The following is a 72,089-nucleotide window of genomic DNA, read 5'->3' as shown; positions in this document are numbered from 1 at the left end:
AAATGAATCAACCCAGTGATCAAAACTAGGCAAAACAGGTTTCTGGTTATAATGATGTCATTTCAACCATTTGAGTAGAGTTATAGCTACCTTGGCCTCGAAGACTTTGAATTCATTGCTGCCTCTTGCTCTGCAGAACAGTTTGCACCTGTCCCTGGGTGAGACACCGTTGTATTTGGGGATCCACTGCTTGATGTTCCCATGGATGTCCAGGTATCGGTCGCTGTTGTACTTCTCACACTGCTCATCTCTGAAGCTCTTACCTGGGAGAACGAACATGTCATATCATTATCAATCCTATCTCTACTGATGACATCCAAGCATGTCAAGGAAACTCTTATACTACTAATTAAACTAGCCTTGTATCTATACTGTATGTGATAATCCAACTGAATACATTTGAAATGCTATCATTGCCATGCACTATATGGAAGATGTATTTGTATTCATTAAGGATCCCCATTAGCTGCTGCCAATGCAATATTAAGGCAGTTATATACAATAAAAAATATGACATGACATTACATTTCATAACACTTTTCACAACACATTAAGTGTGTGCCATCAGGCCACTACTTTACTACCTCATATCTACAATACAAAATTCGTGTGTACGTGTGTGTAGAGTGCGTGTGTTCGCATGTGTATGTGTGTGTCTGTGCTTGGGTGCCCGCCCAATGTAATTGTTGAGGTGTGGATATATTGATCAGTTATTGATTTGGATATAGTGATTCATTGTTGGTGTTAATTTACCATGCTCATCTTGGCAGGCCAGTATGTGACAAGTCTGGTACTTGGCTCTCTGTCCCGCACAGTATGCTCCTCCGTTTTGTGGCTTGGGATCAGTGCATTCTCTCTGGGAAAACTCCACCCCTCCGCCACATGACCTGGAGCATGACCCCCAGGGGCCCCACACACCCCAACCTCCGTCCACAGGCTCCTACAAGATACAACCAGACAGACCAATCAGTAATTAAATCAATGAAATTGTGCTTAGAACCCTTCAACTGTTGTCACAAAGTTTACAGGCTTTGAGTGAACATGTGAAATTAAATTATTCACACTACAAAAATGGGATCTCTACCCTCAGTAATGAAATTCCCTTCCCGTGTCATTTGAAAACAATTACTATATGGCAGTCTTGATAAGAGTTTTTCTTTGCTTGGTTAGGGTTTTTAGTTTGGCATCTCTTGTGACATATAGTGGCCTGGCCTGCAGTCTGCCACGCGTGTAACTGCCTCTTGTGCGTACTCACAGCTCCTGGAATGTGCTACTAAGACACAGCATTTCATTTCTCTGGGGTTTTTACGAGTTGGCTGCAACAACTCCTCTAACAGCCAGAGTGTCTGGAATCACAAGCTAGTCCCTTGGAACAGGCTTGGCTGTTTTTAAATATACTTACTTTTTAAAGGCCTGAACCAAATATACTAAGCCGGGCCCTCAGACTGACATTTGGGGGTCTGAATAAGAGAGGGATTTATTATTTTCAGCTGCCACGCGACAGGGCTGGTACTGGGGCATAGGGCATAGGGCCAGGGCCGGATGGGGGCACATGACAAAATGAGACTACATTCTATTTCTGAAGATGAAGTATTGAAACAGACGGGAGCCAGAAACTGTCTCTCACCAAAGCAGTGAAAAGAAATAACACCTGTCATGGTCAAGTGTAGACAGTGAGAGAAACAGAGCGCAAGAGAGAGAAAGTCAGAAGAGAAAGACTGCAAGAGAGAAATCCTGTAGGCCATGACACAAACACTGCATACAAAAAGCTGAAGTTGGTAGTAAATCGTTGAGGTAGCCTATTTAAACATGTTTTTTTCAGGCAGGTAAGAGGGTTCATAAATCACACAGAGACTGGAGGAGTTAGTGCCTCAGACACAATCATCCGATCCCTATGCAGAAGGATGGAGGATTTTAGCCAGTCACTCAGATAGAGAGAGCGAGAATCAGAATGGTTCAGAATACTGTTGAAGTCGGAAATTTACATACACCTTAGCCTAATACATTTAAACTCAGTTTTTCACAATTCCTGACATTTAATCCTAGTATAAATTCCCTGTCTTAGGTCAGTTAGGAAAACCACTTTATTTTAATGTGAAATGTCAGAATAATAGTAGAGAGTGAAGTTTACCTACACTCAATTAGTATTTGGTAGCATTGCCTTTAAATTGTTTAACTTGGGTCAAATGTTTCAGTTAGTCTTCCATTTTGGCCCAATCCTCCTAACAGAGCTGGTGTAGCTGAGTCAGGTTTGTAGGCCTCCTTGCTTGCACACATTTTTTCAGTTCTGCCCACAAATGTTCTACAGGATTGAGGTAAGGGCTATGTGATGGCCACTCCAATACCTTGACTTTGTTGTCCTTAAGCTATTTTGCCACAACTTTGGAAGTATGCTTGGGGTCATTGTCCAAGGGCGGCAGGGTAGCCTAGTGGTTAGAGCGTTGGACTAGTAACTGTTAAACAGTTAAATAAAGGTAAAATTAAAATTTGGAAGACCCATTTGTGACAAAGCTTTAAATTCCTGACTGATGTCTTGAGATGCTGCTTCATGATGCCATCTATTTTGTGAAGTGCACCAGTCCCTCCTGCAGCAAAGCACCCCCAACAACATGATGCTGCCACCCCTGTGCTTCACGGTTGGGATGGTGTTCTTTGGCTTGCAAGCCTCCCCCTTTTTCCTCCAAATATAATGATGGTCATTATGGCCAAACAGTTCTATTTTTGTTTCATCAAACCAGAGAACATTTCTCCAAAAAGTACAATCTTTGTCCCCATGTGCAGTTGCAAACTGTAGTCTGGGTTTTTTATGGCGGTTTTGGAAGCAGTGGCTTCTTCCTTGCTGAGCAGCCTTTCAGGTTATGTCAATATAGGACTCGTTTTACTGTGGATATAGATACTTTTGTCCCTTTTTCCTCCAGCATCTTCACAAGGTCCTTAGCTGTTCCTGGGCATTTCTTTTGATTTTCCCATGATGTCAAGCAAAGAGGCACTGAGTTTGAATGTAGGCCTTGAAATACATCCACAGGTACACCTCCAATTGACTCAAATGATGTCAATTAGCCTATCAGAAGCTTCTAAAGCAATGACATCATTTTCTGGAATTTTCCAAGCTGTTTAAAGGCACAGTCATTTTAGTGTATGTAAACTTCTGACCCACTGGAATTGTGATACAGTGAAATAATCTGTCTGTAAACTGTTGGAAAAATGACTTGTGTCATACACAAAGTAGATGTCCTAACTGACTTGCCAAAACTATAGTTTGTTAACAAGACATTTGTGGAGTGATTGAAAAAATAGTTTTTAATGACTCCAACCTAAGTGTATGTAAACTTCCGACTTCAACTGTACATATAGTACCTCTCTTTTCTGCTGATCAGTCACTGCAGCACAGACACCTCCCTGACAGGTGGTGTTGGTCCCAGCTCCAGCCCCGGCCCCAGCCCAGCAGAGCGTGCCATCAGCCCAGGGCAGGCTGCCGTTCCGGGTGGTGCAGTGTGGCTGGCCCTCCTCCCGGCACCACAGCTGGCTGCAAGTCTGGTCCTCTGGGGTGTCCGGACACAGGCTGAACTCCTCCCCGAAGGCCTGCTGGCACTGACGGTCCAGGTTGTAGGAGACACCAGGGGGATCAACAGGGAGAGGGAGAGTCTGCTCTGGAGGATCCAACAGACAGTCACCTGGGAGAGAGGAACATAAAGCAGGCACAAATCAGTCAATCAAATTGATTTATAAAGCCCATTCTAGTTCAGCCGACAGTCACCTGGAAAGAGACACATTTTTATTTATTTAGTCAGTTGAGGATAAATGATTGCATACAACGATGGTCTAGCTACATTAACAAACAGGCACAGACACATCAACAGGCATGAAAGTTCCAGTAAGCTCAGGGGTGACAAAATGTCAATAAGATCTGGAGGACGTGTTAGTCAGTGACTGACATTTGGGAGATCTGTACATACTGTATTATACTGAAGGTGTTAAGAAGACCTAGGGGGGGGCTAAAGCTCTGATAAAGTTGGGAGCACACGTTCTTCTTCTATCAATCACCAGGAAACGACAACTGCAACTGGGTGCCAGTCCGCCTGAAGCACGTGAAATTGGACTGTTATGTTTATTTTTTGCAAACCTAAAACAGGTGTACAACAGTTTTAGCTTGAGGGGGCTATTTTCATAGCAGAATGGAATGGCCAAATACACAGAGATGTGTTTAAGGGAAGATACATTCTTTGGCTCTAAAAGATTTTGTTGACAGAAGGTAACATCATATCCAGTGGCTGAATCGGGTGATAGAAATGGTTGTAGATCATTGGCAAACATTACATTTAACTTTAGACTTCTGAAGCAGCTTTTCTTCATGAACTCTATGTAGAAAAATATACTTTAACTCTTGGCATTGATGTGCATGTCAGACAGAAGAGTTACTGCCTCTCTGCCCTGGTACAGTATGTTGCTTAATCCTATTTTGTTAGATCTTTTTAGTGGTATGGCCCCTTTAACAAAGGAGAATTCTGTAACATCAGTCCACTATATATCTGTGGCAAGGCCGGTAAAGACAACATGTGCTTGGCTACACTCGTTTTCTCTTCTCTGTGAGGGAAAACAGTTGTTAAAGCTGGAATGTGTGACTCACCAGCAGATGAGTCAGAGAGAGAGAGAGAGACAGAGAGATTATTTTATTACAATGTATATTGTATATATTGTTGCTTTGGCAATATTGACGCAATGCTTTTTTCATGCCAATAAAGCCATTTGAATTTGAATTTGAGAGAGAAATCAAAGTGGAGATTGAAATATCGATGGGGGATAAAACATTGACTGAGAAAAACGTATGCTATTTGGCACCACAAATATCTGCTTTGCCTTAGATTTGCTATCTTCCATTCTAGGAGCAAAAACATCCATCTTGAGATGCCTTCTCCCAGCAATCTCAGGCATGTCTGTTGTGTGTGTGTGTCATCTGAATTATTACAGTGCTGTCTGTGTCTCTGCCCTGCCATGAGCAGACAGAAGTGAAGAGAAGAGCCTCTCACTGCAAAGAGAGAGGAGCTTACTCTCCAAGGACTGTTAGTTTGGACACTCTCAGCAAAATTACAAATAGTGGTTTTCAGAGACCATAAATAGAGGTTGATGGAGCGAGTTTAGGCAGAATGGGATTTTTAAAAAGAGAGAGAAATAAAATAAACTTGTGAAATGTTAGGGGTTCATATTATATAGGGATTTTTCCCCACTCTCTGAGTCCTAAATTACATAGCACACTCTCTGTGGCAGGTGTCTATTAACAGCATAATAACATAATAAGCATGTTAACCAATAAGAACAAACTGTCGATGCAATTATGTTTGTGGGTAGTAAGTAGTGCATCGGGGAATCATGATTTCAGCCAATACATCTGACTCAATACATCTACACTTGATACAGTGGTTAGAGAGAATCGAATAGAATAGAAGAGTAGAGAAGAAAGCACTGGGATAAAGGTTTAAAAGGGTAAGTTATCCTACCATATCCATTGTCGAAGAACTCTGTGACATAGCGGGCGCTACATGGCGACCATGGCAAAGCCTTGTTGAGGCTAAAGAACACAGATGCCATCATGTGTGGCCCATCCAGGTGTCCGAACCATCTGATACAGTTATTAGAGTCGTCATGAGGCATGCTGAGTACATGACCTGAGGAGATAAAGAAGAAGATGCTGCTGAGGACTTTTCTAACTTTATTTCTCATTTAAGCTAGTTGGATGGTTTCGTGGTTTACAAGGAACCTAATTATGATATTAACTGAATGAAAACAAGAGGCAAAGCAGGACAGCCATGACAGGTGACTCAGGAGAAGTACTGGACATCCAGTGTAGTTTGTTCCATAGTGTGTTACTGTAACATACCAAGCCCATATTTCTATAGCGTATTAACATACCTAGCTCGTGTGTCACGGTGTAGGCGGCCTGCAGACCATTATCCTCTATTACAGAGCAGCTTCTCTTGGGGTCACACATGGTGCCCACGTCAGCCACCCCCAGGGTGTCACAGCTCCTCTGACCACAGATGTCCTGCATAGGGGGTACAGGGAGAGAGGGCATGAGGACTTTATCACAATGGGAAAGAGGACAAGATGAGAGAAATAGGGCGAGAGGAGTAGGGATCTCACAACTCATCTGCCCATAGATATCCTACATGGGGTAGAGGGAGAGGAGAGGAGAGGAGAGGAGAGGAGAGGAGAGGAGAGGAGAGGAGAGGAGAGGAGAGGAGAGGAGAGGAGAGGAGAGGAGAGGAGAGGAGAGGAGAGGAGAGGAGAGGAGAGGAGAGGAGAGGAGAGGAGAGGAAAAGGGCTAGGGGATTAGGGAGAGTAGGAAGAGGAGGGACACATTTCAGACACTGATATCCAGACATTGCTACGTTTGTTCCAGACAGAGAGGGTTTTCCCCCCTAAAAGTGAAGCTCTTGCCAGCAAAACATATTTGTCAGTGTTTCCATCGTAAAATGAAGCAAATACATGGCAGCCAGTAGATTTGGGGAGAAAGAACATTTAACTGTGTGGTATCTAAAGCACACAGTGAAGGGGGATTCAGTATAACAAGGCCATTGAAGCTCTAGTTTCAGTTACACTTACAGACAGGCATCCCCAAAAAAGGGTACTTTGGAGACTGGAAGGGCAAAAGGGCATGTGCTCTGCACAACACAGGGGTTGATGGGAGAATAGGCTGGTGGTAATGGCGGGAGCGGAATGGGTGGAATGGTATCAAATACATCAAACATGTGGTTTCCATTCCATTTGCGCCGTTCCGGCCATTTTTATGAGCCGTTCTCCCCTCAGCAGCCTCCTGTGCTGCACAGGTGGAGCCCTATCTGTGCACGTGCCTGCTTTTCACATTAAACAGAGCCAAACCAAGCTGTACCGAGCATGGCCTGGTTTTGCATCCACCATAGTGGCTGGAACCATACTGAAAAAGGACCATGTTAAAATAAAATATTTGGGCTAGTACTGTTTGGTCAGCACAAGAGAGTAAAAGGGTTATAGGGTTCATCTCACCTGCCTGGTGAATTGGATAGTTGTGTCCTAGCTTGCTGGGTGATTGAGATGGAATGGCTAATGTTCTAAGTTCTCACCTGTCTGGTGAATAAGATGGCTGTATCGTAGTGTTCCAGGTGCCTCTGGCTGGAGGGGTTGAAGAGCTGCTGCCAGTTACAGAAGTTCCTGAGGGCCATTCCTCCGTTGCTGGACACCTGGGGCCCTACATCTTCGTCTTCCACCACCAGCATCTTCACAACCACCAGGCTCACTGAGTTCTTCAGACTGGGGTGGCGGTAGACCTGCGCCGCCACTGCCATCAGAGTCAGTAGGTAGTGCTTTAGAGGGAAGAGAGAGATATGCCTTGTAATATATAATTTAGTAGAACCGTCAGCATTGACAGTGACACATATATTACGGAAATGTGGCCCATGCGGGAATCGAACCCTGGTGTTGCACCATATCTCAAGCACCATGTTTTAACCAAATGAGCAACTGGAAGCACATGTGGAAACATGGGAAACAATGACCTGACCAATGATCTGTAACACTCAACTAGAGGTCGACCGATTAATCGGAATGGCCGATTTCAAGTTTTCATAACAATCGGAAATTGATATTTTTGGGCGCCGATTTTTTAAATATATTTTTTTATGACTTTATTTAATTAGGCAAGTCAGTTAAGAACACATTCTTATTTCCAATGACGGCCTAGGAACGGTGGGTTAACTGCCTCGTTCAGGGGCAGATCGACAGATTTTCACCTTGTCAGCTCCGGGGACCTAATCTTGCATCATTACAGTTAACTAGTCCAACGCAATAACGACCTGCCTCTCTCTCGTTGCACTCCACAAGGAGACTGACTGCCTGTTACGTTTGGGTGTATTGACACACCATCCAAAGTGTGTCAGGAAAATAACCTCTCACTCAACGTCAACAAAACAAAGGAGATAATCGTGGACTTCAGGAAACAGCAGAGGGAGCACCCCCCTATCCACATTGACGGGACAGTAGTGGAGATGGTGGAAAGTTTTATGTTCCTCTGCTTACACATCACGGACAAACTGAAATGACCCGCCCACACAGACAGCGTGGTGAAGAAGGCTCAACAGCGTCGCTTCAACCTCAGGAGGCTGAAGAAATTTGACTTGTCCCCGAAAACACTCACAAACGTTTACAGATGCACAATCAAGAGCATCCTATCGGGCTGTATCACCGCCTGGTACGGCAACTGCTTCACCCACAACCGTAATGCTCTCCAGAGGGTAGTGAGGTCTGCACAACACATCACTCCCGGGGGCAAACTACCTGCCCTCCAGGACACCTACACCACCTGATGTCACAGGAAGGCCAAAAAGATCATCAAGGACAACAACCACCCGAGCCACTGCCTGTTCACCCCGCTATCATCCAGAAGGCGAGGTCAGTATAGGTGCATCGATGCTGGGACCGAGAGACTGAAAAACAGCTTCTATCTCAAGGCCATCAGACTGTTAAACAGCTATCACTAACATTGATGGCGCACGGCCATCGCTCATCCATATATTTATATGTACATATTCTTATTCACTCCTTTACACTTGTGTGTATAAGGTAGTTGTTGTGAAATTGTAGGATTTCTTGTTAGATATTACTGCACAGTCAGAACTAGAAGCACATTACACTCACATTAACATCTGCTAACCATGTGTATGTGACCAATCAAATTTGATGATATAGAGACACATGGCATTTTAATTGAATTCACAGGACATTTGAACAGTATTTAATCAAAGAAACACAACACAACTATCTGTATTACCCTTCATATGCTGACAAACTGCATATGTGGGGTTTGAACTTTCAATGTTTGGGTTTTCCAACCAGATAATTAACCATCTGAGCCACTGGGGGATAGCCTTGTGGCTTTGTTCAGCCAAATATGGTCAATCAGGACACAGAACACATAAAAATATACCCATCCTCTTCATATGCTGTGTACTTGTAACACTGTATTTCATGATTTTCTTTCTACATCACGTGTTGAAAGTCTTATTATTCACACCCCTTGACTTTTCAAAATGTTGTGGTGTCACAGCCTGAATTTAAAATGGATTAAATTGAGATTTTTTTTGTCACTGGCCTAAACACAATATCTTGTAATGTCAAAATGAGATGTTTTTTATTTATTTTAAATTTTTACAAATTAATTGAAAATGAAAATCTGAAATGTATTGAGTCAATAAGTATTCAAACCCTTTGTTATGGCAAGCCTAAATAAGTTAGGGAGTAAAAATGTGCTTACCCAGTTACATATGTTGCCCGGACTCACTCTGTGTGCAATAATAGTGTTTAACATGATTTTTTAATGATTGCCTCATCTCAGTACCCCCACATATTTTAATTTTATAGCCATTATTTTACCACTTAAGTTGACTGAGAACACATTCTCATTTACAGCAACAACCTAGGGAATGGTTGCAGGGGAGAGAGATAAATGAGCCAATTGAAAACTGGGGATTATTAGGTGACCTTGATGGTTTGAGGGTCAGATTGGGAATTTAGCTAGGACACCAGGGTTAACACCCCTACTCTTACAATAAGTGCCATGGGATCTTTAATGACCTCAGAGAGTCAGGACACCCATTTAACATCCCATCCAAATAACAGCTCCCTACACAGGGCAGTGTCCCCAAACACTGCACTGTTTGCCATGGGGTATTTTTTAGACCAGAGGAAAGAGCGCCTCCTACTGGCCCTCCAACACCACTTCCAGCAGCATCTGGTGTCCCATCCAGGGACTGACCAGGACCAACCCTGCTTAGCTTCAGAAGCAAGCCAGCAGTGGTATGCAGGGTGGTATGCTGCAGATATGCATTCAGTTATTTGTAAGGTCCTTCAGTGATGCAGTGCATTTCAAACAGAGATTCAACCATGAAGACCAGGGAGGTTTTCCAATGCCTCGCAAAGAAGGGCACCTATTGGTAGATGGGTAAAAATAAAAAAGCAGACATTTGAGCATGGTGAGGTTATTAATTACACTTTGGATGGTGTGTCAATACACCCAATCACTACTGGCGTAATTCCTAACTCCGTTGCCGGAGAGGAAGGAAACCATTCAGGGATTTCACCATTAGGTCAATGGTGACTTTAAATTAATTACAGAGTTTAATGGCTGTGATAAGAGAAAACTGAGGATGGATCAACAACATGGTAGTTACTCCAAAATAATAACCACATTGACAGAGGGAAAATAAGGAAGCCTGTACAGAAGAACAATATTCCAAAACATGCATCCTGTTTCTAACAAGGCACTAAAGTATTACTGCAAAAAAATTTGGAAAGCAATGCACTTCTTGTCCTGAATACGAAGTGTTATGTTTGGGGCAAATTGAGTACAACACATTACTGACTACCCTTCTCCATATTTTCAACCATAGTGGTGGCTGCAATATGTTATGGGTATGCTTGTAATCGTTAAGGACTGGGTCGTTTTTCAGGATACAAAATGAATGGATAAGCACAGGCAAAATCCTAGAGGAAAACCTGGTTCAGTCTGCTTTTACACACTGAGAGCAGGACAATAATCTAAAACACAAGACCAAACCTACACTGGAGTTGCTTACCAAGAAGACAGTGAATGTTCTTGAATGGCCGAGTTACAGTTTTGACTTAAATCTACTTAAAAATCTATGGCAAGACCTGAAAATATTAATGATCACCAACCAACTTGAAACAACTTGAAGAATTGTGACTAATGGGCAAATGTTGCACAACCCTGGTGTGGAAAGCGCTTAGAGACTTACCCATGACTCATAGCTGTAATCGCTGACAAAGGTGCTTCTACAAAGTACACTGCTCAAAAAAATAAAGGGAACACTAAAATAACACATCCTAGATCTGAATGAATGAAATATTCTTATTAAATACTTCTTTCTTTACATAGTTGAATGTGCTGACAACAAAATCACACAAAAATTATCAATGGAAATCAAATTGATCAACCCATGGAGGTCTGGATTTGGAGTCACACTCAAAATTAAAGTGGAAAACCACACTACAGGCTGATCCAACTTTGATGTAATGTCCTTAAAACAAGTCAAAATGAGGCTCAGTAATGTGTGTGGCCTCCACGTGCCTGTATGACCTCCCTACAACGCCTGGGCATAATCCTGATGAGGTGGCGGATGGTCTCATGAGGGATCTCCTCCCAGACCTGGACTAAAGCATCCGCCAACTCCTGGACAGTCTGTGGTGGATGGAGCGAGACATGATGTCCCAGATGTGCTCAATTGGATTCAGGTCTGGGGAACGGGCGGGCCAGTCCATAGCATCAATACCTTTCTCGTGCAGGAACTGCTGACACACTCCAGCCACATGAGGTCTAGCATTGTCTTGCATTAGGAGGAATCCAGGGCCAACCGCACCAGCATATGGTCTCACAAGGGGTCTGAGGATCTCATCTCTGTTCCTAATGGCAGCCAGGCTACCTCTGGCGAGCACATGGAGGGCTGTGCGGCCCCCCAAAGAAATGCCACCCCACACCATGACTGACCCACCACCAAACCGGTCATGCTGAAGGATGTTGCAGGCAGCAGACCGTTCTCCACGGCATCTCCAGACTCTGTCACGTCTGTCACATGTGCTCAGTGTGAACCTGCTTTCATCTGTGAAGAGCACAGGGCGCCAGTGGCGAATTTGCCAATCTTGGTGTTCTCTGGCAAATGCCAAACGTCCTGCACGGTGTTGGGCTGTAAGCACAACCCCCACCTGTGGACGTCGGGCCCTCATACCACCCTTATGGAGTCTGTTTCTGACCGTTTGAGCAGACACATGCACATTTGTGGCCTGCTGGAGGTCATTTTGCAGGGCTCTGGCAGTGCTCCTCCTGCTCCTCCTTGCACAAAGGCGGAGGTAGCGGTCCTGCTGCTGGGTTGTTGCCCTCCTACGGCCTCCTCCACGTCTCCTGATGTACTGGCCTGTCTCCTGGTAGAGCCTCCATGCTCTGGACACTACGCTGACAGACACAGCAAACCTTCTTGCCACAGCTCGCATTGATGTGCCATCCTGGATGAGCTGCACTACCTGAGGGACTTGTGTGGGTTGTAGACTCCGTCTCATGCTACCACTAGAGTGAAAGCACCGCCAGTATTCAAAAGTGACCAAAACATCAGCCAGGAAGCATAGGAACTGAGAAGTGGTCTGTGGTCACCACCTGCAGAACCACTCCTTTATTGGGGGTGTCTTGCTAATTGCCTATAATTTCCACCTGTTGTCTATTCCATTTGCACAACAGTATGTGAAATGTATTGTCAATCAGTGTTGCTTCCTAAGTGCACAGTTAGATTTCACAGAAGTGTGATTGACTTGGAGTTAAATTGTGTTGTTTAAGTGTTCCCTTTATTTTTTTGAGCAGTGTATTTTCTCAGGGGTGTGAATACTTATGTAAATGAGATATTTCTGTATTTAATTTTCAATACATTTGCAGAATGTTCTAAAAACATGTATTAACATTGTCATTATGGAGTATTGTGTGTAGATGGGTGAGAAAAAAAGGCTGTTACACAACAAAAGTGGAAAAAGTCAAGGGGTAAGAATAGAGAATAATGTGGTTTCTGAAGGCACTTATTTTTATTATTAAATGCGTTTCAAATGTCCTATGAATTAAATTAAATACAGATTGTCAACATATGAAGTGTTAAAAATATGGATGTGCTTGTATGATTAAATGCTGTTCAAATGTCCTACGAATTAAATAAGAATGTCCTGTGTCTCTACAGTGCATTTGGAAAGTATTCAGACCCCTTGACCTTTTCCACATTTTGTTACGTTATAGCCTTATTATAAAATAGTTTTTTTTTTAAAAATCCTTCATCAATCTACACACAATACACAGTGACAAAGCAAAATAAGCTTTTTAGACATTTTTGCAGATATCACATTTACATAAGTATTCAGACCCTTCACTTAGTACTTTGTTGAAACATCTTTCTCCCATTCTTCTCTGCAGATCCTCTCAAGCTCTATTAGGTTGGATGTTGAGCGTCGCTGCACAGCTATTTTCAGGTCTCTCCAGAGATGTTTGATTGGGTTCAAGGACATTCAGAGACTTGTGTTGTCTTGGCTGTGTGCTTAGGATTGTTGCCCTGTTGGAAGGTGAACCTTCGCCCCAGTCTGAGGTCCTGAGCACTCTGGAGCAGGTTTTCATCAAGGATCTCTCTGTACTTTGCTCCGTTCTTCTTTCCCTCAATCCTTTCCCTCAGTCTCCCTGATGCTAAAAAACATAACCACAGCTTGATGCTGCCACCACCATGCTTCACCATAGGGATGGTGCCAGGATTCCTCGGGACGTGGCACTTGGCATTCAGGCCAAAGAGTTCAATCTTGGTTTCATCTGACCAGAGGATCTTGTTTAGAGGATCTTGTTTCTCATGGTCTGAGAGTCTATAGGTGCCTTTTGGCAAAATCCAAGAGGGCTATCAAGTGCCTTTTACCATCTGGCCACTCTACCATAAGGACCTGTTTGGTGGAGCGCTGTAGAGATGGTTGTCCTTCTGGAAGGTTCTCCTATCTCCACAGAGGAACTCTGGAGCTCTTTAAGAATGACCATCGGGTTCTTGGTCACCTCCCTGACCAAAGCCCTTCTCCCCGATTGCTCAGTTTGACCGTGCGGCCAGCTCTAGGAAGTCTTGGTGGTTCCAAAATTCCTCTATTTGAGAATGATGGAGGCCACTGTTTTCTTGGGGACCTTCAATGATGCACATATTTTTTGGTAACCTTCCCCAGATCTGTGCCTCGACACAATCCTCGATCGGAGCTCTACAGACAATTCCTTTGACATCATGGCTTGGTTTTTGCTCTGACATGCATTGTCAACTGTGGGACCTTATATAGACAGTTGGGTGCCTTTCCAAAATATGTCCAATCAATTGAATTTACCACAGGTGGACTCAAGATCTCAAGGATGATCAATCTAAACAGGATGCACCTGAGCTCAGTTTTGAGTCTCATAGCAAAGGGTCTGAATATTTATGTAAATAAGTTTTTATTTTTTTATGTCTATAAACCTGTTTTCACTTTGTCATTATGGGGTGGATTAATGAGGAAAAACGTAACGTAACAAAATGTGGAAAAAGTCAAGGGGTCTGAATACTTTCCGAATGCACTATTTGTCAAATACAGTCCTCAAATGTGAATTGCCATTAAATCCGGAGAGAAACATAATGTGGATGCATTCCAATCTGCTTTCCTATGCTTTAATGTGCATATGTTGTGGTAATATTAGTTCAAACGTAAATACATCATTTTCTAAATGCTCTTGAATGTTGTGAAGACCTCCAAGACAAGGTAAAATGTATATTGAGTGAACATCAATGGACTATTATGTTAAATTTAAAATAAATATGCTCTGAACTTCATAAAAACTCACATTTCATTCTTACAACATTAAGGGAATGTCCTGTGCAACCTAACTTAAACATTGTATGAATGCCATCACAACTGAGCATATTTTACCCACACTGTTCCCACAACCTAATTACATGTTCTTGAAACCTTTAAATAACTCAGAAACACTGTTTTGTCAACATTCTTGCAACATCAAATGAATGTTTTGTACACGCTGATACAAACGTTATCTGAATGTCAAAACTACTCAACAGTTTTTGAGTTGTGGGAGTATGCTGTGTCTCTTGTTATGTCCCAACAATGTTCCCACAATGTTCCCACAAATTTGTGGGAATCAACAGATGAAATGTGTTGTGGGAACATTCTTGTAACATAAGGTGAATATTTTTTGCACCCTTAAAGAAACATTGTGAAATCATCTGCACAGCTGGACAGTTTTGGTGTTTTGGGAACATATATTTTGTCCCCACAATGTTCCCACCAGACTCTTCCCACAAGCTAATTAAACATGCTGGGAACCTTTAAAGAACAGATTAATTGTGTTATAGGAACATTCCTGCAACATCAGGCAAATGTTTTATACAAACATACAAACTTTTTGGGGAATGTTCTGTGGTCGTTGTTACAGATGTTGTGCACAACATTTTAGCGAACGTTAGAACATTCCAAGGATATTAAATATAAAACATTTATGATAAATAAATTTGTCTGAATGTTTTTGTATGTTATATTCTTAGTGTTAGATACATCCCTAACTAGAACTTAATGTGAATCTAGGTTAATGTTATGGGAATGTTCCCGGGTTTGCTGGGAAGGCACTATCAATTGTGCACTACCTAGTTGTTGTCAATAAACATTGAATCCTGGATTCATTTCACTGCTTAATTAATTGCAAAGAGATCTGACAACACACGCTCTGCAGGCAGTCAGAGAAGGGACCCAAATCTGTAAGCCAATTGGAATCAAATGTTAAAACATTTGTGTTTTTCTTTCCATCAATAAAATGGGTTGAAGACCACAAAAACAAAACTCCTCTTGGCTTCCTCTCATTCCCAGATGGTTTAAACTCAAACACAAGACTATGTGCCAACATTTTTTATTTACAGTTTCAGATAGACACAAACTTAGTCAGATTGTATAACATCACACGATATATTAAGACCAGAATGTCTCCATCTTTTCTGAGGTTATTAGGTATTGACAGAGATACTGTATACAGTGAGCTCCAAGAGTATTGGGATTAAAAAAAAAAATGTGGCTCGGTACTCCAGTACTTTGGTTATGAAATTATAAAATTACTATGAGTGCAGACTGTCAGCTTTAATTTGAGGAACTATTAGAAATTACAACACTTTTTGTACATAGTCCCCCCCATTTTAGGGGACCAAAGGTTTTGGGTCAAATTCACTTAGATTGGGGTCACTTAAAAATGTCCTGGTTTTTGAAAGAAAAGCTATTTTTTTGTCCATTAGAACACCATCAAATTGATCAGAAATACAGTGTAGACATTGTTAATGTTGTAAATGACTATTGTAGCTGGAAACAGCAGATTTTTCTATGGAATATCTACATAGGCGTACAGGAGTCCAATTATCAGCAACCATTACTTCTGTGTTCCAATGGCACGTTGTATTAGCTAATCCAAGTTTATAATTTTAAAAGGCTAATTGATAATTAGAAAACCCTTTTGTAATTATGTTAGCACAGCTGAAAACTGTTGTACTGATTAAAGAAGCAATAAAACTGTCCTTCTTTAGACTGGTTGAGTGTCTGGAGCATCAGAATTTGTGGGTTCGATTACAGGCTCAAAATGGCCAGAACTTTCTTCTGAAACTCATCAGTCTATTCTTGTTCTGAGAAATTAAGGCTATTCCTTGCGAGAAATTGCCAAGAAACTGAAGATCTCGTACAACGCTGTGTACTACTCCCTTCACAGAATTGGACAGTTGTGGGAGTATGCTGTGTCTCTTGTTATGTCCCAACAATGTTCCCACAATGTTCCCACAAATTTCCCACAAATTTGTGGGAATCAACAGATGAAATGTGTTGTGGGAACATTCTTGTAACATAAGGTGAATATTAAGGACATAAGGACAGCGCAAACCAGAATAGAAAGAGGAGTGGGAGGGCCCGGTGCACAATTGAGCAAGAGGACAACCTAACCAAATATCAAAATTTGAAAGAGATGTATCTTGTGCTTGGATAGTTTATTTGATTTAGTCCTATTTTTTGTTACTTAGATTGTGAGTTGAGATGGAGACGTGAATCCAACATATCAATTATTCATTTTGTAGACTTAACTATCCAAGCAGAAGATGCATCTCCTTCAAAAGTTTATATTTGGTCACTAAATATAATTACATTTGAAATCGACCAGAGCTTGAAACCCTAGGCCTATACTCTAAGTCGGTATTCATGTCATAAGCAGGAATTCCCCTCGACCACACCCAAAAATTGGGGAAGACAAACATCACTGACAACGATGAGACAGGCTATAGGGAGGAGGTCAGAGACCTGACCATGTGGTGCAAAGACAACAACCTCTCCTTCAACGTGATCAAGACAAAGGAGATGATTGTGGACTAAAGGAAAAGGAGGACCAAGCACGCCCCCATTCTCATCGACAGGGCTGTAGTGGAGCAGGTTGAGAGCTTCAAGTTCCTTGGCGTCCACATCACCAACAAACTAACAAGGTCCAAGCACACCAAGACAGTCGTGAAGAGGGCACGAAAAAACCTATTCTCCCTCAGGAGATTGAAAAAATTTGGCATGGTTCCTCGGACGAAACACACATCACGACAGGAGAGACACCACAACACTACATCAAGATAGGCTTAAGACACCTCATAGCATGGCAGCAACACATGACAACACAGCATAGTAGCAACACAACATGACAACAACATGGTAGCAACACAACATGGCATCGGCACAACATGGTAGCAGCACAAGACATGGTACAAACATTATTGGGCAAAGACAACCGTATAAAGAGCAAGGAGGTAGAGACAACACTACATCAAGCAAAACAGACACAACTGTCAGTAAATGTCCGTGATTGATTCTTTGAATGAAAAGATGAAGATAACCTGTCCAGTTTGAGTGTTTTTTGCTGATCATTCCAGTTGCTAGCTGCAGCAAACTGAAAAGAGGAGTGACCCAGAGATGTGTGTGCTTTTGGGACCTTTAACAGAATGTGACTGGGAAAACAAGGTGTTGTATGTGGAGGATGAGGGCTGCAGTAGGTATCTCAGATAGGGGAGAGTGAGGCCTAAGAGGGTTTTATAAATAAGTATCAACCAATGGGTCTTGCGACAGGTATACAGAGATGACCCGTTATAGAGGAGTATAGAGTGCAGTGATGTGTCCTATAAGAAGTATTAGTGGCAAATCTGATGGCCAAATCAAATCAAATGTATTTATATAGCCCTTCGTCCATATCAGCTGATATCAAAGTGCTGTACAGAAACCCAGCCTAAAACCCCAAACAGCAAGCAATGCAGGTGTAGAGGCATGGTGGTAAAGAACCTCTAGCCACTCGAGAGCACCCTTACCTGCCGATCTATAAATTGCGTCTCCGTAATCTAGCATGGGTAGGATGGTATAAGACTATATCATCTGTATATAAATGGAGGAGAGAGCTTCCTACTGCCTGAGCTATGTTGTTGATGTGTATTGAGAAGAGCGTGGGGCCTAGGATTGAGCCTTAGGGTATTCCCTTGGTGACAGGCAGTGGCTGAGACAGCAGTTTTTTTAAAAACTTTATACACTGCACTCTTTGAGAGAGGTAGTTAGCAAACCAGGCCAAAGACCCCTCAGAGACACCAATACTCCTTAGCCGGCTCACAAGAATGGAATGGTCTACCGTATTAGGGGCGGCAGGTAGCCTAGTGGTTAGAGTGTTGGAATAGTGACCGAAAGGTTGCAAGATCGAATCCCTGAGCTGACAAGGTAAACATCTGTCGTTCTGCCCCTGAACAAGGCAGTTAACACATTGTTCCTAGGCTGTCATTGAAAATAAGAATTTAGAAAGGTAAGAAAGGTAAAACAAATAAAATCAAAAGCTTTGGCCAAGTAAATAAAAATAGAAGCACAACATTGCTTAGAATCAAGGGCAATGCTGACATCATTCAGGACCTTTAAGGTAGCAGTGACACATCCATAACCTGAGCGGAAACCAACTAGGACTAGATACTATAGACATCAAGAAAGCCAGTCAGTTGATTATTGACAAGTTTCTCCAACACGTTTGATAAACAGGGCAAAATTGGCCTATAACAGTTAGGATCAGCTTGATCTCCCCCTTTAAATAAAGGATGCACCGTGGCTGCCTTCCAAGAGAGGAGAGACAGGTTAAAAAGGTCAGAGATAGGCTTGGCAATGATAGGGGCAGCAACCTTAAAGAAGAAAGGGTCTAAACCATCTGACCCATATGTTGTCTGGGGGTCAAGTTTAAGGAGCTCCTTTAGCACCTCGGACACAGTGACCACCTACAGGGAGAAACTTTGTAGCAGAACAGGAGAAAACACGAGAAGGGGTGGGTGATGAAGAAATGTTGGACGGGCAAGGAGGCATGGCTGAATCAAATAGGAATCTTAACTTAATGAAGTGGTGATTATAGAGATCAGCCATGTGCTCCTTGCCAGTAACAACCACATCATCAACATTAAGGGACATGGGCACCTGTGAGAAGGAGGGTTTATTCTCTAGGTATTTAACTTTTTTTTTTAACTTATTGGGGTTAGACCCACAGATAGAGAACTGCTCCTTAAAGTAACTAACTTGGCCTTCCAGATAGCCTGAGTGCACTATTTCTCATTTGCCTGAATGAGAGCCAGTCAGCCTGAGTATGCGTGTGCCTTGCGCCAAATGGAATTCTTGAGGTGGAGTAACTCTGCCAGATCACGGTCGAACCAGGGGCTGAACCTGTTTTAATTCTCAATTTACTTAATGGCGGTGTGTTTGTTAACAATACCACTGAAAATATTAAAAAAGAAGGTCCAAGTCTTCGACAGAGATCAAGCTGATTCTATACCAATTTACAGAGGCCAGGTCTGAAAGTGTGAACTACTGCATTTAATCATGGCAAGGTGACTGGGAATATGGCCGAATACAAACAGTGCAGTTATTCCCGCCGTAAGGCAATCAAACAGGCAAGACGTCAGTGTAGAGACAAAGTGGAGTCGCAATTCAACGGCTCAGACATGAGACGTACGTGGCAGGGTCTACAGACAATCACAGACTACATAAGGAAAACCAGCCATGTCGCAGACATCGACATCTTGCTTCCGGACAAGCTAAACACCTTCTTCGCCAGCTTTAAGGATAACCCAGTGCCAACGACGCGGACCAAGGACTGTGGCTGATGTGAGTAAGACATTTAAGCATGTTAACCCTTGCAAGGCTGCCCTGACGGCATCCCTAGCTGCATCCTCAGACCAGCTTTCTGGAGTGTTTACGGACATATTCAATCTCTCCCTATTCCAGTCTGCTCTCCCCACATACTTCAAAATGGCCACCATTGTTCCTGTACCCAAAGAAGCAAAGGTAACTGAACTAAATGACTATCGCCCTGTAGCACTCACTTCTGTCATCATGAAGTGCCTTGAGAGACGAGTCAAGGATCATATCACCTCTACTTTACCCAACATCATAGACTCACTTAAATGTTCTTACCGCCCCAATATATCCACAGATGATGCAATAGCAATCGCACTGCACACTGCGCTATCCAATCTGGACAAGAGGAATACCTATGTAAGAATGCTGTTCAGTGACTACAGCTCAGCATTCAACACCAAGCTCATCATTAAGCTTGAGTCCCTGGGTCTGAAGGTAGGAAACAACACCTCCACTTCACTGATCTTCAACACTTGGGCCCCACAAGGGTGCATGCTCAGCCCCTTCCTGTACTCCCTGTTTAACCATGACTGCATGGTCACGCACACCTTCAACTCAATCCTCAAGTTTTCAGACGACACAACAGTGATTACCAACAGTGACGAGACAGCCTTACAGGGAGGAGGTGAGGGCCCTTGGAGTGTGGTGCCAGGAAAGTAACCTCCCACTCAATGTCAAAAAAACTAAGGAGCTGATCGTGGACTTCAGGAAACAGCAGAGGGCGCACCCCCCTCTCCACATCGACTGGACCTCAGTGGAGAAGGTGGAAAGCTTCAAGATCCTCGGCGTACACATCACTGACAAACTGAAATGGTCCACCCACACAGACAATGTAGTGAAGAAGATGCAACAGCAGGAGGCTGAAGAAATTTGGCTTGGCACCTAAAACACTCACAAACTTTTACAGATGCACAACTGAGAGCATGCTGTCATGCTGTATCACCGCCTGGTACAGCAACTGCACCGCCCACAACCACAGGGCTCTCCAGAGGGTGGTGCGATATGCCAATTGCATCACCGGGGGCAAACTACCAGCCCTCCAGGACACCTACAGCACCAGATGTCACAGGAAGGCCAAAAAGATCATCAAGGACAACAACCACACGGCCACTACCTGTTCACCCCGTCATCATCCAGAAGGCGAGGTCAGTACAGGTGCATCAAAGCTGGGACCGAGAGACTGAAAAACAACTTCTATCTCAAGGCCATCAGACTGTTAAATAGCCATCACTAACACATTAGAGACTGCTGCCTATGTATATAGACTTGAAATCAACTGGCCACTTCAATAATGGAACACTAGTCACTTAAATAATGTTTACATATTTTGTATTACTCATCTCATATGTACAGTATATACTGTATTATACTGTATTATATTCTATTGTATCTTAGTCTTAGCCACTCTGACATTATCATCCATATATTTATATATTCTTAATTCCATTCCTTTACTTAGATTTGTGTGTATTGTGGGTATTTTTGTGAAATTGTTAGATATTACTTGTTAGATATTACTGGAGCTTAAACACAAGCATTTTGCTACACCCGCAATAACATCTACTAAACACGCGTATGTGACCAATAATTGAATTGAAGGAAGGCTTGCTAATTAAAGTTTTTTAGCAAGCGTCGATGACAAATCAGTACAGGTCATTTCACTGAGCAGCCATTGTGAACACAGGCTTTAAAACAATGATCGATAAGGTCATTACAGAAAACACCAGACTTTTAACTATCAGGATTATTTGTGATGATAACATCAAGGAAAATAGCCTTTTCTGGGTGTTTGTGGAATACCTTGTGGAAGTAGTAATAATCTGAGAAAGAATTAGGGAGTCCCATTATTTTAGTTTATTTGAGTTTCTTTAGGACTTGGTGAGGTGGTTTAAGTATCTGCCAGTTTAGGTCACCTAGCAGGACAAATTCAGACATAGGGTATTTAGGGTACAGGCCAGTGCTGATGGTGGACAATAACACCCAGCAACAGTCAACAAAGAGCTATTTGAAAGTTTAATGCTTAAAACCGGAAAATCTCATTGTTTGGGGACAGACTTGGTGTAGACAACCGAGCACTGAAGGTGTTCCTAGTTAAAGATTGCTACTCCACCACCTTTGGAAGATCTGTCTTACCGAAAAAGGTTATGACCAGAAAGGTTTAACATCAGTGTTCAAAACACTTTTTCTTAACCACGTCTCAGTAATGACCAACACGTCTGGATTGGAGCTGTGAACCCACACTTTCAATTGATACATTTTAGGTAATACGTTTCTAGGGTTAACGTGTGTAGAAAACCCAGGCTTTTACAAGAGCAGAAATCAGTGAAGCAGATATCAAGTCTGAATTGCGGCTAGCAACAGTAGATGGTCCAGGGTAGATGTTCCATTAATACAATCAGGGCACAGCAGAGGATAGAGAGAGCTCTGCAGTGTTGATTCATGACATTTGAATGTGCATTAAATGGAAACAAGATCATATTGTACAGCAATTTCATCAGGAAACATTAATACAAAGCCGGGAAGAGGTAGTTAGAATAGGATGGGAGGCCAAGAGTCTGTATAACCAATAGAGAGTGGAAACAAACAGTGTGTGGAAACAAACATAGTCTGTCCTACTATGCAATATGAAATAACACATATGGAATCATGCAGTAACCAAAAAAGTGTTAAACAAATCAAAATATATTGTATATTTGATATTTTTCAAAGTAGCCACCCTTTGCCTTGATGACACCTTTGCACACTCTTGGCATTCTCTCAACCAGCTTCATGAGGTAGTCACCTGGAATGCATTTCAATTAACAGGTGTTCCTTGTTAAAAGTTCATTTGTGGAATGTATTTCCTTCTTAATGCGTTTGAGCCAATCAGTTGTGTTGTGGCAGTGTAGCAGTGGTATACAGAAGATTGGCCTGTTTGGTAAAAGACCAAGTCCATATTATGGCAAGAATGGCTCGAATAAGCAAATAGAAACGACAGTCCATCATTACTTTAACCGCCACAGGAAAGAAAGACCCATAGTTACCTATAATGCAGAGGTTAAGTTCATTAGAGTTAACAGCCTCATAAATTGCTGCCCAAAGAAATGCTTCACATACTTCAAGTAACAGACACATCTGAAAAACTGTTCAGAGGAGACTGTGTGAATCAGGCCTTCATGGTCAATTTGCTGCAAAGAAACCACTACTGAAGAACACCAATAATAAGAAGAGATTTGCTTGGGTCAAGAAACACTAACAATGGACATTAGACCAGTGGAAATCTGTCCATTGGTCTGATGAGTCCAAATTTAAGATTTTTGGTTCCAACCGCCATGTCTTTGTGAGACACAGAGTAGGTGAATGGATGATCTCTGCATTTGTGGTTCCCACCATGAAGAATTGAAGAGGAGGTGTGATGGTGTGGGGGAGCATTGCAGGTGACACTGTCAGTGATGTATTTCGAATTCAAGGCACACTTAACCAGCACGGCTACCACAGCATTCTGCAGCGATACGTCATCCCATCTGGTTTGCACTTAGTAGGACTATCATTTGTTTTTCAACAGGACAATGACTCAATACACCTCCAGTTTTTGTAAGGGCTATTTGACCAAGAAGGAGAGTGGTGGAGTGCTGCATCAGAGATAACCTGACCTCCACAATCACCCAAGCTCAACTCAATTGAGATGGTTTGGGGCGAGTTGGACTGCAGAGTGAAGGAAAAGCAGCCAACAAGTGCTCAGGATATACTTCAAGAGTATTAGAAAAGCATTCCAGGTGAAGCTGTCAAGTGTCCAAAGTTGTCATCAAGGCAAAGAGTGGATACTTTGAAAAATCTCAAATATTAAAAATATTTGGATTTGTTTAACACTTTTTTCCTTACTGCATGATTCCATATGTGTTATTTTATAGTTTTGATGTATTCCCTATTATTCTACAATGTAGATTTTTTTTTTTTTATAAATAAAAACCCTGGAATGAGTAGGTGGGTCCAAATGGCTAACATTAGCTAGGCTAGGGTATATTGTTACAGTTAGGAGTTAGGTTAAAGGGTTAAGGTTAGCTAAAAGGGTTAGAGTTAAGGTTGAGGAAGTGTTAGCTAGCGTGCTAAGTGGTTCCAAACTACCTAAAAAGTAGTAAATAGTTGCAAAGTTGCTAATTAGCTAAAATGCTAAAGTTATCCATGATGAGATTAGAACAAAGATTGCTAGACATTTGCATTATATACCCACCCTCCTTTGTTTTTGCCTTAAATAACCTTCTATCTTATGTTTAATATGTTTTTATTTTACCATTATTTTACCAGGTAACCATACCAAGTAACATATACTAATTTAGTTTTCACGGATTTACTTTTACTATTTCACGCCTGGTCTATGAGATCACGCTGGGCTGCCTTGACAGTTCCACAAATGGCGCTTATTTTTCCCTGGAAAATTTAACTGCATTGGAAATCCCTTGTGTGTAATGACGCGTTTGGACATATGCCCATCACATTGCATCCAATGCAAAAAAATATATAATTAGTGTATTGGTTTATAATTTTTGTTTACGATATATTCCGTTTGTGGTTATCAATTTGTGCCAGTTCATGCCCTCACCTTTATTTCGTCTCCATAGAAATGTGTCATCGAAGCGTCAGCTACGACCAGCGTCTCGATAAATCTTGGAGAGGAGACAAACCGTCGCTTCCGTCCCGTCGCTAGCTCAGCATCATCAACAGGATATGCAGTGCCGTCATCTGTGGCCAGACGGCTTTTATCCTTCACCTGATCAAAAGCTTGGAAAGTCTTGGACAAATTTTGTACTTCGGTCAAAACTCTCCTTTTTATAATGTGCACCTGCAAGAATGATCTCTCTGTTTTACCATGGCCAAGAACTTTGGGTTGAATTAGATACACATCCCCATGCGCTATGAAGAACCCTTGCATCCCGTGGCACAGGCTCACCGCGACAACAGATTCCTGGTCGGTGTCCACCTTCCCTGAGAAGAAGCAGTCTTTAAGCTCGTCCCCATTCCCCTCTGTCTTGATGATACCACCGGTAAAATGCCCCGATCTGGTTCCGTTGAAAAGCGCAGCCAGATGTTTCGATTGTATGTGCTGAATGGTTAACTTTGGAGCAAGAAACGAGTCATCCGGAGTCAAATTCAATGTGAAGTCCTGGCCGAAAGCTGTCAATCTGAAGCTATGTTGATCCTCGCTCCTTTTCCAGAGCCGACCGCTGGTCTTCACACTGTTTATGACGGGTATGGTCTCCTCCGAGTGGAACAATTCCGACAGCACAACGTTGTTTAAGGACAGGGTTAATAAAGTGATATGTAAAGTTGAACCCATTTTATTACTATCACAAGCACCCTTTATATCAAAGAAACGATGTAAATGTGTGATAAGATCTTTTTTCTTCTTAATCTTCTTAATCGAGAAATTGCTATGAATAAAGAAGAGCGCGTATGACAGGTACCATACAGTCTTGAGTGCTCAACATAAAATTGCGCTATACATCTTAATTTTACTTAATAAATCGAAATTAAACAACCACCAATCACCTATAGCCATTGACATCTATAGGAGTTGCAAAACAGTAGGCTATACTAAAAATAAAGAATTATTCTTATAGTTAGTTGAAGTCAGAACTCGAGACCTGTAGCGGACTGAATAAGCGGCGACTTCTCGTGACTGTGGTATTTATACAGCCTTGCTCTTCTTAAACATAGGCCTAAGTGGTTTATTTTTTTATATAATTTGCTGCTGCTCTCTCCACCCCCTCGTGCTTACAGAAAAAAACATAAACTAAAATCAAATTGATCCAATGGAACCTCACTGGCACGCCCACTCTTCAATAGTTCCAACAGATATTCTAGACGGGACAGTCTAAACGGGATCCTTGGGACGTCCCTGGACCGAGTAAGGTCGAAGTAATACCAGCAAACCGTTGGCTCAACTCACTCCATTACGCTTAGCTCTCTATTTCAGCGGCAAACTGCAGCCTAAGTCTGAAAATATAATCAAATCTCTTCCAGAACTGCATGCGCACAATTAAGGCTCGAGTCTCATCTTCACGTTCCATCTGACAAGACTGGACCGAAATACATTATTTAGAACCTCTGTGACTGGACTGTTTACAACCAAATATTTGATTTCAGCTCAAAGGAAGCACTTACATAGATTACATAATAAAGCCGTGAGTGATACACAGAGGAAAGACTTGAGCACATTTTTCTTTCTCTGGAATTATTTTGTAGGCTGTGCTTGTGCTGCTTATTCATTCTCAGTGATTGACTGAGCTCGACACGTGCACATTATTTAGGATCAGTAGGCAGTTTATGGCTATAGCCATTGACAGTTATAGCCTGGTAGTAAAAATGTAAAATGGCTATTTGTTACACAACAATAATAATGTAATAATTGTGTTTTCGTTAGACACATTAAATTACGTTAAAACACGCCCACACCTAACACACAAATGTGGAGTTAAATAACATTTCCAAAATTACAATGAAAAAAAAATGCAATCGCATCACATTCACTTTGGGACTTTTAAAATACTCTATTACGTCTATTATGTCTATTACGTATTTCCCAATTTGGCCACATTACAATACTTTACTTCGAAGTCTCTATCAGGCGTCAGCTAAATTATCATAATGACCAATGATAAAACAAAAGTATAATTAAATCGCCGTCTTTTAACCACGATGTGGCAGTGTTGTTTCACAATTCAAATGTAGGCGCTTCTGATGGTGGAGTTGAAGTCCATGTATGTTACAAAAAATGCATTTAAATGGAAAGAAATCAAACAAATGATGCACACAATTAAAACGTAACAGTTAATGGATGATAGCAGCTAATTGTATTCAATTTATTTGCTTAGTCTTGTTTAGTTAGACGGAAGCGGTGTACATGATTATGCCTATTAGCCACAAGATGCCGCACTTGTATCAGCCTCCAGAATATTGTATCTGAAAAGAGGACTGTGGACACCGCCAGGCATCCATCTAAATTAAGTTGGAATTCTGAACAATCTTGAAAGAGCAAAAACGTCAAGTAAAAGGACCCAACACATCACATTGTTTCACTTTTTCAAGGTTGTGTTGTATTATTATTTTCAGTTCCATAGTAGCATTAGGCTACTGTGTTACATTGTAGGCTATAAACTCGTGTTGAACTTGAATTTCCCCAATGATCTGATGATGATGATTAGTATGATGATTGTGACAGCATGATTACTTTATAATCAGATATAGCCTAAACCCTGTCTCACTGGCTCAATTATACTACAGCGCATAGGCATGTAGCCCACTGGTTTCAGTTAATTATAAACCCCAAGAAGATTGAGTATATTGAGCAAAAGACTAAAATTATGCACACTATCCACGGCCACTGATGTTTGTCTCTGAGCTCGTATGCCAATAAGATGATCATATTTGTATCATCAGTGGGTGTTGAAGCATAGCCTAACTCCTAGATACATCTTACTAATTCACAAAGCCATGTTATAAAAGGACATTTTGTAGAGTATAGGCACTGGCTAGTAAACATATGCAAAATATATCACTCATTTGGTGTTGTGCTACTTTGCTTTGGATGTTGCGCTGGATACAAATGTGTATGGAGGCAGGCTGCGCGCTATGCACTGCATAGCATAGCACAGACCCAGCTCGAGGGGTAAAGTGGAAGGAAACCCTGTTTTTCGTGTGCTGCGCGGAAGTTGTGATGCTAATACAGTACAGAGTTTCAAGTGGTTGCAGAGTAAACCTTGAACTGAGACGCATAACCAATGAGCTTTCCCGAGCGCCTCCCCAAAACCCTGTTGTCACTAGTTACCGCAGCCACAAAGTAGAAATTGTCTATATCGTAAAAATTCATTAAAATAAAATGTGCTTTATAGTCTTAATTTAAGGTTCTGGTTAGGCAATAAGGTTTGCAGTGTGGTTAAGGTTATGGATACATTTAACGTTAGGTTTAAAATCAGATTTGAAGAGAAATTTTAGAAATAGGCGGGGTTAAACCATAATTACGACTTTGCGGCTGTGGTAACTAGTTACGACCCCAAAAACTCTGATTACAATTTCTCAATATTTAGGCTACTCATGACGCAAAAGCATAAAGTCCACAGAAGGCATCAATCGGCTCAGCAGACAGGTAGATGATGGGAACGGGTCAGATACTGAAGGATTTTGCACTGAGCGGACTTGTAACGGCAATGTTTTAGAATAGCCTTCCATTTGCGCCTTGGATTATTCTCTGTTGTATCGATCACTCATTACGACTGCATTAGAGGGAACGTTTACGGCTCTGTTGTTCATTTAAATTCATGATCAGTACATTAGGTTACTCAATAAAATCAATCATGGTGATGTTCATAAGGACAATATTGCTCTATTGTTTCGTGATTCTACACTCCAGATCCGTTAATTGCATGGAGAGTGAAAGTGAACTTTGCTACCCTATTAGACTGGATGACAAACAATATGAGCATAATGTTTTTGACAACGGCGAGGATATTCTTACGGGGATAATTGTTCTTAAAATAAGCGCCTTCCAGCAGGAGCTAGTGCTTGATTTGCATCCAGATTCAAATTTCCTTGCCCCCACCGTCTCTGCCTCCAGTCCAGCTGCAAGCGGGGACCTGAGCAGGTGTTTTTACTCTGGTTATGTCAACTCAGACCGGCTCTCATACGCAGCGCTGAGTCTGTGCAAGGGCTTGCAAGGCGCATTCGGTTTCAAAGGCTGGGAATATTTCATCAACCCTGTCCACAATGACACCACTTCAGGAAATACCATGAGCGCCGAGAGCGTGCATGTTATCCGGCGCCGTAGCAACGATAACTTCAACGGTAACTCGACCTCCAGGTGCGCGGTGGACACGGGTCTGAGTCCCGACGTCGCCGCGTCTTTGGAGAAATACAAGCACTTTTACAAAGGGCACAATGTGACTGAAACAATGTTAAAAGGTATCCAAGGTAGATCCAAGAGATTTGCCTCCATCCCCAGATACGTGGAGACGCTGGTTGTTGCTGATGAGTCCATGGCTAGTTTCCATGGAGATGACCTTAAACATTACCTCTTGACACTCATGTCTGTGGCAGCTAGGCTCTACAAACACCCCAGTATTCTCAACTCCATCAACATTGTTGTTGTCAAGTTCATTGTGCTAACTGATGATGACAAAGGACCCAAAGTCTCAGGCAATGCAGCAATGACGCTGCGTAACTTCTGCACTTGGCAAAAAAAGATGAATAAGAATAACGACAAGCATCCAGACTATTGGGATACTGCCATACTGTTCACCAAGCAGGTAAAGTTGAGCTTTATTCTGTCAACATGGGGTGCTCTCTATCTGTCACCTTGCGATCACCATGGGAGCATGGGATGGCAGGTAGCTTATTGCAACGGTGTTGGGGCAGTAACCGAAAGGTTGCTAGTTTGAATTCCACAAGATGAAAAATCTTCCCTATAACCCTAAATGTTTCAGGGTCTCTGTCAATAATGGTTGATTCCTGCCAATGACCCCACTCTCAGGGGGAGTTGCAATAAGCAAAAAGCACATTTCCATTTTACATCTCACACTTGTACATGCCGTGAAACTGGATAGATTTAAGCACCCTCTATTTTACCTTGGTTTGCAAGTATGTATGCATCTGTGCAATTAGAATTACTGTGTAATCTGTATGCAGAATGAGGATGCATTGGATCATTGCAATAGTTTGAAAATGGGAATATAATTGAATGCACCACATAAGCAGTCTAAACCAGTCTATAATGCTGACCAGCATCTTCTATTAGTCATCAGTGTGTTTGTCTATGGTGACATAGATGCCATATAATAGAACCTGTGTCACAAGGAGGTATGGGAGCCTTGGCATAAGTCCATGTAAACCTAATGGCACACGAGACATAGTCGTAGACATAAAACTAGCTAAACCAACCCAACCCCAGGTCTCATAAAGTAGACACTGACTTGATTTATGCTTGTTCACAAATCACAATGCTTATTTATAAAAGGCTGGGTTCAGTGGGTTGTCCCTGCCCTTAAACATGAATTGATTTGCATTCAAACACACTTTCCATCTCTGATGAACTCTGAGACAAACCCCACCTGTTGGGAGGGAGAGGTAGACAGAGAGGAAGAGGGAGAGAGAGAGAGTGAAATGGAGGGCCGCGCCCACAGCACAGTGTCGACAGACCAGACCACTCATTACTCACACAGCCAAACAACAAGACTCTACATGCCACGTGGCCAACCGGCTGGTCAGCCCTAACACTGAAGTAAGGTCAGGGATTGTCATGGTCCAAGTTTACCATTACAACCAAAAATAATCACTGTCAGAGCAGAGTGGCAGTTATTTGTTTCTGTTTTGCTGACATATTTTCTTTTTGGTTCATTTCTAAATTTCAGACAAGGTCAGAGTTGAAGTCCCTCCTTACATTCCAACCATTATTAGAGAAGGTGTAGCTCTTTGACCCATGAAGAGACATGTGAACACTCACTTCTCAGCCAAGTTTCAGACAGCCGTGATATGACAGACAGACACAGACGTTATACAGTCCTTTGTTTTCCTTAGTAAAGAAGGTTGTCCATGGTTTACTGTCTTGAAGGTAGGCAAGCATTTAGTGGGGAGAGAGATTCAGACAACTCCAATAGTAGCAAGGAATACAGTTACTATGCAGTTAGCTACTTTAGTCTCAGAGCTTTCATGCAATAAATAGATTGGCAGAGCCAAACTTAATGTCAGTGCAGTGCTGTACTCAACCACCCTTACTTGGCAGATGTAATTTAAATAATTCTGGATCATGACATATAGCACATTATGTCATGGCCAATCTCTTCATGACCAAGTCACTGTACTTTCCAGCAAACATACTGAACATAATAATCCAATAGAAAATGTACCAATAAACTAACAGTTAGCTTAGTTATTTGACCTGTGCTCTGTGACAAGGGAGTGTCAGTCAGTCCGTCAGTACCCCGAGGGATGCAGCAATCGGAAGTGTCTTGTTTTATGTGGACCTTTCCCACCCTGCCTTGCCTCCAGCTGTAAATGCGCTGGCTTGTCCCTCCCCTCCTCCCCCTTCCCCCTCTGAGGATGCCTTGCCTGCTCCCCATTAAATATGCCCCTGGGGAAGATCACCATGAACATGTCAGAAATTCCCCTATCCTTCCCTCCCTCCCGCCACGTCTCTGGCCCTGGCCCACTTGCTTGCCCCCAGTCTGAAACCACAGCAGCACTAGAGGAGGGAGAGCCTCGCAGCTGCAGCCAGCCGCAAGGGACAGGATTCAGCACACCTCTCCTCTGCCTAGTGCACATTTCTCATCTGGGTTGTTGTCTCATCTGGATCTGTTTGTGTGTATTTCCATTCACTCCTGCGTTTCTACCATGTGACCTCTACAGCGAATCTTTTTTTTACCTGTCACTCATCAGGGTTGTTCACCTACACATTATGTGAAAGTCATTCTGAAAATTGATTGAGAATTTATTGTTGAGTATTGAAAATACACTGGAGATTTTAAACAACTGCACAATAACTACACTATTACATGTCTTGTTGCTTGTTAATTTACCATAGTGGTTTCCAGTTGGCTAAACCTTACCTTTAATAAAGCCCTACTTTATCGAGTCTCTCAGATTTACACCTAATAAAAGAGGCTTAGTAGCACTGGCAGTGTGGCGTGGCACAGTTGGCCATCATCAGTCACATGCTTTCCTCTCAAAACCCCAAAAGTGACAAAGAAGCCTTGCAAGTCATTTTAAGCAGCACCATATGAGCCTGTCATCCTAAAACCACTAAATATAAACAGTCTCACGCCAGGCTATAACCAAGTAATTACACATGAATAACATAACAGAGACTGACTGTTGTGTGTGTCAGAACATTCGCTGTGGTAAAGAGTGGCAAAGAATGGCAATATGGATCAGCATCACTATTAGAAAATTGAATGTGTCAGAATCATATCTCTCCAGGCAACACTTTTGTTGGCTTAGTTGGCAGCTGTATAGGCTGAATGTAGGCTTAAAAAGTAATGCCAATGATAATAGGCCTGCTAGAAGAGGAGTAGATTGATAAAACTTAATTCAACAAGTTAGATGAATATTTTATCTCTAGAATTACACTCTGCAGTCATTGCCTTTGCAGTAATCTTGGTAACCATACAGACCATTGGCAACAGGATTTGTTATGACCACTGAGATACTATGCAGTTCTGTGAGGGTAAAACCTTCCAAAGCATGGGCTTGGGCTCATCATTTAAAAACTACTGCCATGGGGACTTGTAAAGGAAGTGGGAGAAAGAAAGACTTGAAACAATCAGTTTCAGTTCAAATTTAGCTCCCTCAGGCATTCAGATTATTCCTCATGACAAATGAGTCTTACTGTTCCTGAACATTGGAGTGGACGTGAAAGACTAACATATCTCACCTTCAGCTGTGAAGCTGTCATTATGAGACCCAATACTCCCAATGGGCCCTTACAACTACCACACAGCAGACCCTTGTGTAAGCTAATTTCTTTACTGTCTTTCATTGGCAGTAATCCTAACTTCCTCCTCTCACCCCAATCCCATTCTCTCCAGCTCTCCTTTCCATTTCCGCTCGTTTCTGTCTATAATAATAACAAGTCTGATTAAACATGTTAAAGCTGAGTTGTGGTGGACACTGGTATGTAGTCTGTGACTCAGAGAGAGAGAGAGAGAAAGAGAGGACGGGGAGAGTGGGAGAACTAGAGAGAAAAAGAGAGGGAGAAAGTGAGAGAGAGAGGGGGGGGGGAGTGGGAGAACTAGAGAGAAAAAGAGAGGGAGAAAGTGAGAGAGAGAGGGGGGAGAGTGGGAGAACTAGAGAGAAAAAGAGAGGGAGAAGAGAGAGAGAGAGGGGGGGGAGAGTGGGAGAACTAGAGAGAAAAAGAGAGGGAGAAAGTGAGAGAGAGAGGGGGGAGAGTGGGAGAACTAGAGAGAAAAAGAGAGGGAGAAAGTGAGAGAGAGAGGGGGGAGAGTGGGAGAACTAGAGAGAAAAAGAGAGGGAGAAAGTGAGAGAGAGAGGGGGGAGAGTGGGAGAACTAGAGAGAAAAAGAGAGGGAGAAAGTGAGAGAGAGAGAGGGGGGGGAGAGTGGGAGAACTAGAGAGAAAAAGAGAGGGAGAAAGTGAGAGAGAGAGGGGGGGGAGTGGGAGAAAGTAGACAAATTGAGAGGGAGTTGGAGTGAGATAGAGGCAGAGAGGAAGAGAGAGAAATGGAAAGAGAAGGAGGGGGAATGCACACATGGAACAGTTTGGATGTTATAAAAGCCTAATGAAAGTCGGCTGTTTGTACCACCGGGTGCCAATTGGGTCAGTGTTGCTTGAGGAGAGGAGTCGTCTTTGACACAGTGAAAATGAATAGGTTTTGACAGACATGGGCTGGTGGTGATGCTGATGATACACTCAGCCGACCTTGGTCCATAGCAGGAGACAGTCATGGGACACTTTCCATGCTTGTGGCATAGGCTTTCTCATTCTAAATACCCAGAGAGCATGACATCACAATGACGTAATTTCAATCAGTTTCTAACACCATTTCAACCATTTCCCCCCAGCTGGTTAGGCACATTAGATTTAGACGCCTGTGAAAGGGTCTTGAAATGGTTTGCAATCGACAGCACAATGGCTTGAGTAAGGCACAGATTGCGCCTGATGTGATGTTTACTTATGCTGAGTTTAATGTACTATACTTATGTGTTTTATATAGACCACTCAGCTCTCACAGGGAGCCTCAGTTCTCCCCATGGCTCCTTCCTTACTGCTCTGCAGCTTGCTGAGATCGCACAGTAACGTCCACAGAATGTGCAGTGTATGTGAAAACCCCTTTTCCAAAAGATTAGTAATGGATTCTGACCATAAACCTGCCAGATTCATATTTCCCCAGAGAGGGCTGGATGGGAGAGTAACTCTACACTAAGTTTGCTATTAACTTCCATGATAGACAGATACACACCAGGGTAACAAGGGGGGAAGGACACACCTAGCTAAGTATTTCCAGATCTTATAAAACCCTTCCCGGTGATACTGGTGTATCAGACCAAGGTTTCCAGTTGTCGTTGCAAGCTGCTGCAGTTGTTGTTGTGTAACTTGTTTAGTGCCTAGCCTAATTCTTTCTCGCTGTTGCTCTTTTAACATTTTGCAACAACATGTTGCTTTTGAATATGCCGCCAGGACCCTACTAATCAGCCACTGGCTGATTGATTGAATCACTACAACTTTGATTGGTTCCCGGCCCTACTCTGTTCTGTTGCTTTTGACTGTCCCCCCAGGCCCTACTGAGCCATCACTAGCAACATGACTTATGTTATGGAGGGGAGAGTATTTTTTTATTGAACCTTTATTTAACTAGGCAAGTCAGTTAAGAACAAATTATTATTTACAATGACAGCCTAATGGGGAACAGTGGGTTAACTGCCTTGTTTAGAACGACAGATTTTTACCTTGTCAGCTCGGGGATTCAATCCAGCAACCTTTCGGTTACTGGGCCCACACTCTATCCACTAGGCCATCCCAAATCCTACTCTGTTCTATGCCTGGTTCAGTGAAAAGAGGAAGTAACATGCAGAAACAAGGTCACCAAAAGCAGTGGGTCTTTTAATTATGATTAGTCAGGATTGGAACGATATTATTGGTCATTGTCATTAAACAGCTGGGTGAGTGAGTCCACACCGTGGAAAGATGGATAGGATGGAGAGTCAGGATTGGCAGTTGTGTTTGTGTGCGTGCGTGCGTGTCTGTGTGTGTGTTAAACAGCTGGGTGAGTGAGTCCACACCATGGAAAGATATGGCAGATGGCGGATGGGAAAAGTAGGTCATTGGCAGACGAAAACACAGCAGCTCATTGCAGTTTAGTATACTTTCTCATAGGCCTAGCGCAATAAAAAAATGTGATTGTCCTGTGTTTTATATATATTTCCACACTATGAGGTTGGAATAATAATATGAAATTGTGAATATGATGATAATGGCCCTTTAGTGTAAGAGCTATTTGAAAAGACAGTTCTCAGTTTTTCCCTCCCCACTCAAACCACTCCCAGACAGTCGTAGAAAATGATTGCTTGAGAAATTACAATTTTTGACCAATTTAATTGAAAAGAATCCCAGGTACTTTATTATTTGATCTTGAGTTAAAACACACACACACACACACACACACACACACACACACACACACACACACACACACACACACACACACACACACACACACACACACACACACACACACACACACACACACACACATCTGGATTGGATTTTCATTGTCAAGCAATTGTGGTAGATACTTCAAATAATTTGTCACAGTACTTTAAGGCTTCAGTTTGGATATACTTTTAAACACCAGATCAAAGCTGAGAGGAGCTTGGGGATTGATGGTTTTTACTGTGTGTTTGTTGAAGATTCTACTCTAGTGTGCACAGCCTGGCATCAGAGCAATATGACACATACTTAATGTATTTCTGAGCATCTCCAAGATGTATGATACCTACTAATGATCTAGTTACATCTAGTTACTTTAGACTGAAACAAAAGTAGGGAGATTGGTTGGACGTAGTCCGCGACCACCTAGCAATTTAAAGGTTGTCACGTCGGGAACAACTGTATTATTTTAGCTAACCCTTCCCCTAACCTTTATTCTAAACTTTAAACCAATTCACCTAAACTACTACTTAAATTCACCTTGCAGTTTTGTTTTAGTTCCCCTAACCTTTCACGTAATTTATCCTAACCTTTGTTGTTAGTTCCCCAAACCAACAACGTAAATTCTCCCCGTATTTCTACTTTGTTGTTACATGCAACAATCAACCTGGTCTCAGAGAAAGACGTATAATACTATATGTCCTCCCAGATGTGTGATAACTTCCGTCATCCAATTCGTATGCTACTGTACGACCAGGTAAAATGTATGATACTATACATCCTCTAATTTGTATGATATTGTACGACCGCTATTCCATTCATAATGTAACCCGACATAACGTAACATACTGTATCATACTAAATTTAGTTACAGAGATTTATTTACAGAATAATACAAACTGGGCAGAAAGGCATTGCTCTATGGGTTGTTTAGGTACTGCCTGGTTGTCAGTGAGGCCTGTGATAATGAGGTCCCAATGGGTCCTTACTCACTAACATACATTGTGTTTAAAACAGTGTGGTGTAGAAATATAGGTAAATTGGAAACTTTGCTACTTGGCAGAACAATTGGAGGCATATTCATTAACTCAAGTACAGGTAGATTGAATGTGTAGTGGGGGTTTCCAGAAAGCAATGCCTATTGGGAGAACGTATGGCAAGCCATATTAGAATGGGTTGTCACAGCATTAACATCTGCTAACCATGTGTATATGACAAATACAATTTGATTTGATGACACACAGTATAATCACTATATATAGTACATACTACTGTGTTGTCTACCTCTTTCAAGGTATTAAAAGCACGACAAGTAAGAGGGTCAAATTAGCTTGACAGCAAGTGAATATCCTAGTTAAATGTCAGAACAGCAATAGAAATGTTATTGCCATGTGTAATGGGAGAGATGAGTGTGTTTGTCTGACCAGCATGTGGTGTGTGTGTTATCTCCTGTCCAGGACCTGTGTGGAGCCTCCACCTGTGACACCCTGGGCATGGCTGACGTGGGCACCATGTGTGACCCCAAGAGAAGCTGCTCTGTGATAGAAGACGACGGTCTGCCCTCCGCCTTCACCACTGCTCACGAGCTTGGTGAGTGCTCTGTCACATCACCTTAGTCCGTCCTCCAGGGTTGGAATTGAACGTTCAGTTTACTTCCTGAATTGACTGAATTGACTCAATGGGGTGAACCCATTCACCCAAACCCGCTGTCCTCTCCAAACCCCCCTGGCACAGTCATTGAGAATACAAAGTTGCTGTTTTGTCAGTGTGACAAGAATAGTTACAAAAAATGACCCAGATTTCCACTTTTTAGTTTGAACAGCATTAGAGCTGATATAAAGGAAGACCGATATCTATGCAGATTCTCATTGTAATTTTATGTGAATGTAAAGCTGTAAAAACGGTCAAACAAAGACGAAACTGTTGACGGTATCACCTCCTTTCACAATACCTGAGCAACCATAAAAATAATTTTTGTAAATGTCCAGTGTTTATTGACTGACAAAAACAACAAGCCAGTTGACGGCAAGGTATATGACCTATGCTGCCCATGTAAATCCAGTAAGTCATTTATTGAATAACAAAGATGAATGAGACAGTAATGTCTCCCTTCTTCCTCTTCCTGCTATAGGCCACGTGTTCAACATGCCGCATGACAATGTGAAGGCGTGTGAGGAGACGTTTGGGAAGCTGAAGGACAACCACATGATGTCCCCTACCCTGATCCAGATCAACAGGACCAGCCCCTGGTCCCACTGCAGCGCAGCCATCATCACTGACTTCCTGGACAGCGGACATGGTGAGTCAGCAGAACCTCTGACCTCTAACCCCTGACGCACACACATAGGCATGTACGCACAGCACATACCTGACCCTTACTAATGTGTGGTAGTGGTAAAGAGATATTTGGGTAACCCTTGAGTGCTGCCGGTAAAAAAGTGGGCAAACCCATTTATCTTGTGTAATATGTGGGAAAACCCTACAAGGTTGGTACACTGCCTGGACAGTGGAAATGGTGAGTCATCGTGACTCTTACCTTCTGACCCCTAACCCCTGACCCTTGTTGTGTAGAACAAGTGGAAGGAATGTAAGGGAGAGTGTTTGATAAAGAGGTGTGAGTGAGACTCAGCTGAACTCAGTCTCACTGTGGTGCTTCAGGCACCCCTTATAACACACTCATTGGTTGACAACATACAGTACAAACATCTTGTGTTGTGTTGGCACCAGGACTGCTGATGGCTGATCACATTGAGAGAACACATGCCCATCCTAATGTGCTGCTGAGCACATAATCACAGAGCCTGTTCTGTTCCTGTTGTGTCCCTGTCACAAACAGAGTCACACAGTCTAGCCTGTTATCTGTTGCCACAGGGTCAGTAACTAGGGGGCTATGAAGCCTGCGGTTGGCAAGGAGCAGGCTGACTTACTTCGCAAAGCAGACATTTGTCTCTTTATTTTTCTCAATTCCGCCTGATAAGATCAAATAGATAAAGATGGTAGTTATTGTCCCTGAAAGGGAAATGTGTTTTAGACATATATACTGCTTAACATAATGATTATAAGTCTTCAAATAGTCCAAGAATATAATAACCTCTCAGCCATGAATATGACCTGATGGAGTAACAACAGCTATAGTTATCTCTTCGTAAAGACGAATCTCGTCGTAAAGACGAATCACGTATCAGATAACTCTAAATGGGACATGTGCACAGACCAGACAGCCTACACTCACTGTAACATTGGAGGCACTCACAAAATGTTACATTACAGACAATGAGAGAGAGAACTCTCTCTGCAGACATCCTAATCCTACTCTCTTGAATATGGAGCTTGTGCCAAGCAGGGCAAACCACAAGGTCTGGACCCAGATCAGTGACAAACTGTTATTTCAAGGCCTGCTATCCTGACCATCTGTCCCAAATTAGAGGGGCTGTTATACGAAGAACCACCGCAGTGGTTTGGGCAGCTAGGTGTAGTCCTCAATACTTCCCACATAGGTTAAAATAGAATATAAGAAAAATTCTCTGTTCGTTCCATTCTGTTTTCATGGCCGTTACATTACATTTTTCCTCAGGACAGAGAAAAGTAGACAACGACAATGGATGGTTCAACGTAGCACAAGCACGCACGCAAGTTAGGAGTGCCTTGAGACATTAGGAGTGTGTGTCTCTTTGTTAAAAACAGCTGGTGAATGTTCTCTAATGTTAAGGAAGTCTCAGGTTTTTGCTCGCCTGAGTTAGAATACCTTATGGTAAGCTGCAGACCATACTATTTACCAAGAGAGTTTTCATCTATATTTTTAGTAGCCGTCTATTTACCACCACAAACCGATGCTAGCACCAAGACTGCACTCAGCAACCTGTATAGGGCCATATTCAAACAAGAAAATGTACACCCAGAAGTGGCGATTTTCGTGGCCGGTGATTTTAATGCAAGGAAACTGAAATACGTTTACCTCATTTTTACCAGCATGTCACCTGTGCAACTAGAGGCCACAAGATTCTAGATCACCTTTACTCGACACACAGAAACACATACAAGGCTCTCCCTCGCCCTCCCTGATTCCTACTTAGAAGCAAAAAACTCAAACAGGAAGAACCAATGCGGAAGTGGTCCGATGAAGCGGATGAAACACAGCAGGACTGTTTCGCTAGCACAGACTGAAATATATTCCGGTATTCATCCAATGACATTGAGGAGTGTACCACATCAGTCACCGGCTTCATTAATAAGTGCATCAATGACGTCGTCCCCACCGTACATACATATCCCAACCAGAAACCATGGATTACAGGCATGCCATGGATACTTGTGCGACCTCACTGAGCTAAAGGCTAGAGCTGCCGCTTTCAAGGAGTGTGACATTATCCGGACGCTCATAAGAAATCCCTCTTCAACCTTTGACGAGCCATCAAACAGGAAAAGCATCAATACAAGACTAAAATCGAATCCTACTACGCCGGCTCTGACGCACGTCGGATTTGGCAGGGCTTGCAAACTATCACGGATTACAAAGGGAAAACCAGCCGCGAACTGCCCCGTGACACGAGCCTACCAGATGAGCTAAACGCCTTCTATGCTCGCTTCAAGGCAAGCAACACTGAACCATGCATGAGAGCACCAGCTGTTCCAGACGGCTATGTGATCTCACTCTCCGTAGCCAATATGAGTAATTCCTTTAAACAGATTAACATTAACAAGGCCGGATTACCAGGATGTGTACTCAGAGCATGGGCTGACTAGCTGGCAAGTGTCTTCACTGACATTTTCAACCTCTCCCTGACAAAGTCTATAATACCTACATGTTTCATGCAGACCACATATTCCCTGTGCCCAAGAACGTCAAGGTAACCTGTCTGATTGACTATCGCCCCGTAGCACTCACATCTGTAGCCAAGAAATGCATGGCTCACATCAACACCATCATCTGAGACACCCTGGACCCACTTTGCATACCGCCTCAACAGATTTACAGATGATTCAATCTCTATTGCACTCCACACTGCCTTCTCCCACCTGGACAAGAGGAACACCTATGTGCGAATGTTGTTCATCGACTAAAACACCATGGTGCCCTTCAAGCTCATCACTAAGCTCAGGACCCTGGGACTGAACACCTCCCTCTGCAACTTGATCCTGGACTTCCTGACAGGCCGCCCGCATGTGATGAGTGTAGGCAACAGCACAACCGCCACACTGACCCTCAACACATGGGCTCCTCAGAGGTGCGTGCTTAGTCACCTCCTGTACTCCCTGTTCACCCATGACTGCGTGGCCATGCATGACTTCAACACCATCATTAAGTTTACTGATGATGAATACACAACAGTGGTAGCTCTGATCACCAAAGATGATGAGACAGCCTATAAGGAGGAGGTCAGTGTGGTATCAGGAGAACCTTACCTCTCCTTGCCTAGTTAAAGGTTAAATAAATAAATAAAACATGTCAGCAAGACAAGAGTGCTGATCGTGGACTACAGGAAACGGAGGGCTGATCATGCCCCCATCCACATCGACGGGGCTGTAGTGGAGCAGGTTAAAACCTTCAAGGACCTCTATACCAGGCAGTGGAGAAAGGTCCTAAAAGTTGTCAAAGACCCCAGCAGACACTGGGACACATGTTGGACAATAGAACCCAAATTCATACAATCAGTAGATCTAGGCAGTGTTATAATACTGGAGACTGTGACCGTTTTTGAGACCACATTTTTAGTGTCTCGGTCTTGTCCTGTTAGAGACATTTGTACTCAGTCAGCCGAGACCAGCGGAGTAAAAAACACATAATTATCAGCCTCCATTTAATAAGCGCATACAACCACTTCGCCAGGCCAAATATACACACTCCTTTCTTGAAACATTAATTCCTGCAGTCTTTATATCTATTATAGACATGTTTGCGCAGTGGTGAACCTATTGGACCTAGGCCTTCATTGTGTGACAGGTTGGTGATGCTGAAAAGACAGCAACGGTAATACCAGTGCACTCATGTACGTAGGAGAGTGCACTTTTTGTAATACAGATGATCCCCAGGTGAAGAAGAATAGCGGGGGCTATTTAAGCCAGTGGTGTAGTGGGGGATATTTAAGCAATAAGACAGGTGGACTCAACGGGTGGGGGGTGGACACAACAGCCCTTAGCCGTGGTATATTGGCCATATATCACAAACCCCCGAGGTGCCTTATTGCTTTTATAAACTGGTTACCAATGTAATTAGAGCAGTAAAAATACATGTTTTTGTCATACCCGTGGTATACGGCCTGATATACCAACGCTGTCAGGGCTCGAACCATCCAGTTTTTAAATGCAGGTATATGCCGTATACCCACTTTTCTTTCAGTGGGCATTGCATTTACTCACTTCTTAATCCCCAGTTATGTGTAACAAAGTAGTGTAGTAGAGGTATACAATATCAAGTATGTAGTACAATAGTGGAATCCTGCCTACACAATTGCAAAACACGTTAAATATATTCACATGCACGCTGCTCACATAGCCTAGTTTCAGCAAAATATCATCTGCAGGCAGGCAGCAAGAGCGCGCAGCTCTTAACTGGGTTTGGCATGGAGCAGCTCACAGAAGAATGTCACCCACAGCTGGTAGGTAGGAAAGACGTTTCAACTTATGATATCTACCAATAAATGCTAACTAAGGCAACAATGGGTATGCAAACCAGGTATTAAAAAATGTTAGTCTGAAGTCTTGGTTAGTAGGCTATTTGTGATTTCAGTCATCATGTGCTGTTTGCATCAGGGGCATAAGCATGAGTGGGCCTGGTTGGACACAGGCCCAACCACTGGGGCCCTGCCAGGCCCACCCAATCAGATTGAGCAAAAAAACAACAACACAGTTCCACTCACCAGATGATAATCATTTGAAACAACCCTTCCCTGCAGTCAATGACCAAAAGTGCCTTCTTTGACCTCAAATGTGGAAGGATATTAATATTTTTAATAATTTTGTAATTTGTGAAGATTATAAAAATAAAATGAATATCAAGTGTTTCTATGTCAAACAGTTTTGTTATATTTCAGTCTTCTGTGATGTAAATAAAGTGTAATATTGGGATGCGAACAACAATTTGAATACATTTTAGTTCTATATCTGACATGGTACAAGTGTATTTTTTTAAAGTCCATAACCATGTGTGAGGTGTATACTTTTTTTTAATGCATTTTTTTTAAAGACCCTGATTTAGCCCACTGCAGTTAAAGGTTAACTTCTTGTTAAAAGTTATTATTGAAAAGGGAGAAGCTAACAAATTAGCAACAACATCTTCTTCGATAACACCTGTTGCAGCCGCTGCAAACTAGCCAACAACAAAAGATAGCTAGCTAAACCCTGGGAAAACTACTGCTCACTATTGCACAGTGATCTGTTGGCTTTTGATAAGGCAGAAGTTTCCATACGTATTTTTGGTAAAAACGGTCCCACCCATTACAATTTAAAATGTGATTGGTTTATTCCACTGTCACTCCCAAATGTTGCCCTAATACAGTTGAATGGCATGTGCCTTCTATCCAGCTTCTCATGGCCTAGCTAATGGCTGAATTAGCTAGGTAGATTTATCTCGCCAAAGACAAAATCTGAACTGAAGAGATTAAATCAGAACATGATTGAAAATAATAATATAATTGTAATTATTGTTTTTATTATATTAGAAATCCTTAGCCCTCTGAAGGCGTAGAAGGTCCTCATTGTTCCCCGCTGTGTTTGGGTTAGTAATAATTGCCCTCAGCATGCATTTGTTTACCATTCTGAATGTCTATAGAATCCATATGTTCTTCTGAAATATGCAGAAATACTGGACAAAGAATTACAATTATGGTCTTGAATGGGACTCGCTTTTTTATGTTCTCGGTATTGAATTGGTCTCGAACCTGCTTGTCCCTCGCCCGGTCTCGGTGTCAACTCGGTCTCGACTGGTCTTGGTCTTGACTCGGACTCGATTTGCTCCGGTCTTGGTCCTGAATTTGTCTCGCTTTAGGTGGTCTCGAACACAACACTGGGCCTAGGCTACATAAAAAACATACAAAAATCAATGAGCCTGATGCAACAGATCAGAAAATGTTGATGCACTATTAGTCTGTGTCTTCACATTATAAGCGCAACAATGTGCACAAGACAGTAGGCTACGCGTGAATGTTCGTTTCATAATGCAATTAGCATGAAAATACCATTGTCAAAGTGACAGATATGAAAATATCCTTTAGAAATTTAGAAAGAGGGGAGATCTAAAGATGCAACAACTAGCATGGGTTGCTAATATGACTAGGATTGTGCCTTTGGTTACTGGACAATGAAAGAAAGTTGAAAACCAATAGAACATGAGAAAAATAGGCTACTGGTTTCAATGGCATATTCTTTATAATATAATTGCCTATAAAGATATGGTCGGATTTTGCTGAGAAAAGCAAAGTATAATATGTAGTAAAACTTTCAGGTTTCAAACAAATAGCTATACTTTTTCAAAGTGTGTATTGCCTCCAGCACATTGCAAAGTGTTGTGTGGCACGCTGATGAAGCCTGCCTTCCATTGCCTATGCATTTGAAAGGCAAAAGGGAATCGTGCTACAATTACGAGTTGAGATTTTTTTGTTGCTATTTTTAATCGTGGCCAGAAAAATGATTTTCAACATGCGATTGCATTTCAAATTATTGAGCAACGATTGGGCTTATAAAAGCTGTGCGCGTGTGATAAATAAGATACCCTACATTAACAAACATACACTACCGTTCAAAAGTTTGGGGTCACCTAGAAATGTCCTTGTTTTTGAAAGAAAAGCTAATTTTTCGTCCATTAAAATAACATCAAATTGATCAGAAATACAGTGTCGACATTGTTAATGTTGTAAATGACTATTGTAGCTGGAAACGGCAGATTTAAAAAAATGGAATATCTACATAGGTGTACAGAGGCCCATTATCAGCAACTCATGTGTTCCAATGGCACGTTGTGTTAGCTAATCCAAGTTTGTCATTTTAAAATGCTAATTGATCATTAGAAAACCTTTTTGCAATTATGTTAGCACAGCTGAAAACTGGTGTACTGATTAAAGAAGCAATAAAATGGGCCTTCTTTCAATTTGATGTTATTTTAATGGACAGAAAATCTCCATTGCACTAATAATGGCACTGTTTCAAGCAGACCACCATAGTCCCTCTACCCAAGAACACTAAGGCAACCTGCTTAATCACACACGCAGCCAGCGGCAACCTCCCTAGTCACACACGCAGCCAGCGGCATCAAAAACCTAGGGCTATTGGCCAAATGCCACGCCCTGGCCATAGAGAGACTTTTTATTCTCTATTTTGGTTAGGCCAGGGTTTGACTAGGGTGGGCATTCTATGTCCTTTTTTCTATGTTTTGTATTTCTATGTATTGGCCTGGTATGGTTCTCAATCAGGGACAGCTGTCTATCGTTGCCTCTGATTGAGAACCATACTTAGGTACCCTTATCCCCCACCTGTTTTGTGGGAAGTTAAGTTTGACTTTGTTCAGGGCACATAGCCCAAAGCTTCACGGTTTGGTTTTGTTCTTTGTTTTGTCGGCGTCATTTTTAATAAAGAGAAAATGTACGCTTACCATGCTGCACCTTGGTCCAGTCCTTCAGCCAGCCGTGACACCAAATGATTTACATGTCCTTAAAAACAGCCTACAACAAATTACAAAAACACTATTCTATATGTTTTGATTTTCGATGTGTAGCATATGCAAAACTATAGCATATGGTTTTATTGAGTTTTACTTTCCTAAAATAATTATTGTCCACCTAACGGTTCAGCCGTTAGATTTGAGCACTAAATGCATCAGAGAATTGCATGCATATAGGCCTATAGACTTATGCATCCACTCTATGATATTAATATTTTAAAATAAAATGTAAAAGGAAGAGATGCTTAGGCCTAGCCCCGGAGAGAGAGATACAGATATGCCAGTGGCATGCTATGACACCGACATGCATTTATTTATCCTTGTCAGATAGATGTTCTTCCTCAAGTTCTACTGTCATAGACAGTTGGAGTGCCAGTGCACACTGCCTTCATATCACACCACACCAAACTGTCAAAACTGTTTCTAAACTTAAGGTAATGTAATATCATAAGTCATGTTATTGCTAATGGGTAAATATCACAGCAAACACAACATTGCATTTGGAACTTCATTTGGCCAAAGAAAATGGCTGAAGAGAATGAAATAAAACACTTGCAAACTGGTTTAAACCTTCACCAAAGTTTTGAACTGGCTGTATTGCAGGAATAATCAAGAAAGGCTAGCGACTACTTTATAACCTTTGTTTAACACCTTTTTGGTTACTACGTGATTCCATATGTGTTATTTCATTGTTTTGATGTCTTCACTATTATTCTACAATGTAGAAAATAGTGAAATAAAGAAAAAGCCTTGAATGAGTAGGTGTGTCCAAACTGTTGAATGATAATGTATACATGATAATGTATACATGATAATGTATATATATATATATATATGCTTTTTTTTCTCTCTCTCTGCATTGTTGGGAAGGTCCTGTAAGTAAGCCCGTGAGCATGTAAGCATTTGACAAATAAAATTAGATTTGAGTGCATTGAGAAGTTAGGAGAGTCTCACTGAGTGCTAAGTCACAGACCGTCCGACGCTTCCAATTCAGTCTGGCCTTTTGATGTTGTGTACACAGGCCTGTCAAACCTGAATTATTATTAGACTTTTCCTAGAAACAGCTAGGCCCTCTGCTCTGTGCTTCTTCTTCTTATCGTAACTCCACTCTGCAGGGCTTTTGTCACTCAGGTGTGCTGTCTTAGGTAGGGTTGCACATTTTGGGGAATATTCAGAGGTGGAAAGATTCCGTGGGAATTAACGGGAATATATAGGAATTATCGGTAATATATGGGAATTAATGGAAATATATGCACATTAATATTAATACCATTTAAATTTAGATTTTTCTTGTATTGGATATATTTACCATATCTCATGGAGACAGAAACATAAACCTTTTACCTTAACATAAGTTGACATAATTGCAAATGATAAATGCTTCCAATGCTTCCAAAAAAAAAACTGATTTAGTTACGAATTGGACTTTAATTAAATGAGTTGACTCTTCACACGTGGGATGATTTCACTGAACAACAAAAGAAAGGGAATATTGAATGATCCCCAATGATCCATCGCATCTCCCAAAAATGTTTTCAACATACATCTGTAAAATTATAGTTTAGAAACAAAAACATTGGTTGTTTTCCTCTCAGACTTCCATGTCTTCTCCCTGGACCTCCTCAATGTCCACCTCTTGAACATCAGACTCTGAGGCCTCATCTTCACTGTCACTTTCCAACTTTGTTGAGGATGGCTCATTGTCAGGCTCAAAAAGCCTCAAATTTGCCTGGATGGCCACCAATTGTTCAACCCTTGTGTTGGTCAGCCTGTTGCGTGCTTTGGTGTGTGTGTTCCCAAACAAGGACCAGTTGTGCTCTGAGGCGACTGATGTTGGTGGGATTTGGAGGATTATGGAGGCAACAGGGGAAAGAGCCTCAGATCCATAAAGTCGCTTCCATCAGGTGGCTGATGAGATATGTGGGCACGACTGCCATATTGCATCTCCATCCCAAAGCCCTTGTTTGGAAGTGTACTTCGCCAGACTGCCAAGAACCTTGCCCTTATCCAGGCAAAGGTGGCGAGACACGGTAGTGATGACATCATAGGCCTTGTTGATCTCTGCACCAGACAGGATGCTTTAGCCAGTATACTTGGGGTCCAACATGTACGCTGTGGCGTGTATGGGCTTCAGGCAGAAGTCGTCACGCTTTTTGATGTATTTCAGAACAGCAGTGTCCTCTGCTTGGAGCAACATTGAAGTGGGCAGGGCAGTATGGATTTCTTCTCTTACATCTGCAAGTAGAGTCTGAACATCAGACAGGATGGCATTGTCTCCCTCAATCTGTGCAATGGCTACTGCTATAGGTTTCAGGAGTTTCAGGCTGCTTACCACTCTCTCCCAAAATATATCATCCAGGAAGATCCTCTTGATGGGGCTGTCCATATTGACAGACTGTGATATGGCCATTTCTTGGAGAGACTCTTTCCCCTCCAGGAGACTGTCAAACATGATGACAACATCACCCCAATGGGTGTTGCGGGGAAGCTTCAATGTGGTACTCTTATTCTTCTCACTTTGCTTAGTGAGGTATATTGCTGCTCTAATTGATGACCCTTCACATACCTAATTATTTCCTTGGTTCTCTTGTAGAGTGTATCCACTGTTTTCAGTGCCACGATGTCCTTGAGGAGCAGATTCAATACATGAGCAGCACAGACAATGGGTATGATGTGAGGGTAGGACTCCTCCTCTTTAGACCAAGCATCCATCATGTTCACAGCATTGTCTGTCACCTGTGCAAATACCTTCTGTGGTCCAAGGTCATTGATGACTGCCTTCAGCTCATCTGCTATGTAGAGACCGGTGTGTCTGTTGTACCATGTGTCTGTGCTCTTGTAGAATACTGGTTGAGGGGTGGAGATGATGTAGTTAATTATTCCTTGCCCACGAACATTCAACCACCTATCAGAGATGAATGTAATACAGTTTGCTTTCTCTATGATTTGCTTGACCTTCACTTGAACTCTGTTGAAGTCAGCAAATGAGTGGATAAAGCATGTCTGGTTGGAGGTGTGTATGCTGGGCGAGGAACATTCAGAAATCTCTTCCAATACACATTGCCTGTGAGTATCAGAGGTGAACCAGTTGCATACACATCTCGAGCAAGACATTCATCAGCATTTCTCTGACTACATTCCTCCATTGAGTCAAAAAAATATCTGATTCCAGGAGGACCATGAGCTGTTGCTATCGATAAGGTGTCTGATTCATCATTTCCCCCTCAAATATAAGTAGAGGGACTTTTGTCAGAGGTTGCTTGTTGTGAGCGCTGAGGGAACTTTATGCACTTCACCAGATGATTCTGCATCTTTGTTGCATTCTTCACATATGATTTGGCACAGTATTTGCAAATGTACACAGCTTTTCCTTCTACATTAGCTGCAGTGAAATGTCTCCACACATCAATCAGATAGTGCCTGTGGATTTTCCTGTAAAGATTAGAAAAAAATGAGTAAAAAAAACAACAAATACAATTCCATGTATAGATAAATAGTTCAGCAGTTAGATTAAACAACTGCTTTGTAAGATAAATGTTTTAAAATGAATGGAATGTATGGAAACAGGTGAATTAACACACTCCTCAGTTAGCAGTTAGCACACTCCTCAGTTAGCAAGCTAAAACCCACATGGTAGCAAAAACTAACTAGCAGAAATTGTTTAAACACACTTTGCTGTAAGCTACTATTTCACTAGAAAGATTCCGACCCTTTGCAACCCTAGCCTTAGGTCAATGAATTTGCATATAGCTGTGTGTGGTCATGTGTCTCTGTATATGTCTGTGCGTTCACATGTGTGTGTGCATGTCTGTGTGCTTGTGTGTGTGTGTGATCGTTACTCTACTCAGCAGGGCAGAGGCAGACATTAGGCAGACACTAGGCAGACGTCTATGGAACAGCACACTAATGGGTTAAACTAGACTTGGCCAAGTCAATAAATTGTGTGTGTATGTTTTAGGAGGTAGACGTACCACCTCCTGTGTGTGTGTGTGTGTGTGTGTTTGGTCTTTAACAGCTAAGTGTAATGAACCATCAGCAGTTTCTGAAGCGCCGCCTTCAAAGGGGTCGACGTCACAGGGTCACAACTGGGTGACTGGCTGAGAGGCTGTGCACTTGTTTAATCTGCACACACGTGCACACACGCAGAGATACACACGTACCCACTCACACAAACTTTAGAAAATCCTAATCCTCACGTGCAAAGTGTTTCACTACAGAAAAATAAAAAAAGAGAAAGGATGCAAAAAGACAGCAGTTAAACACTTGAATTGAAGGCACTTGAAATACAGTAAGCTCAGCCTTACTAAGAGTTGGAGTAAAAAACCTCTGTTGGTGTAGCTGTGTAACTCATGGCCTGTATTTCTCTCTCTCTCTCTGTTCACTAGGTGAGTGTCTGCTGGATCAGCCCCTGAAGCCTCTGGCCCTGCCTGAAGTCCTCCCTGGATCCTCCTACAGCCTGGACCGGCAGTGTGAGCTGGCCTTCGGAGATGGCTCCAAGCCCTGTCCCTTCATGCAGCCGCCCTGTGGTCGGCTCTGGTGTACAGGGAAGTCCCGGGGCCAGCTGGTGTGTCAGACACGTCACTTCCCCTGGGCTGATGGCACCGCCTGTGGGGATGGAAAGTTGTGTATGAGGGGCGTCTGCATGGATAAGATGGATATACACAAGACTAAGGTAAGGCTGTGAGATATGCACATGCATGCACATGCAGGTGGGCAGGCACGCACGCACACACACACACACACACACACACACACACACACACACACACACACACACACACACACACACACACACACACACACACACACACACACACACACACACTCGCTCGTCCAACACTCGTCAACACACTTCAAACACTTCAAGCTTTCAAGCAATTCTCACACCAGTGTGAGATATGTCATGTCAGTAGAGATGTGAATGCCCTTCCACTGTGGTGTGAATGACGCAAGCCCCATGTTGTCAAACATACTTATTTAGGTATTTTACTCACGCTGGAGCATTGGCCACTGACATAGGCCATGTTGTCATATAACTTATAAGAACCATGTAATAACACTTTAATAACTGTTATAGCCGTATAATAACCTGTTATAACCTCACCCCAGGTGGACGGGCGGTGGGGGAGGTGGGGTTTGTTTGGCTCCTGCTCCCGTACGTGTGGCGGGGGTGTCCAACTGGCCAAGAGGGACTGTAACAACCCAGTGCCCTCCAACGGGGGCAAATACTGCCAAGGGGTCCGGGTCAAGTACCGCTCCTGTAGCCTGAACCCCTGCTCTGACACAGGTAAGAGTCGGCCCAAGACCTATATTTAATTACTTAATCCTCTCTATTCCCTTTGGGACATTTTGTAAGGTCAATGAGCTCACTCCACTTCTTCCGGACCATGGCAACATGTTGTACCTTGCTTCAAGAGAGGTGATCCCTGCCAGGTCATCTCTCAAAACCTATAACTACTTTACTCTATTACTTTTACTTTGTTACATTTTGTTTTACTGGGACAGTACACATTAAATCAACATGACTGTATGGTTGGTCCTCACCTCTAACATCTGACCTCTCTCTCCCTGTCTTAGGTAAAAGCTACCGCGAGGAGCAGTGTGAGGCGTTTAACGGGTTCAGCCTCAACACCAACCGGCTTACTCCCTCGGTGGTCTGGGTCCCCAAGTACTCCGGGGTCTCCCCCAAGGACAAGTGCAAGCTCATTTGCAGGGCCAACGGCACCGGATACTTCTACGTCCTTGCACCCAAGGTTAGTTAGCAGCCACCTTCCTATTCTATTTTATTCTATTCTATTCTATACCCTCAAACCTAAGTTTAGCAACAGGCACATTTGAAACCATGAAGACATGGTACGTGTGCTAGAAGCAGCATTGTTAACCACTACACATCAGAGGTCTTCTCGGATCCCGAAATTGCGATCCGAATGGAATCGGATCCATTAAATTCCCACCGACACCGACAGGACCAGGTCATTTTTAGCTTGAGCACGCATAAAAGTACCTGGTCTGTGTGTAAATGTAAGCAGTAGTTCCTCACTGGGTTTGAAAGATCTTTCCAACACTCTCCTTCTCGATAGGCGTAAGTAACCACTGCGCCTTGGTATGAAATAGCAACATATTGCTGATCTCATATCTCCAGTGGAAACATCATATATGCTACCTGAACACTTCCCCCTTGGGAGGGTAATCGGGTTAGGGTATATCCGTGAAGACCTCTCCTACACATGTCCAGACCACCTGAGATATGTTTTTGTCCAGACCACCTGAGATATGTTTTTGTCCAGAATTACTAAAGCATAATGTTTTGACTGGTATTTCAGATGTTACAGTACAGTATCAGTAGTAAAGACATGAAAAGAACAATTGCAGGCAGTCAAGCATTATGAGATGATGTGACGTATTCCTGGAGCCACAGACAGCACCTCGCGGCACAACCCCCCCCCCCCCCCCCCCACACACACACACACACGTACATGCAGATGAACTGACCTAAGAGAGCAGCGTCTAAGAAGAAAGGAATGAGGAGGGAATGTAGAGAGAGAAGGAGGGCATGGAGACAAGGCTTATCTTGTTCAGATAGAGTGGTGTGGAGTGAGACAGAGCAGGAGCCTCAGTCACGGCATGGAGTTGCGGGTTCCACAGTCCACAAACTCCACTTCACATTGCCGTCACACTATCAGGCTTTCAGAGCAGGGGCAGATATGCAGAGAGACATGAAGGGGTAAGAGCTCTTACTGGTCAATACTGGAACAGAGTTTCTGAGAACAAGTATGTTTATTTAACTCTCCTGTTGTGTTCGTTTCATGTTAATTAATTCTGTGTTCCCAGTCCAAAATGACCACCCCATTATAGCTAATGTTATCACCTAATGTTGTGTTAGATCTTTTTATCAACTTAAGTTATTGTGAACATTACAAGGCCTGTAGGCCTCATTGACCTGAGCTCATACAACTCGTTTTTGAGTAAAAAAAAGCATAATGTATGGATTATTTTGACTCTAACAAATACTCAGATGAAACATATTGTGCTATTTATCACAGACTACTTTGTGGCAAAGTTTAACAAGGCCTCTCTCCTCCTCACCAGTGTCATGATCAAATATATGATCAAGAGCCTCACATACAGTATATCGTTTGGTCATTGTGCTGCCACAGAATGAATTGTGAGCAAGGCCTCAAAAAGCTTTCATATACCAGAGCTGCGAGAAAAGTTCTATATATTATTGAAACAATGTTGTGAATGTTTGTGAGAATGCCAACAGGTGTGGTTCCCGTGGCAGAACGATTCTATTGGGGAAAGGTTCCCGGTGGGATTGCCACTCAATTTTATACAGTAATTGTAGTCTCACCCATTAATTTATAATGATCGGTCATTTTTGACTAGGAACACCACAGGTGTACAAATGTTAAATAAAACACCCAAAATGTAATGAAAATCATCAATGTATTTTGTGTGTTCAGATGCCCTGAGTGGACAAAGTCATGGAACCTGATGACAACAAGATTAAATTAACTATATTTGTCAGAGAGAATACTTGAGCATACTGACCTGGTCGACTGCTTCCACTCCAGACAGGCTGATCATGCGTTAGTAGGGTCATGTTCAGGGTGTGAGAACCAACTATAAGGCTGTATGTAAACTACATATTTTGCTCAGTCTAAGCGTGTCTAAAATGATCACAGTAGGACAGAACAGAGGGGTATCCCACAAAACAAGCTACATCTACTTAGGGTTTTCTAAAGCTAACCAGCTTCAGTTAGCTTCGCTTTCCAGCTCAGGCTTCATCCATATGAGAGTGGATATTGCTCGTCCGCCTGCCGCTAACTCTAGCAGGCGTTTAACTGCACGTGCAAGTCGAACAACAAACTCTTCATTGAGACAATGCTGAAATATCAATCCATGTGCGAGTCAGTGCCACATTTTCATTTGTGCCGAAATCAAAATGATTTTTTTGATGGTGTGAAATAGACTTTTTATTTTTGATTACTTCTTGTTAATGCCGTCTTTTGTGTGCTTTGGTGTGCTTATTTATCAACACACAAACATTTTTTCCCCCACTCCTATCGATATTCTTTATTTCTTTATTAAGTCATACAAAAGGGTTACGTTGCGTGAAGTTTTAAATTAATTGTGTTCTTACTAAATGTGCAATGTAATATTTTAACATTACTGTTTTTTTAACACGCAAAAAAACAATTGAATAATGCAGTATTTAATCAGTGGTCTTCCTCAAATGAAGGGGATGATGACGCAATCTCTGCAACAGGGACAGAATCTGATTGCATTTGGTCCTCAACTCGCAGCTCAGTCATTTCACTCAGGGTAAAGTTTCCCGGGAGTTAGCCTGCCCGGTGCAGGTTAGTTCTGAAGAATTCGTGGGCATAGAAATTTACCTGGCTAAAAGGTTTTCCACTTTCGTATGACCAGTTATCCTGAGTTGACCAAAGTTACCTCGCTAACTCCTCAAACCTGCTTCGTTCAAATACCCCTCAGGTGGGGTATTTTGCATGTATAGTTTGTGTATGTTATGTACACTAATCTCAGAGCCCAGAACTTAATTGTATTTATTTATTATTTTACGTTTATTTAACTAGGCAATTCAGTTAAGAACAAATTCTTATTAAACATGACGGCCTAAGAACAGTGGGTTAACTGGGGCAAAACTACAGATTTTTACCTTGTCAGCTCAGGGATTTGATCTTGCAACCTTTTGGTTACTAGTCCAATGCCCAAACCACTAGGCTACCTGCCGCTATTGATGTTGCATAACATTTGTTGAGTAATAAAATATATCTATCTCTGTATCCCAGGTGGTGGATGGGACCCCATGTTCTCCAGACTCCTCAGCAGTGTGTGTCCAGGGGAAGTGTATCAAGGCTGGTTGTGACGGCAAGCTGGGCTCCAACAAGAAGTTTGACAAGTGTGGCACCTGTGGAGGTGACAACAAGAGCTGCAAGAAGGTGTCAGGACTCTTCACCAAACCCATGTGAGTTCTCGGACCATTTATGCAATTTCTCATAGGTGTTTAGAGAACCATCTTGTAATGCATGGAAGTCATCATTGTTTACAAGTGACACAAATTCCTATAACAGGAATGGATTGGATGAATTCCATGTAAAAGGAATGGTTTGGATGAATTCCATGTAAAAGGAATGGTTTTGTTAACACTACTGTAACTGTTTAATAACAGTGGTTTTACTGATTTATGAATGTATTCTATTTTCCCCCAAAGACACGGTTACAACTTTGTGGTTATGCTTCCGGTGGGGGCATCCAACATAGACGTACGGCAGCGCGGCTACAAGGGCCTGGTGAGTGATGACAACTACCTGGCGGTGAAGAACAGCCAGGGCCAGTACCTGCTTAACGGGAACTACGTGGTTTCTGCCGTGGAGAGGGACATCATCGTGAAGGGTAGCCTGCTGAGGTACAGCGGTACGGCCGGCCTGGCAGAGACCTTGCTGGCTGTGAAGCCGCTCCGCGAGGCCCTCACTGTGGAGGTCCTGTCTGTCGGTCAAATGACCCCTCCCCGCATCCGCTACTCCTTCTACCTGGCCCGCGAGAGCAAGGACAAGAAGAAAGAGGAACGGACGAGGTCACATAACAGTGTTCTAGCGGAGGACGTGGGTGGGGGGCAGAAGGGAGGAGAAGGAGGGGATCTCCTGAAGAAGTCCTCATACAGTATTGAGGGACCCATTCCAGGTAAGTGGTCCGCGGCCATGTGGGACGAGTGTTCGGTGACGTGTGGGAGAGGGGTGCAAGGGAGGCTGGTGCAGTGCCTGGGGCAGGACGGAGAGCCAGGGCTGGACTGTGACTCCATCGTGAGGCCCTCGGCTACCAGGGTGTGTGGGGACCCTTGTCCGGTGTGGGAGATTGGGGAGTGGTCGCCCTGCTCCAGGAGTTGCGGGAAAGGCTTCAAGAGGCGGCCGCTGCGCTGTACCACGCAGACGGGGTTGCAGCTGCCCCGGGACCACTGCAGTGCGGGGAAACGCAAGCCACAGGAACTGGACTTCTGTCACCTAAAGCCCTGTTAACACACCATGAACCCTCCTTTTGTTGCCTCCTAGTCTACAGTACTATCCCTCCTCAATGGACTGGTGTGTTTTTCAAAAATGCTTTTGACAAAGAAAAGACAAAACCAACTAGAATAAACAATCCCAATAATGATCCTGAACTTTGTTTCTGGTGTATCTGGCATCTGCCTGCAGAATGGGACAAATGTGAAGAATGAAGGACCCAATGTTGTTGGAAAGACAGAGAGACTGAGAGGGAACTGTGCTGTAATCTTTAGGTCATTGGTTAGTTGGTTACCGGTAACACTTTTGAAGAGCCAATATTACAGAAACAGTTGGTGTTGTTTGTATTTTTTGTTACAATCCCAATGTATTCTAGATTGTATTCTAGAATGTCCATATGCCAGCAATCCATCCAGTTGACCTGATGAATCTGGAACCAATGCACCATCTTGTCCCTCTCTGGTGTTGTAAAGTTCAGGTTCTGTGGGACATAGCAGAACTCTAAGTTGCTCGCGAGCCAACTGTCCACGCAGCTTTCTCACCTACTTATCCTGAAGCCAGACATTGTGGGAAAATATAGAGAAAACGTATGGAAAAACCATCTGCTAACTGGACCAAGATCATAATGCCCTTGTACTGCATGAGAATACTTTATACTGCAAAAATACTTATTGTATCCCCTTTACGTCCAGAGGTAGAATAAGAATCAGGAGAAATGGTTGTACTATACAGAGTATTGTACTGAGTATTATTGCACCGGATATTACCAGTAGATACAGTATCATGGTAATTATTCCACACCTGGTTCTAGAATTCACATGTTCTTATTAGGAATTAATTTGGTAAGCATAGAATGTGATGATAGGATGTCTGTTCCGTGATCCACGAAAATAATTGTTTTCCTATGGTGTTCTGCTCCTCCACGACATGAAAATATGCCTACACATTTTTTTTGTAATGACAAAAAGGGGTAGTGCAATGGGGATATCATATCTGTTTCCCTTGTGTTCCTCTTGCAAACAATACAGAAGAGCAGAAATAAACCTGTCCTTGGATGCAGCATAAGACATTAACTTTCTACAGAACTTTGACAGACAGCAGAACTTCAGTAACGGAAACTGTTACAGAAATAGATGCAAAAATTGTCCTATTGGCTGCTTTAGAAAAAGCCCCATACAGTAGTGTAGTCAGTCCCTAGAAGCGAACTGGGACAGGAAAAAGGAAACTCGCTACCGACGCCTCTGTAGTAGTCTGCACTCTGTCACCACCACACCAGTGTGTTAGCGAGAGAGAGAGAGAGCTTTCAGCGATGTCATCATCCTCTACGTTAGGCTGCGCCCAGCCCCACACTAAGTTAGGCTGCGCCCCAGCCCCTGACTTCACCGGCCGTTACCACGTTGTTCAGTTCAGTTTAGCAGAGACCGATGTTGACTCAGCCTGTTTGATTCTCCCTCCCTCTACACGGATTGAGGTGGATTTAACAAGTGAAATCAATAAGGGATCATAGCTTTCACCTAGATTCCCCTGGCCACTCTATGTCATGGAAAGAGCAGGTGTTCATGATGTTTTGTACACTCAGTGTACACCGTCCAACGAAATGCTAACTTGCAGATACCTTCTCCCTTTCATTCTCCCTTTCATTCTCCCTTTCCCCACCGTCCCCTCCACACATGCACATGGACAGACAGTGTGTTCCAATATCTGCACTGGCAGACCACAAGGAATTAAGCAGTGGGTGTCGGGCATGCATTCTTCCAAGTAGTGTGCTAGTATAGATGCAGTATTTGAACTTGTACTAGGACAAGCATGTAAGCATCTTTATCACTGGGTTTGATTGTGTGTTCATTGTTGCCCTTATCATTCCAATTGTTGAGCCAGCGGTGCAGCTTCTGAAATCCTGTCAAAGTGTTTGGCTTAGTTGCCATAGCCAAGTTATTATCATTGAAATTAAATCATCAAAGTGGTATAGAAAAATTTCCTAATCTTTCTGAGACTGTGACAGAATGTGTGTTCTGTTGGAGCTCTCTGTTCCATCCTGTCCACAGCCGGAGCCCTAAGGCGAGAGGCAAGCTGTTCTTTGTACACAGTTAATGAAACCCCCTGTAATCCATTATATGCTTCTTGTTTTGGTTCTTCAGAGGGACCACATTGTCCATCTACACGATGGTTCCTGTATTACTTGGAATATTTTATTTGTCATTTATCTTTTGCACTTTGTACAGCAAAAGAGTGCAATGTCATGTCTTTGTATACTATGTATACATCCATTCCGCTTTGCGCAAAATAAGTATTGTAAATACTTTTTCATGTTTTTTTGGGGGGGGGGGGGTTTATCTACGCTGGCAATTTTTTTTATTGTATTTGACATCAAGATATTTATTCCAAATAAAAACATTTACACATCTGTTCACTCCCCTCTTCAAAATATCTTTGGTTCTCACAGTCGTCCTCAGGCTTGTTGCCAACGATAAATGAAAAAGCTTCCCACTGGGTACAAACTGGTTGACTCAATGTAATTTGTCAATGTTTTGTGACATGGAATCTATGTGAAAAATACATTAGATTTGAAAAAGTCATCAATGTAAACTGTTGTTTTGGGGGTAAAATTTAAACCACAGGATTATTTCATCATGGTAAACATACACAAATCCATCTCAACCAAAAATACAAGTTAAAGAATGGGACTAAATCAAATCAAACTTTATTTAAAGTGCATTTTAAGTTTGATTTATTTTAGTCTTATTATTTAACTTTGATTTTTGGTTGAGATGGAGACATGAATTCAACATATAAATTATTAATTTGTAGACCAACTGGAATTACAGCCAGTGGCACAGATGGAACTATCCAAGCAGAAGATACATCTCTTTCAAACTAATGTAACATTCAACCTTAAAATGATGAACACATTCATAGCCACATTGAGGCTACTGTCTAACTATGCATTTCTTCTTATGAATCATATAAAGCGTGCATGTTCAAGATAGCATGCATAGGTCGTTGCAGGTCTATGGAGATCTTCACAATTGTTGTAATAATCTGTGCAGAATCTCAAACGGCATTGATCACTTGTACCATGTACTTTTAATGTAATCTCAACTCCAATCCAGGTAATTTGGTTCTGACCAAGCACAGTGATAACACATGAATCTGTTTTATAAATAAACAAAGATCTGACATTGTATTCCCATTTGAACTTTGCTGTCAAATATTATCCACTTTGAAATGACGTGGCGTGCCCAGTGGGATATGTATACAATATACAAAGGGTTTTTTCTCTCTCTCTCTTGTAGTTGTGTCTGTTAGTCATATGTTTATAGCATATCATTTTCCAGGCATTGTTTAAGAAATGTGGGGCACGTCAAAAATATGGATCATCATCCAAAAAAAGAGAGCAAACAGAGAGGGAGAGGAAGAGAAAGGGAGTGTGGAAGGAACCAAATTGCAAGCAGGAAAATGTTACATCTGGAGCCTCCCAAAGCAAAGCCATGTATGGCAGTTTGACTTCATTATTACTCTGTTATATATAGGCAGGCTCTCGGCTCTCACTGAGAGAAAGAGAGAGAAAGAGAAACAGAGAAAGGGGTCAGAGGCTAGCTAGTACAGCCAGTCAGCCAGGAGGGAGGTATTGTTCCAGGCTGCAGAGAGGACTATTACATCAAGCTGAAGGTATTGTTATGTCAGTAGGAAGAAAGTTTGATTAAACTGACCTACATAAAAGCAGATCGAAAAAAAAAGAGAAAAAAAAAGCTAAGGGAATAGAAAAACCTGACGGAATTGTTTTGTTCTTGGCTTCTTAGCTTCAGTCCAGGATGATGGCTCCTCTGGAACAGCCAAATAACTCTCAACTGTATCTAGAGAAATTCTGAGCAGTGCAGCATGCACTTCACAGAAGAGAAAAAAAACTTTGAGCAGTTTGAAGAACCGCTTGTTCCAGGGAGACATATCTTGGGAGATACAGATGCTTTAGTAACACCATCTTCTCAATAAATCTGGGGCATTCTTTTGGGGAACCCAACTCCATCAGAGCGCTTTATCAAGGGTACTTTTCTGGATACTACATGATTCCATATGTGTTATTTCATAGTTCTGATGTAGAAAAATAGTAGAAATAAAGAAAAACCCTTGAATGAGTAGGTCTGTCCAAACTTTTGACTGGCCTGGGTAGCCATTTGATTAGATGTTCAGGGGTCTTATGGCTTGGGCGTAAGAGCTGTTAAGAAGCCTTTTGGACCTAGACTTGGCGCTCTGGTACCACATGCCGTGTGGGTAGCAGAAAGAACAGTCCATGACTAGGGTGGCTGGAGTCTTTGGCAATTTTTAGGGTCTTCATCTAACACCGCCTGGGATATAGGTCCTGGATGGCAGGATACTTGGCCCAAGTCATGTACTGGGCCGTACGCACTACCCTCTGTAGTTCCTTGCGGTCAGATGCCGAGCAGCTGCCATACCAGGCGGTGATTGCAACCAGTCAGGATGCTCTCGATGGTACAACTTTAGAACTTTTTGATTATATGTGGACCCATGCCAAATCCTTTTAGTCTCCCGGGGGGTGCCCTCTTCACGACTCACTTAGTGTTTGAACCATGATAGTTTGTTGGTGATGTGGACACCAAGGAACTTGAAGTTCTCAACCTGCTCCACTACAACCCTGTAGTCCACTGTTACGATTTTCTAGGTGTGAAGGAGAGTCGGACCAAAATGCAGCGTGTAGATTGCGATCCATGTTTAATGAACAAAAAACGAAACACAAAATAATACAAACACTACAAAAACAAAGAACGTAACGAAAACCGAAACAGCCTATACTAGTGAAAACTAACGCATAGACAGGAACAAGGACACTAAGGACAATCACCCACGACAAACTCAAAGAATATGGCTGCCTAAATATGGTTCCCAATCAGAGACAACGATAAACACCTGCCTCTGATTGAGAACCACTCCAGACAGCCATAGACTTTGCTAGATAACCCCACTAGCTACAATCCCAATACATACACACCAAAACCCCAAGACAAAACACACCACAATACAAAAACCCCATGCCACACCCTGGCCTGACCCAATACATGAAGAAAAACACAAAATACTTAGACCAGGGCGTGACAGAACCCCCCCCCCTAAGGTGCGGACTCCCGAACGCACCTCAAAACAATAGGGAGGGTCCGGGTGGGCGTCTGTCCATGGTGGCGGCTCCGGCGCAGGACGTGGAACCCACTCAGTCAACGTCTTAGTCCCCTCTCCTCGCGTCCCTGGATAGTCCACCCTTGCCACCGACCATGGCCTAGTAGTCCTCACCCAGAACCCCACTGGACTGAGGAGCAGATCGGGACTGAAGGACAGCTCGGGACTGAGGCAGCTCGGGACTGAGGGGAAGCTCGGGAGTGAGAGAAAACTCGGGAGTGAGAGAAAACTCGGGAGTGAGAGAAAGCTCGGGAGTGAGAGAAAGCTCGGGAGTGAGAGAAAGCTCAGGAGTGAGAGAAAGCTCGGGAGTGAAAGAAAGCTCAGGAGTGAGAGGAAGCTCAGGAGTGAGAGGAAGCTCAGGAGTGAGAGGAAGCTCAGGCAGGTAGGTAGATCTACCAGATCCTGGCTGGCTGGTGGTTTCAGCAGATCCTGGCTGACTGGCAGATCCTGGCTGACTGGCAGATCCTGGCTGACTGGTGGATCTGGCGGATCCTGGCTGACTGGCGGATCCTGGCCGACTGGCAGTTCTGGCAGATCCCGGCTGACTGGGGGATCTGGAAGAGTCTGGTTGACTGGCAGATCTGGAAGAGTCTGGTTGACTGGCAGATCTGGAAGAGTCTGGTTGACTGGCAGATCTGGAAGAGTCTGGTTGACTGGCAGATCTGGAAGAGTCTGGCTGACTGGCAGATCTGGAAGAGTCTGGCTGACTGGCAGATCTGGAAGAGTCTGGCTGACTGGCGGATCTGGAAGAGTCTGGCTGACTGGCAGATCTGGAAGAGTCTGGCTGACTGGCAGATCTGGAAGAGTCTGGCTGACTGGCGGATCCTGGCAGACTGAAAGATCTGGCTGCTCCATGCTGACTGGCGGCTCTGGCTGCTCCATGCTGACTGGCGGCTCTGGCTGCTCCATGTAGGCTGACAGCTCTGGCGGCTTCTTACAGACTGGCAGCTCTGGCGGCTCCGTGCAGACTGGCAGCTCCTTGCAGACTGGCAGCTCCTTGCAGACTGACAGCTCCTTGCAGACTGACAGCTCCTTGCAGACTGACAGCTCCGTGCAGACTGACAGCTCCGTGCAGACTGGCAGCTTCTTGCAGACTGGCAGCTCCTTGCAGACTGGCAGCTCCTTACAGACTGACAGCTCCTTGCAGACTGACAGCTCCTTGCAGACTGACAGCTCCGTGCAGACTGGCAGCTCCTTACAGATTGGCAGCTCCTTGCAGACTGGCAGCTCCTTGCAGACTGGCAGCTCCTTGCAGACTGGCAGCTCGGGCTGCTTCATGCAGACTGACATCTCTGGCTGCTCCATGCAGACTGACATCTCTGGCTGCTCCATGCAGACTGACAGCTCTGGCTGCTCCATGCAGACTGACAGCTCTGGCTGCTCCATGTAGACTGACAGCTCTGGCTGCGCTGAACAGGCAGGAGACTCCAGCAGCGCTGTAGAGGAGGAATGCTCTGGCAGCGCTGAACAGGCGGGAGACTCCGGCAGCGCAGGAGAGGAGGAAGGCTCTGGCTGCGCTAAACAGGCGGGAGAATCCAGCAGCGCTGTAGAGGAGGAAGGCTCTGGCAGCGCTGAACAGGAGGGAGACTCCGGCAGCGCAGGAGAGGAGGAAGGCTCTGGCTGCGCTAAACAGGCGGGAGAATCCAGCAGCGCTGTAGAGGAGGAAGGCTCTGGCAGCGCTGGAGAGGCGAGGCGCACTGTAGGCCTGATGCGTGGTGCTGGTACTGGTGGTACTGAACTGAGAACACGCACAGGAAGCCTGGTGCGGGGAGCTGCTACCGGAGGGCTGGAGTGTGGAGGTGGCACAGGATGGGCTAGACCGTGAAGGCGTACTGGAGATCTTGAGAGCAGTGCTGGCACAGGACGTACAAGGCTAGGGATGTGCACAGGAGGCCTGGTGCATGAGGCTGGCACCAACTTCACCAGCCGACTAACACGCACCTCAGGACGAGTATGGAGCGCTAACCCAGGTGCCATCAAATCTCCGACACGTTCCGTCGGGCGAATTCCATGGAAAAAGTACCAACACAGCAACTCCCTCATTTCTCTCTCCTCCAATTTCCCCATTAACTTCTTCACAGTCTCTGCTTCGCTCACCTCCAACACTGGCTCTGGTTCTGGTCTCCTCCTTGGCTCCTCACGATAAACAGGGAGAGTTGGCTCAGGTCTGACTCCTGACTCTACCACACTCTCCCTGAGCCCCCCCCCCCCCCCCCCAAGACATTTTTGGGGCTGATCCTCAGGCTTCCTTCCGAGTCGCCGTGCTGCCTCCTCATACCGGCGCCTCTCCGCTTTTGCCGCTTTCTCCGCCTCCAGTTCTTCTTTGGGGCGGCGATATTCTCCAGGCTGAGCCCAGGGTCCTTCTCCGTTTAGGATTTCCTCCCATGTCCAGAAATCCTTATAGCGCATCTCCTCTTTGGGCTGCTCCTGCCTGTTGACACGCTGCTTGGTCCGTTGGTGGTGGGTGATTCTGTTACGGTTTTCTAGGTGTGAAGGAGAGTCGGACCAAAATGCAGCGTGTAGATTGCGATCCATGTTTAATGAACAAAAAACGAAACACAAAATAATACAAACACTACAAAAACAAAGAACGTAACGAAAACCGAAACAGCCTATACTAGTGAAAACTAACGCATAGACAGGAACAAGGACACTAAGGACAATCACCCATGACAAACTCAAAGAATATGGCTGCCTAAATATGGTTCCCAATCAGAGACAACGATAAACACCTGCCTCTGATTGAGAACCACTCCAGACAGCCATAGACTTTGCTAGATAACCCCACTAGCTACAATCCCAATACATACACACCAAAACCCCAAGACAAAACACACCACAATACAAAAACCCCATGCCACACCCTGGCCTGACCCAATACATGAAGAAAAACACAAAATACTTAGACCAGGGCGTGACATCCACGATCATCTCCTTTGTCTTGATCACGGTGAGGGAGAGGTTGTTATCCTGGCACCACACTGCCAGGTCTCTGGCCTCCCCCCTATAGGCTGTCGGTGATCAGGACTACCACTTAATGATGGTGTTGGAGTCATGCTTGGCCATGCAGTCATGGGTGAACAGGGAGTACAGGTGTGGACTGGGCACGCACCCCTGAGGGGCCCCTGTGTTGAAGATCAGCATGGCAGATGTGTTGTCAACTAGCCTTACCACCTGGGGGTGGCCCATCAGGAAGGCCAGGATCCAGTTGCAGAGGGAAGTGTTTAGTCCCAGGGTCCTTACATTAGTGATGAGCTTTGAGGGCACTATGGTGTTGAACGCTGAGCTATAGTCAATGAATAGCGTTCTCACATAGGTGTTCCTTTTTTCTAGTTGGGAACGGGCAGTGTGGAGTGCAATAGAGATCGCGTCATCTGTGGATCTGTTGGGGCGGTATGCAAACTAGGGGTTTCTGGGATAATGGTGTTGTGAGCCATGACCAGCCTTTGAAAGCACTTCATGGCTACAGACTGGAGTGCAATGGGTCGGTGGTCATTTATGCAGGTTACCTTGGGGTTCTTGGGCACAGGGACTATGGTGGTCAGCTTGAAACATGTTGGTATTACAGACTCGGTCAGTGACAGGTTGAAAATGTCAGTGAAGACACTTGCCAGTTGGTTAGAGCATACTCAGAATACACATCCCGGTAATCCGTCTGGCCCTTGTGAATGTTGACCTGTTTAAAAGTCTTACTCACATCGACCATGGAAAGCTTGATCACACAGTCGTCCAGAGCAGCTGGTGCTCTCATGCATGCTTCACTGTTGCTTGCATTTAGCTCATCTGGTAGGCTTGTGTAACTGGGCAGCTCGTGGCTGTGCTTCCCTTTGTAGTCCTTAAAAGTTTCAATGCCCTGCCACATCCGACGAGCGTCTTTGCCGGTGTAGTAGGATTCAATCTTAGTCCTGTATTGATGCTTTGCCTGTTTGATGGTTCGTCGAAGGGCATAGTGGAATTTCCTATAAGCGTCCAGGTTAGAGTCCCGCTCCTTGAACGCTGCTCTACCCTTCAGCTTGATGCGGATGTTGCCTGTAATCCATGGTTTCTGGTTGGGGTATGTACCCCACTGTGGGGACATCATCGATGCAATTATTGATGAAGCCAGTGACTGATGTGGTGTACTCCTCAATGCCTTCGGAAGAATCCTGGAACATATTCTAGTCTGCTAGTTAAACAGCCCTGTAGCTAAAAATAGTTTTAATGTAGTTTTAGTTTAATAGTCTTGATCTCAGCTCATGCAGTTTATTATCCAGTGATTGTACGTTGGCTAATAGGGTGGATGGTAGAGGCGGCTTACCCACTCGTTGGTCAGGAGCCCGTAAATCGCAGCCTTCTCCTCCGGCGCCATTCTTATCATGAACTCATGCACCTTCTGCTTCAGAGTAGGAGTGCTAATCTAAGATTAGGTCCCTGCGTCCATAAAATCGTATTCATTATGATCTCAAATCAGAACTGATCCTAGATCAGCACTGCTACTCTGAGATGCTTTTTGAATACAGGCCCTGGAATCTAAACCTGGGATCTATTGGGCCCAATAGAATGGGAAGAGGGGGAAGTCTTTGGAGGAGGAGGAAAATCCGACCTCATCACCTTATTTCCTGTTTAAACCAACTGACCCATAAATCCAAGCTTTTTTCTTTCTTTCTTTCCTCCTCTTTCTTTTCTTTCCCCCATCATTTTTAGTTTCTTCAACGACCACAGAAAAAAATGTTAACCGTTCTAGAACTCTGGAGCTAATTAGAATGAGAAGAGTCAGCAGATGACTCAGTTCTCTCTTCTCTCTCTCTGGGTTCCGTCTGATCAGCAACAGATTCCTTGTTTTTGTGGTTGAACACGGAATCACTGAATCAGACAAACTGCTCTCTCTGGAGACAGTTTAAAGGATAATCGCTGTGGAATAAAAAGTGCTTTGTACCAGTATCGTATGGTACTGAATGAGGGTAGGCCTATATGGTGAATGTTAAATTAAAGGGCTTATCAGAAGAGCCCTTAGGGCCCACATCAGCACATCTCAACTCTGAGGAGGTCTGCTGGGTGCTAAGTCAGGGAATAGAATATGATACATCTGGGAACAATATTGCTGACCTGGAGAAAGGGTCTACTGTAGCCTGGTCCAATCGTTATAGGAGTCTGGATAATGGCTATAGGAGTTGGAAAGACATCACAAACAGATCTGGGACTAGGCTATACTACTCATAACAACAAATTTCACCCCTCTTCTCCAGTGCATATAACTTTTGAAGTCATTCGGCCCATAGGGGTTCTGTGTGTCTAAGGTTCAGTGATTGTTCAACTTAATGTCTGTTGTTAATACACTCTGTGTTACGGAATAGATGGAGTTTCTTCAACTGTCAGTAAAGTTCCCCAAAAGTCCCCTCAGGCCACACCTGTAGGATGAAATACTTCAAAACCCATAATGCTGTATAACATTTTTGGTTTTATCGGAGTAAATATGTTAATGAAGGATAACATAATGGTGTCTTCTAACCAATACATGGTGTCAGAAGTGGGATATCCAATAAAACACTCTCTTGATGACATTGTAGCTCCAACAAGAGTCATTCCTTAGGGTCGTCTAGTATTTGTGAACGACAGGATCAAATCGGTCTTAAGTAGCAACATTTGAAATTGTGTTTTTTACATTGGATAAATGTAGAGACTCAGAGCTGCAAAATGGTATATCATACACTCTATTTGAGGAACAATGGGAAAGTAATTTTGCTTTGATACACAAATGAGTATTTGTTGTTTGTGACCCAGAGATTCCCGACCATTTATTTTGAGACTGTTCTTATTTCAGAAGATTTCGTAGTTGATTTTTTTTTTTTTATGTTCCTATTAATGTTCATTTGAAAGACTCTGATATTATGTTTTATTTTGAATCAAATTATATGGACCCTGATTTAACATTCATTGTTGATTTGTTAATTTTTCATGGCCGATTCTTTATCCATAAAATGAAGTGGGCGGAGAACAAACCCCTCTTCACATTGTAAAGATTGATTTAAATATTATTTTGAAATTAAGTATAAAAACAAAAAAGCAATACGTACCATAAAAAGTTTTGACAAAATGAAAATGTATCTCGATATGTAGGTTTATGTATATTTCTGTTTTTGAATTTGTTTTGTTCATAATAATAATAATAAATATATAAAAAATAAATAAAAATAGCAGTCAAGCACCCAAGCTAACTTGCTAGCTACTTCCAGGCACAAATGAGAGAACAGAATGTTCACTGAACATTACTCTCCCTAGCCGAGCTGGTTAGGCTGTTATGTTATCCAGAGCGTTGGTGACTACAACTGTGCTGTTAAATTGTCCTTTCGTAAATTCAGAGCATTCTGCTCTCCGAGCATTCAGAGCACACACTGGACCCTCTGGCCGATGAGTAGGGCTGATCCGAACATTCTGACATCAAAACGGCAGTCAAGCACCCAAGCTAACTGGCTAACATAGGCTAGCTTACTAGCTACTTCCAGACACATAATGAGAGAAAACCCCACTCTGACCATTTTACTCGCCCTAGCATAGCTGGTTAGGCTGTTTTCATGTTATCCAGAGCATTGGTGACTGTAACTGTACTGCTGGCAACAATTTAATTATGCTTTTTTGCCAACATTTACTGACACCAGCCATATTCAACTGGTGTTGAGCGTTCACAAATTCATCACTTATTCTGCGCTCTGGCACACTCAGATGAGATTGCTCTGAAATCGTAGTAGATGGCCAGACGGAATTTACAAATGCACCTGAAATGGTTACTTGCATAGTGGAGTCTTTTGTTAAGACATGTAGCTAGCTAGCTAGCTAAGCAATGAACCACAATCACAATTCATGATGTTGCTACCCTGCATGAATCTGCAGGTAGCTAACCAAAATTGGTTAGCTAATTTGAAATTCAATTGAAATGGATACTTGCATAGTGGAGTCTTTTGTTAAAATATGTAGCTAGCTAGCTAGCTAAACAATGAACCACAATCCTGTTACTACCCTGCATGAATGTAACGTTAGCTAGCAAACAGTACACTTTAACTTGAAATTAAACTACTTTCTTACCCGTACATATCATAGATGGACGCATCTCCTGTCGGGTGCCATGGTTGCCCTTAGTTTGAAGATGTAATCTGGAGAGAGGTGTTTTTTTACTATGCAAGAGATTTTCTTGTAGGCAGAACGCACCGGAGTAGGATTCTATTGCAATGACAGGCACAACTCAGCCCATACTCTACAAACCTGTGTGGCATAACCACTCAGAGCTGCAGCATCTCTATTTAAGCAACAAGGCACGAGGGGGTGTGGTATATGGCCAATATACCACGGCTAAGGCTGTTCTTAGGCATGACGCATTGTGGAGTGTCTGGACACAGCCCATAGCCATGGTATAGCTTTATTGCTATTATGAACTGGTTACTAACGTTATTAGGACAGTAAAAATAAATGTTTTATCATACCTGTGGTATACACTCTGATATACCATGGCTGTCAGCCAAATCAGCATTCCCTGGTCGAACCACCCAGTTTATCAATGCAAATAGACCATTGCCATATATGGATCTGTGCCAGTCACTTTGAACTGAACTGCGTTTACAGCATGAGTGGTTACGCTTGTTTTGAGATCAAAGCGAGAGCTGCATGTAGCCACTTGTGCACATTTGTTCATATTTTTTGCAAATAAGTGTGTTATTAGCCCAGTTATACCTAATTTCTAGTCAGCAATTGGGGAGTGGTTGCTTCCTGCAAGAGCTCAAAACATGTGCATTTCTAGCCATCTTTGCAAAGCGAGTGAGGTAAAGAGTACAGGCTTGAATAAGCTAAGTAGCCAAAAGGGTAGAAATATTTGTCTAATTCTCTGTAATAATGTTATGAGAATAATAATTAACTTTAATTTGTAAAGTGGTTTCTTGCATCAAACAACACATTTTCAGTCACCTCCTTGTCTGAAGGATAAGTGGATAAACAGGTTAATGGTTAAACAGGTTAATAAGCCCTGCATATTTTCCAAAAGTTCCAAAAGTCTCCGAATGTACAGTAGGCCTTGTGGTGGTTAATTTCTTTACTATCAAATGAGGAAGCAGGTCAATACAACGCACACATATCAAGTGAATCGATTGAGTGCTCTACGATAATGATGGCTGGTCATGGCTGGTCGACGATTCACGCTCAGATGATTTGTTGAGTACCCCAAGACAAAAGTACAAAGGTATTTTATAGCCAAGATATACCCCTTGGGGGGGTCATAAGGTTAAGATCTGTAAGAAAGATACCTATAATACATAGCAGACAGTATCTATAAACAACTATTTCAGAGCACAGAATAACTGATGAGTTTATGAACACTCAATATGGCCAGCGTCAGTAAATGCCGTCAAAAAAGCGCAATTACATTATTGCTTTTTGAGATCGGTTCAGTTTCGGTTATATTCAAAAAAAGAATATCACGGTTTTTGCTTTTGATAATTTTTTAAAACATTAAATGCACTATGCATTATGTGGGTTGTTTGCTGTAACTACACAGAAAAAGAAAAAGAATGATCGTAGTAACTTCCCATTACTGATTATGACTTATTAACCATCATTTATTTACATGTATTTATTTATTTAAAGTTGTGTATATTACATTGGTTTTATTTGATTACTTTATTATTCAATTTGAAAGTCATCATCTCAGCTGCTGCCTATACTGTCTGATAAAAAAATCACTATTTTAGTAGTTCTTCAAAGTCAATAAAGGCGTACTGCTGAATATCAACTATCAATCACTTAGATCATGTATTTTCAGGTAGAGATACGCCGAGAAGCAACTGCTCTCAATTTAACATTCTTCTGTCTCTTATGTGGCAGTCATAAATGTAACGGCGTTCTTCGTTTGTAGAAGGAGAGTCGGACCGAAATGCAGCGTGGTGGTTACTCATGTTCTTTAATAAAGAAAAAAGTGACGATACATGAAATAACTAATAAATACAAAAACAACAAACGGAACGTGAAACCTAAATACAGCCTATCTGGTGAAACTACACAGAGACAGGAACAATCACCCACGAAAGACAAAGCGAACTCAGGCTACCTAAATACGGTTCCCAATCAGAGGCAACGAGAAGCACCTGACTGCTGATTGAGAACCGCCTCAGGCAGCCAAGCCTATACAACACCCCTAATCAGCCGCGATCCCAAATACTACAAACCCCAATACGAAATACAACACGTAAACCCATGTCACACCCTGGCCTGACCAAAATATATAACGAAAACACAAAAACCTAAGACCAAGGCGTGACAGAACCCCCCCCCCAAGGTGCGGACTCCCGGACGCACCTCAAAACCATAGGGAGGGTCCGGGTGGGCGTCTGTCATTGGTGGCGGCTCCGGCTCGGGACGTGGACCCCACTTCATTAATGTCCTCGTTCCTCCCCTTCGCGTCCTGGGATAATCCACCCTCGCCGCCGACCATGGCCTAATAGTCCTCACCCAGAACCCCACAGAACTGAGGAGCAGCTCGTGACTGAGGGGCATCTCGGGACTGAGGGACAGCTCGGGACTGAGGGGCAGCTAAGGACTGAGGGGCAGCTCGGGACTGAGGGGCAACTCGGGACTGAGGGGCAACTCGGGACTGGGGCAGCTCGGGACTGAGGAGCAGCTCGGGACTGAGGGGCAGCTCGGGACTGAGGGGCAGCCCGGAACTGAGGGGCAGCCCGGAACTGAGGGGAAGCCCAGTACTGAGAGGAAGCCCAGTACTGAGATGAAGCTCAGGTAGGTAGTAGGCTCCGGTAGATCCTGGCTGGCTGGCGGATCTGGAAGATTCAGGTTGACTAGCAGATCTGGAAGATTCTGGTTGACTAGCAGATCTGGAAGATTCTGGTTGACTAGCAGATCTGGAAGATTCTGGTTGACTAACAGATCTGGAAGATTCCGGTTGACTGGCGGATCTAGCTGCTCTATGCAGACTGACAGCTCTGACTGCTCCATGCAGGCTGACAGCTCCTTGCAGACTGGCAGCTCTTTGCAGACTGACAGCTCTGACTGCTCCATGCAGGCTGACAGCTCCTTGCAGACTGACAGCTCCTTGCAGACTGGCAGCTCCTTGCAGACTGACAGCTCTGACTGCTCCATGCAGGCTGACAGCACCCTGCAGACTGGCAGCTCCTTGCAGACTGGCAGCTCTTTGCAGACTGACAGCTCTGGCTGCTTCATGCAGACTGACAGCTCTGACTGCTCCATGCAGGCTGACAGCACCCTGCAGACTGGCAGCTCCTTGCAGACTGGCAGCTCTTTGCAGACTGACATCTCTGGCTGCTTCATGCAGACTGACAGCTCTGACTGCTCCATGCAGGCTGACAGCTCCTTGCAGACTGGCAGCTCCTTGCAGACTGGCAGCTCCCTGCAGACTGGCAGCTCCTTGCAGACTGACAGCTCTGGCTGCTCCATGCAGGCTGACAGCTCCTTGCAGACTGGCAGCTCCTTGCAGACTGGCAGCTCCTTGCAGAATGGCAGCTCCTTGCAGACTGACAGCTCTGGCTGCTTCATGCAGACGGACAGCTCTGACTGCTCCATGCAGGCTGACAGCACCCTGCAGACTGGCAGCTCCTTGCAGACTGGCAGCTCCTTGCAGACTGACAGCTCCTTGCAGACTGACAGCTCCCTGCAGACTGACAGCTCCCTGCAGACTGACAGCTCTGACTGCTCCATGCAGGCTGACAGCTCCTTGCAGACTGACAGCTCCTTGCAGACTGGCAGCTCCTTGCAGACTGGCAGCTCCTTGCAGACTGGCAGCTCCTTGCAGACTGGCAGTTCCTTGCAGACTGACAGCTGCTTGCAGACTGACAGCTCTGACTGCTCCATGCAGGCTGACAGCTCCTTGCAGACTGACAGCTCCTTGCAGACTGGCAGCTCCTTGCAGACTGGCAGCTCCTTGCAGACTGACAGCTCTGACTGCTCCATGCAGGCTGACAGCTCCTTGCAGACTGACAGCTTCCTGCAGACTGGCAGCTCTTTGCAGACTGGCATCTCTGGCTGCTTCATGCAGACTGACAGCTCTGGCTGCTTCATGCAGACTGACAGCTCTGACTGCTCCATGCAGGCTGACAGCACCCTGCAGACTAGCAGCTCTTTGCAGACTGGCAGCTCCCTGCAGACTGGCAGCTCCCTGCAGACTCCCCGCTCCACTGATACTGGAGCGAGGACACGCACAGGAAGCCTGGTGCAGGGAGCTGCTACCGGAGGACTGGTGTGTGGAGGTGGCACAGGATGTGCAAGGCTAGGGATGTGCACAGGAGGCCTGGTGCGTGAGGCTGGCACCAACTTCACCAGCCGACTAACACGCACCTCAGGACGAGTATGGAGCGCTAACTCAGGTGCCATCAAATCCCCGACACGATCCGTCGGACGAATATGATATCTATAGCACCAAGCTAGCAACTCCCTCATTACTCTCCACTCCACTTTCCCCATTAACTCCTTCACAGTCTCTGCTTCGCTCACCTCTAACACCGGCTCTGGTTCTGGTCTCCTCCTTGGCTCCTCACGATAAACAAGGAGAGTTGGCTCAGGTCCATCTCCTGACTCAGCCACTCTCCCTCTGAGCCCCCCCCCCAATACATTTTTTGGGGTGACTCTCGGGTTTTGCTCTGCGCCGCCGTGTCTGTTTCTCCAACTCCATTCGCCTATAGCCTTCTTCGCACTGTTCTAGCGAATCCCATGCGGGCTCCTGCACTCTCTCTGGGTCGGCCGCCCACCTGTCGATTTCTTCCCACGGCAGCTCTTTGCAGACTGACAGCTCTGGCTGCTTCATGCAGACTGACAGCTCTGACTGCTCCATGCAGGCTGACAGCACCCTGCAGACTGGCAGCTCCTTGCAGACTGGCAGGCTTTTCCTGCCTGTTACCACGCCACTCTGTATGTGGTGGGTGATTCTGTAACGGCGTTCTTTAACGGCGTTCTTCGTTTGTCGAAAGAGAGGACCGAAATGCAGCGTGGTGGTTACTCATGTCTTTAATGAAAAAAGTGACGATACATGAAATAACTATAATAAATACAAAACAACAAACGGAACGTGAAACCTAATTACAGCCTATCTGGTGAAACTACACAGAGACAGGAACAATCACCCACGAAATACAAAGCGAACTCAGGCTACCTAAATACGGTTCCCAATCAGAGGCAACGAGAAGCACCTGACCCTGATCGAGAACCGCCTCAGGCAGCCAAGCCTACACTCGACACACCCCTAATCAACCACAATCCCAATGCCTACAAAAAAAAACAATACGACAACATAATAACCCATGTCACACCCTGGCCTGAACAAATAATTAAAGAAAA

General features: G+C 43.5%; 2 protein-coding genes across 2 annotated transcripts in view; one reads left to right on the top strand and one right to left on the bottom strand.

Moving 5' to 3' along the window:
• Positions 1–7,475, bottom strand: part of LOC109873216 (A disintegrin and metalloproteinase with thrombospondin motifs 8-like) — a 9,379-nt gene extending 1,904 nt beyond the window's left edge. Inside the window, exons 1-7 of the mRNA XM_031808559.1 lie at positions 7,446–7,475; positions 7,098–7,337; positions 5,908–6,040; positions 5,496–5,663; positions 3,358–3,674; positions 754–940; positions 91–263 (exon numbers count right to left, since the gene is read on the bottom strand). Of these exons, the coding sequence (XP_031664419.1) occupies positions 91–263; positions 754–940; positions 3,358–3,674; positions 5,496–5,663; positions 5,908–6,040; positions 7,098–7,337; positions 7,446–7,475 (1,248 nt within the window). The remainder of the gene's footprint in view (positions 1–90; positions 264–753; positions 941–3,357; positions 3,675–5,495; positions 5,664–5,907; positions 6,041–7,097; positions 7,338–7,445) is intronic.
• Positions 7,476–27,846: 20,371 nt separating this feature from the next.
• On the top strand, positions 27,847–57,774 carry adamts15a (ADAM metallopeptidase with thrombospondin type 1 motif, 15a). Its single transcript, XM_020464456.2, has 8 exons — positions 27,847–29,063; positions 36,371–36,503; positions 37,045–37,212; positions 48,951–49,237; positions 49,675–49,852; positions 50,143–50,318; positions 53,379–53,554; positions 53,801–57,774. The coding sequence occupies exons 1-8, from the start codon at positions 28,080–28,082 to the stop codon at positions 54,600–54,602; spliced, it is 2,904 nt and encodes a 967-aa protein (XP_020320045.1). The 5' UTR covers positions 27,847–28,079; the 3' UTR covers positions 54,603–57,774.
• The last annotated feature ends 14,315 nt before the right edge of the window (positions 57,775–72,089 follow it).

The sequence above is a fragment of the Oncorhynchus kisutch genome, linkage group LG28, assembly GCF_002021735.2.
Source record: "Oncorhynchus kisutch isolate 150728-3 linkage group LG28, Okis_V2, whole genome shotgun sequence".
Classification (NCBI taxonomy): domain Eukaryota; kingdom Metazoa; phylum Chordata; class Actinopteri; order Salmoniformes; family Salmonidae; genus Oncorhynchus; species Oncorhynchus kisutch.
Note: the sequence above shows the minus strand (reverse complement) of the source record. Positions and strands in the feature narration are given on the sequence as shown.

Bases quoted from the DNA above. Each gene is read 5' to 3' on its own strand.
- adamts15a (XM_020464456.2), top strand. From the start codon at position 28,080: ATGATCAGTACATTAGGTTACTCAATAAAATCAATCATGGTGATGTTC. The intron at 29,064-36,370 runs GTAAAGTTGAGC...TCTCCTGTCCAG, and splicing joins CCATACTGTTCACCAAGCAG to GACCTGTGTGGAGCCTCCAC. The intron at 36,504-37,044 runs GTGAGTGCTCTG...TTCCTGCTATAG, and splicing joins CACCACTGCTCACGAGCTTG to GCCACGTGTTCAACATGCCG.